The sequence below is a fragment of the Spermophilus citellus genome (assembly GCF_964194105.1).
Source record: "Spermophilus citellus genome assembly, chromosome: 17".
NCBI lineage: Eukaryota > Metazoa > Chordata > Mammalia > Rodentia > Sciuridae > Spermophilus > Spermophilus citellus.
In genome coordinates this window covers 37,782,859-37,853,103 of record NC_138199.1, presented here as the reverse complement: position 1 = coordinate 37,853,103, position 70,245 = coordinate 37,782,859, and the positions used below count along the sequence as shown (strand labels likewise).

Below are 70,245 nucleotides of genomic sequence, written 5' to 3'. Positions count from 1 at the left end.
AGCAAACAAAATCGAACAGGTCATGCGCATTTGTATCTTACTCTTTGATGGCTCTTGGAATCCTGCTACTGATATCTAAAGAGGCTTGGCCTAGGCTTATAGGTGATAAAACACGTGTGGCCCAGTCATCTTTGTATAGCTTTGTATCTTCCTCAAACTCCGGTGTTAATGCAGGAATGTTCAGGGGTGTGATAACTGGATTGCAAGAGCTGTAACCTAATCAGTCTATCCTAGTTTAAATGGACTGACTGGGTGGTAACTGTAGGCAGGTGGAAGGAGGTGAATCACTGGGGCATGCCCTGGAAGCATTCATCTTCCCTGCAGCCCCTTCCCCTTTCTCTCTCTGCTTCCTGCCCACATGAGCTGAGTAGATTTCCCCCACTGTGCCCTCAGCCATGATGCTCCATCTCACTTGAGTCCAGAGTGATGAAACTGTCTGATCATGGAATGAACTCCTGAAACCATGAGCCAAGATAAAACTTTTCCTCCTCTAAGTTGTTCTGGTCCAGTATTTAGGTCATAGTGATTAAAAAAAAAAATGACTAACGGATACCTTAATGATCAACCCATCAACCACCAGACACGTAAGTAAAGCCAACCTAGACCTTTCATCTGCCGTCTGAAAACCCAGGTGACTCAAGATTCAGGAGTGATCCATCAGAGATCCACTTACGTGGATCAAATCAGACTTTCCAGCCAATCCACAGAGTTTTGAGTTAAATCAGTGTTTGGTTTTATTCTTTAAGTCTTAAGATTTGGGGTCATTTGTTATATAGTAGAAACTAACTCAAACCCAAACAGGTACTGGCAGTGGAGTTGCTGCTATACTCAAGTCAGAAATACATGGTGTTAGCTTTGGGAACAGGAAGCAGGTGGAAGCTGGAAAAGTAGCAAGGAAATTGTTGGAAAAGTCTAGAAAAACGATGGGGGCACTAAGAGGATGGAGAAATAGCAACTCCTATTATGTACTTATGAAATGTTTGGCAAAACTGTTGCCTGTCATACCCTGGAAGTTTAAAAATTTACTTAATGACCTTATAGACTTCAGCAAGGTGATTTTTAGAAAGTATATTGAAAATGTCAGTTGGCTTCTTTTAGCTGCTTGTGATTATTTATGGGAAGGGTATGATCTGAATGTTCACATCTCCCTAAAATTCAGGTTAATATCTAATCACCAACATGATCATAATAGTAGATGAGGAATTTTAGGAGGTAACTATGAGGGTAGAGCATATATGAGCAGGACAAGTTTCCTTATAAATTGGCCTAAAGGAGCTAGTTCATTCATTCATTCCACCATGTGAGGACACAGTGAGAAATCAGCAGTCTGCAACCTGAAGGTCAGCCCTCACCAGAACCTGATCAAACTGACATGTTGATCTTGGATTTTCCAACCTTAGAACTGTGAGAAATAAATTTCTGTTGCTCATAAACTACCCAGTTCATGATATTTTGTTATAGAAGCCTGAATGGACTAAGAAAGAAAGAGAGATAAGTAAAAGAAGGAATTGTTTCATTTTTGAGCAGTAACAGGAATACAGAAAGACTAGGAATTTTGAGGTTAGAAGATAAAACTTTCTCATCTGTGATCTCTCAGACCAGTAAAATATTCTCAAAATAATAAATAGCTTCAGAGTAAAGAGCTAATAAAAACATCGCAATAAGATGTTTGTTAAGACACTTTGTTAAGACCTCTGTAAAGGAATGTTTGATAGAAACATTGAAGTAGATAAAATAGCTTCTAAAATTTTTACGGGTCTTCTCCAACAGAAATGTAAAACACTCAAAGTAGAGATGGACATGTTTGCAAAAGTGTTGTGGTAGAGGCTTTTGGAACATAGAAGAGATTTGAATTAGTTTCACCGGAAACCCTTGAGGTTTCTAAGAGAATTGCATTGTTAAAAGCTATGCCATTTGGACATTAAGGCATAAGATGTGCCCATATGAGAAGCAAGAGCAGTGTTAGGGATAGAGACAAACAGCTATGGGAGGCGAAAGCTGCTCAGGCTAAATGGGGGGATCTAGGAGTAAAGATAACAGCAGTGAACAAGAGCTCTGGAGGTCAAGTGTTTTCTGGTTGGATTTTCCCCTGAGAAGTGTTTACTTTTCTAACACTGATTCCTTGCATGCTGGCCTCCATAAAAACCAGCAGTTCTGAGAGCTTCAAGTGACCAACTCTGAGCACCACTGGGACCCAGACAGCTGATAAAACCAGGGAGTGGTGGTAATGCCTTCCAGTCATCAATGCTGAGCTGGAGAATAGGGTTGGAGTCTAAGTTCCTGCAGGAATTGCTACGGAATCCTAACTCCTAATCACTCCTGGAAGGATCTGGTGTTCCCGATTCATGCCACTTTGAAAGCCCCACATCTCAAGGGTCAGGGATGCCCTCCTGGAGCCTGGTATATAGTCTTGCTGTATTTTGTTATGTTGTCCTAGAATTTTATGTTGTCTTAAAATGCAATTCCTCTGGCTTCTCTTGAGTCTTCCCCTTAGTAATCGCTGCCCCAGCGGGCCTGCTCTGTGGGACATGCTCATTTAATTTTGTTTCTGCTTGACCAAACTTATGTTGTCAGAATGCCCAAGAAAATATTGTTATGCCCTTTGTCTTGTCTGGAGATACAGATGTTGCAGGGGAAAGGACCTGGCACTGGGACCTCGTCTCTTACCTACAGATGTTCCAAGGGCTTTGCTTTCATGAGCCAAGCTGCAGAGTGAAGGGAATGCCTAACTGTGAGAATACTCAGCCTGACTCATGCACATATTAAATTTATTTGGGACACAAGAGCTTTAGAAAGCGGTCACCCCACCACTGTAGATCTTCCAGGGATAGGGAATAGCCGAGCTCGGGATTCATGGATTCACAAGAAATCTTCTGGGCTGGTCACCAGGTACACTTGTCAATCTCCATTCACCTTTGGAGATTGGGATTCCTTTAAAATTAAATGGGATTCCTTTAAAATTAAAAGCCCCACATTATTATTTTTCTTCACCATTTCCTCATAACCTGTATGTCCATCCCGACTTCCTCATACAAAGAATGGAAACTGAGGAATTGCTCCCAAATCCTGGACAGGCACCAGCAGAGGTTAAACAACCAGAATAATATTCTCAGGCTAGTAAGGCCTGGTAACTCCCTGGCTTTTGTTCCAATAAGTTGTGTTTCTGTAAGACAAACGGATACAAAGTAGCTGCCTTCCCAGTTTTGGCTGACTGGTGATTACATTCATTTTTTTTTCTTTTTATGTTTCCTCTTATTTCTGATGCAGGTGGGCAACTGAATCCAGTGTACTAGAAACCCAGCAGGGACTCTGGCTGGGGAACCGGTGACAACATGGCTGCCAGAGCCACTCTTCTGAAACACAGGTTTGATCAGGACATTTCCTCTGCTTAGAAACTGCCGGCTGCTTAGCACTGACACTGTGGTAGGCAGCTCACCGCTCTTTGGACAAGGACTAGTTGTAGTGTCCCTCCCCACAACCTCCACCCCCACGGTGACATCTCCCCATTACCATCATTTTTCCATCTTCCAGAAAAGCTCCTTTCTCCCACCAGCTGGACTGCCCTTCCATTATCTAGCAGATTTTGTGCATCTTCAAGCTCTCGCTTCGATGTTCTCCACTCTCTGACGACTGCCCCCACACACCCCCACGCTCTTTGCTCCCACAGAACTTAGTAGAAATCTAAACAAAGCACCAGGTTGTGATACAGGTTTGTTCCCCGACCTGGTTTACGTTGGCCTTTTTATCTCAACTCCAGCCCATGCCTGCCTGACATAGGAGGTACTCAAATACACTGGTGTTCCCATCTCTTCCCTTCTTCCTCCTAGGATCACCTATTTTCCTGGAAGAGATAAGGTACTTCGGTTGGGGTAGAGGAAAGAGAGTGAGAAATCCTGGTTCATGTCCTTGTGAATCTAAGGTCACGGTTACTTGTCTCACTTGAGCCCCTTGGGGCTGTCATTGAATAGGGCTTCTCTTCTAGGACAGGGCTATAGATAACGCAACCAGGTTGTCTTTCTATCATTTGCTTCCAACTTCTCTCTCCTGGAGTCATGCAGACTTTTGAGAGCAATGGACAAGGTGGCATCTGTCTGCCCTAGAAAAGCCCACCAGGAACTGGTCTGCCCGCATGGAGCCCTTGACTGGTTTATACTCACTTTGAAAACAGCGTCCTGGCAGGTATGACCACAGCCATTGCTGCAGCACTTCATTCCCCTGGGACATGAATCATCTCCTGTGCACCTTTCAACACAAGGCCCATTGGTTCCTTCAGGCACTTCAGGGCATTCGCCAGAGTCTTGCAGTCCTGAAATGAACAATGGTGTTTTTGGAACCTGGAGCGGTCACTAGGACAGAGAGGAGAACCGATGCTGGAGGTCTGAAGCCCTCGTCACCACAGGACTCCGGCTTTTTCCTTTCCTTCCTTGGTGCTCCTGGACCCCCTCAGATTCATCAGCACCACTGTCAATTTTAAGTCTTTATGCTCACAGTCTAGCCCTTGAGAGAATGTTCTTGGAGCTCTAAAGCCTGCAGAGACTCCACAGGAAAGGAAGGTGCACTGTCATCCTGGAAAACCTCTGATGTAAGACAGCCACCTGCCTACCCTGCACAAATCTGCGTTCACCCCAGAGCAACTGGCCCTGGGAGTCACATCTAGGGTACGTCTCCTGGTTAGGGAGACCCTGCCCCATTCTCTACACCCAACTTCTGTTGAACTCTACTCACTCTCATAAGGATGGGAAATGCAGGGTAATCTCTCCTACAGGTCAAAGGAAATAAGTCTGATCCATGCAGTGGGCATGTGCCTGCCTCCCAGACTACCCCCAGGCTCCAGACTGGGCTCCCAGCCTTCTCTCCTCTCAACTGGGATCCCCCCAGCATACTCACCTTGGGAAGGAAAATAAGTCTGGGCACAGACCATGTCCATTCCCAGGGTGACAAAACCCACCAGAACCAAGACTGTGGCTGCCTTCATGTTTGCTTCTGCTAAGCCTCGCACATACACAGCAATTTATACTGTGCCACCTGAGAAGAAGGCTGTGAGCAAGGCAGAGCAGCAGAAAGTGCGGAAAAACACAAGCTCTCCAGGGAGTGCCCCCAGGGGATCTAGTTCCTTTGTTCACAAGAACTTTCAAATTAAAGTGTTGTTTCTTGGCAGGTGGAAATGCCAAACTTGAGATACTCAAGAACACATTTTAGCAGGTTGGCACTGGTTTTCCTGGTGACAGGAAATGGTAACAAAGAAAAGAATGGTGTAATTTAGAATCTTCAGAGTGAGAACTTAAACTCTGAAACCAGGTGTGGACTGGAAGGCTAATCTGGGGCCTCCTGGAGGTCCAATTATGTTAGAATGTGACCAGGATCCTCCTATTGACGTCTGAATCTGGAGGGCCCCCCAAAAGCCAGATCTGGCCACTCTCCCCCTCAAAATAAACAGGAAAGGTAACAGTGAAAAGCGGGAAAGGAACATTAATAGATCCAGCAGCTCAGCACTGTCTTCACATTGTCTTTAAGTCTATAGCTTATGTGAGTCTATAGACTCTTAAAGAGAGTCCGATTTGGGCCCGGTGAAAGGGATGCAATATTTAGCAGATGTGGCCAAACTGGGGTCAGGCTCATTGTTATTTCAGTTCTGGTTCTGCGTCTTTATTGCTTGAGGACAGTTTCCACTTATAACTCAGGATGTTTATCTGTCACACCTGTGACCCAGGAAGGTCAATTCTGTTTCTATGAGACGATTGTTCCTGCTTAGCCGGGCAGCCCTATCGTGGGGTGATTTCCTGGCATGTGTAGAAGGACAGCTACTGAAGACTTCCAAGGTGCCACATCAGGGATCTGAAACAGGATGCTGTAAAAGGTGACAGTTGAATGTCCCTGCAAATCATGAATTGGTCTTAAAGGTCGGGGGGTGAGCTAGGTGAGGCAAATTTAGGGTTAACAAACCTTGTAATGCTAGTTTTTAGATGAACAGTCCTTAGATGATTAACATGCCCTCATGAAGAGCTGAGCAAGGATCTGGCCCAACATTAGGGTAATGAAGGGGACGGATATTAAAAATGAAGGCAGAGATGCCAAGTTTTATCCTGTTTTTAGTTACTCATTGGGTAGGTTTTCTCAATGAAGAATTGATGCTTTTAGCAAAAGGCAGCCTCTCCGAGCCTAAGTCCCTGTTATAAGAATTTGACACGTTTCTGGGAAATGGGAAATGTGTGTTTTGAGCCATTGACAAGCCACAAGGCCGAGTTCACAAAGCAAGGCTGAGTAGAATACAAGTCACCTGTGGAAGAAGTGACAGGAGGGAGTGAAGTCAACCCCAGAGGGGATGGATGCTCAAGAATCACAACCTGGCTGTACCCTGCCTGCTGGTTGGTGTTCTCTGATCTACTCTGCCCTGTACTGAGAGGTTCCTACGGAGAGGGCTGCACAGGTAGCTACCAGGGGGCTGAGCTACAGGAGAATATAGAATGTCCCTAAAACCTGAGGAGCAAGCTTGTTCTTTCCTACCCCAATTATAGAATCTCAAAGAGCTGTAGAAATCCCCATGGCTGTGGGAGAAGGGAGTGAATAAAGTTGGCTTTGTCCTTTGTGATTGGAACTTGGATAAGTACTGATGACCACCAGTGGACAGCCACTGTTGGAGCAGAGAAATACTAAGCAAACCAAAGGGAAGAGCTCTAAAGGCCACTTTTGAACCCCCATGCAAAGAAAAGGCCACCAACTCCAATTTTAAACAAAATTAAAGCAAGTTTGTATTTGTATACACAAAGAGAGATGATCAGCAGCTGTCTCTCCTAACACAGGCTAGAGACCAGCACTCCAGGAACAAGGTTTTATAGCATAAAGTTGCAAAGGGGGTGTCATGAGAACTTACAGCTAACAGGATTTTGACAAGCATAATACAAAAGCAGATAGTAGGTTAATGATCTACATGGCATGATATTTCGAGGTAAGGAGTAAATTCAGATCCCAACATTAGAATTTATGAGGCACCACTGAGGTTTCAGAAAGGGTTGTTATCTGGTCAGGGGGAGCCAGGATTTAGGAGGCAACACTAAGGTTTTAGAGAGGGTTGTTATCTGGTCAGGGAAAGCCAAGCATGGGTGAGTTCAAGGACAGGAATTCCAAACAAGTTTAGAAATCTCAGTAATTTATAGTAAAACAGAAATTAACTTTTCATGACTTTGTGACAAGATGCTCCCAATCCTAAAATGGAATTAGGCTGGGTTCATCACCACACCCAGCACCTCAGAAACTTCGCAAGGGCAAAAGTTTCAAATACCTGGGCATTCCTCACCAGGGCACAAGGAGAGAGGCCCAAGCAGCTCAGCCCAGGATGGAGAGCAATGACCTCGGACAGCACAGAGGCCAGCAAAGGGCAGATCCAAACCCCAGCCCAAAGTGGCTGGTTGGATTTCAGTTGAAGAGGAGCATGGCCTTGATGACAGTGACTAGGGCAGGACAGCCCAAAGAACTTGCAGGCTAACCCTCTGGGAATTACTGGCCAGGGAAGCACTCCCAGATCCCTCTCTCAAAGTTGACCTAAGCATGACTGTCATAGCTCAGCTAACGTGATCTTTAAAAGGTCATTTTTTACAACAAGTACTGAATCAACTCTTAGGATCAACAAATGACATGGACATGCAGAGCAACTTTTGGGAAGGTCATCAACATTAGCAGTTTGTTATGTGTTTTTCTAAGGCCCTTTCCTATGCCTTTATATGCACATATGTGCATATATAAGTATGCAGAAATGAAGCTATATTTTATATATATTATTTCACTTTATTCACTTAACAATATATATTGGAGAGATTTCTAGGTTAGTATATGTTTTTAAAAACTAACTGCTATCTAAAATTCCTTTATATGTATAGTTCATAATTTCTTTAAACAATCTCCAATTCTTACCCATTTTGTTAGATTCCAATAGTTTTTTTTTTTGCTATCATAAACAATGCTGCAATGACCATATTTGTATATGATTCTTTTTTAATGTACATCAGTATTTCCCCAGAATAGATGTGTGTACTATTAGAATTAGAAGATATTGCCAAACTGTTCTCCAAAAGGTCTATACACTACTAACATACACCTTCACCCCCAGGGAAGGAGAATGATTTCTCATACTCTGATCCAATACATTTATTACTTTGTTTTGTTCAGGCCTGGTGGGCTCAGAGGAGCTTAGGGTGGGACAAAAGGTATGGAGCCACAGACCTGACCTGGGAGGTAATAGCAGAATAAGTGACACAGCAGTCATCTATGACATGGGCCAGGGACCTAAAAGACTGAGATGCACCTCATCAGACACTAACCAAGGGTTGCGAACATCAGCAGGGAAGACCAGAGAAGAAAGAAGGATGGGAGATGGAAGATTCTCAGAGAAAAACATCAGGAAGCAACTGTGTTCATTTTGTTGGACAGATGAAATTTTCTGCCACCAAAATAAACGGTGACTGGGGAGTTGTGTTCAATTGAGGAAAAAATGAAGTTACAGTTTTGCACATCAAAGTCAGTGTCTATGAAATGCATAAGCCTCTCAAGAAACAGGCAGTTTTATGAAGCTTGATTAGGATGTTTCTAGCAAGCCCTTGTTTTGAGAATTGAATAAAGAAAAAAAAAGATAACATTTTTAAATTTCAAATTAGATTTGTCCCAGAGAAGGACAGGCAAGGATTTTGTAAATCCAAGCTTATGGGAGGAAAGGTTTCATGCTGTGATGGTTTAGATATTAGGTGTCTCTCAAAAGCTCATGTGTGAGACAATGCAAGAAGGTTTACAGGAGAAATAATTAGGTTACGAGAGCCTTAACCCAATGAGTGAGTTAATCCCATGATGGGATTAACAGGGTGGAAAATGAAGGCAGGTAGGATGTGCTGGAGGAGGTGGGTCACTGGGGGCGGGCATCAGAGGTAGATAGTTTATATCTAGAAAGTGGAGTCTCTCTCTGCTTGCTGATCATCATGTGAGGGGCTTCTCTCCACCTCACTCTTCTGCCATGATGTTCAGCCTGTACTCGAGCCCCAAGGAATGGAACCGGCTGTCCATGGATTGAGACCTCTGAAACCGTGAGCCCCCAAATAAACTTTTCCTCCTCTAAAATTGTTCTTGTCAGGTCTTTTAGTCACAGCAACAAAAAAACTAACTGAAACAAATGTACGTCAGCATCAACTCTAAAAACCAATCAAAGGCCCTATTGTTCCAGTTCCTGACTTTTTAAAGGGCAAAAATTGAGTTCATGCCACTCTAAATGAGTTCATGAAAGAGACAAAGCCGTCAGTTGTTGCTTCTGGGAAGTAAACTGGATAAATTGAGTGATGAGACTAGGAGGGAGGCTTAATTTTGAATTTGAATATCTTTTTTATGCCTTTTGCATTTTATATAATATCCACTGTTCAAAAATTCTTAATTTTAAGACCATAGGGTAGACGACATCAAATGATTTGGTGAGTGTTTCGTCTGTTCTGTTGGGAATTCCAACAGTTCCTCAACCAGTGGGGGAACTTGAATCAGCAGACCTCAGAATCATAGATGCAACAGCCTCCTCCACTGCCAGCCTAAAAAATTCAAGGATTTGTTCTTTTCAACAAATAATGGGGAAGAAGAGGACAAGGTCTTCCAGCTTCCCAAATCAAGGAGATACAGAAGGCAGGATGGGAGGGGGAGGGGCTTAACATTTCCAAGGTCAACACTTAGGAAGGTGACTCAGTCTGGCTGGGCACAGAATCACGAGCCACTCAAGCAGGAACAAAACTTTATTTTTGAAAAAGCTGCCAATACTCCGTATGACCGGCAAGCCAAAAACCGGTCCACCCACGCACGCGTCTACCGGAACCGGGGGCCCGGACCTCCCCCGGAATTCCCTCCTACTATCCTTCCCCAACCAATGGGAACTCTCCAGGAGTCCCATAACATGAGTCCCGTAGCAGGCCAAGGTGAACAGCAGGAGTCCAATTTCCATATGAATGTAAATCTTAACATAATCATATCATCTCAATGGCTAGCTGGCGTCACCTTACAACCGAAAGTGCCATGCATCATATTATTTGCTTGTGGCTCCTAGCATCTGCCCCCTTCTGTTTAATTAAGCAACAGGCAATGTGGCTAGGGACCGTGCCTGTTAGGTATGTCCAATTCAACATATGGTTCTTACCCGTCATCGGAAAACTGACCTCTAGGCGTCAGCCTCCTGTCTTAGGTTGATACCACTGCAACTGAATCATACCCGTCACTGACTACCGGTCCAGTATATAGCCATACCTGTGAATAGGCCTATGCACCAGTGGGGGAGGTGAGGTTCTTTGCCTCACCTCTGTTGGCCCCCAAATTTGACCTTGGTGCCGGTGTAGGGGGGTGAAGTTCTTTGCCTCACCTCAGTTGGCCCCCAAAATTAGACCATCACTAGTAGAAGGGAGGAGGATACAGAAATGCCACGACATCAAGTCAATAGACGGCTCTTTAGGAAAAATTGCATCACTGGTGACACATCAGCAAAGATACGCCAGCACTACCATAATTCGCTGCATCAACAGATAGAGCACAATGCATACAAGTGATACATAGTCCAGGCAAGTTTTGTAAGCAGTTCAAAGTGAAGGAATCTATCAATATGTCCATTTCCTCCCAAAATAAATCGACTCAGTGATTGAGCATTACTTGTTGAGTTATTATTCATTGATGCATCAGTTTATACAGTTTGTTGTGATAATTATTGAAGAAGCTGTAGTTTGGTTTCATCTTTGTCTTCACCGGCACTGGGATGAAAATAGGGATTGACAATGATGTTAAGAAAAGAGAAAAAAAAATGTAACATTTCAACAGGTATTAAGAAAACAATTTTTAGAACAATTTACATTATCCTGAACAGAATTATTAAATATAATGAAAAGGAAAGGTGAAAGTAAACAAACAGATCTGTTAACCTGCTTATTTGTACACATATTACAACAGTCTTCAACAGCTGTTTACCCAAATTAAATTAAACCATTAAAATCACGTGAATAATAAAAAAATTTGGGATCCATATTTTTATGAGCGCTCCTCATATATGATATATGGACATACGCACATACAGACATACAACACAAAACAGAAATGTGCACACATAACATACAACATATAAGACAATAGTAAAGGCCTTGTAGATTACCTAGGTGAAATCTCCATTGCAATGTTTAAAAACTCCATAGTCAAAAAATAAAACTGATCAGAAAAACATTAATTTATGTCTGTCTGAGCTCAAAAATAAAATGGAACTTTATGATGTGGGAAAAGCAATAATAAAATAGATATTGAAAAAAGCATCCTGGTTGATCACTGTCGAAGATGTAAGAATAGCCAAGCTGGAGTTCTGGATATCAGCTGTTATGGATTTGAGTCAAATCATCTTCTTTTTCTGTAGAAATTTTTTTGGTTAATCTCTCTGGAATCCAAATCGGCTGCTGTTCCTCCTGTGGAAAAACACAGACAGAGCCCCGACTCCAGACTATCACTGGATCCGGACCTTTCCATTGTCCTGTTAGAATATCTTTCCAAAGTACCTTAGGCTTATGTACATTTTTTGGATACAAATGCCTTTCCGCAGCACTAAGTCCCTATGAATCCAAATTTAAAAAGTTTAGAGTAAAAAGGGTTATTTTAAGTTTATCTTTGGGGGATATATACCCCTTTCCAATTCCCTCCTTTTGTTTTAATAAGTACATTTGAATAGTTTGATGAGCTCTTTCAACTATGCCTTGTCCTTGTGGATTGTATGGAATTCCTGTTATGTGAGTAATGCCAAATGATGAGCAAAATTGTTTAAAAGAGGTGGAAGTATAACCAGGACCATTGTCCGTTTTTAACTGTTTTGGAACGCCCACAGTGGCAAAATTTTGTAAGCAATGAGCTATAACATCTTTAGTTTTCTCTCCAGCATGAAGGGAGCCCATCAAAAATCCGGAAGAAGTATCAACTGTAACATGTAAATATTTTAATTTTCCAAATTCTGGCAAGTGTGTGACGTCCATCTGCCAAATATGGTTAGGTATCAGTCCTCTAGGATTGACTCCAAGATTAACTTGTGGTAAAAATGTCCCACAATTTTGACATTGTTTTATTATATGTCTGGCTTGTTCTTTAGTTATTTTAAAACGCTTTTGTAAAGTATTAGCATTGACATGGAACCTTTTATGAAAATTTATAGCTTCTTCTATTGTGGAGAAAATATGTATGTCATGTGTAGATTTATCTGCTAGTTCATTGCCCATACTAAGGGCTCCAGGCAATCCTGTATGTGCCCTGATATGTCCTATAAAGAATGGATCTTTTCTGTCCCAGATTAGACTTTGTATAGCGGAAAACAAAGAGAAAACAGTAGAAGAAGGTGAAATCCTACCAGCATCTTCAAGGGATACTATAGCATTAACTACATACTGACTATCAGAAAATAAATTAAATACAGAATCTTTAAACATCATAAAAGCTTGTAATACTGCATTAAGCTCTACCTTTTGAGCTGATTGTTTGGGTACTAAAATTGTAAAAGTTTGATCAGGAGTAACTACTACTGCTGTACCATTGTTTGACCCATCAGTGAATATATTTGGAGCATTTATGATAGGGGTTTTTCTTGTCATTTTTGGAAAAACTACAGGATGCTTAGACCAAAAAGACAACAAAGGATTAGATGGTAAGTGATTATCAAATGAAACACTAGTTTTACACATGATTATTGCCCAAGTATTTAACTCATTAGCTAACTCATCAATTTGATCCATAGTATATGGAGTAATAATTTTATTGGGAGAAATCCCAAACACTCCCTTTGCTGCTTTTATTCCTTTGAGTATTAATTGTCCTACAGCTTCAGGATATCTAGTAAGAATAGTGTTAGGAGAATAAGATAAATGTATCCACAATAATGGACCTTCTTGCCAAAATACTCCTGTAGGAATATTTTTTGTTGGTAGTACAATAAATAATAAAGGCAAACTTATATCAATTCTATCCAAATGCATATTTTCCATATATGTTTCAATGATTTTTAATGTTTTTCTTGCTTCAGGCATTATCATGCGGGGTGAATTTGGATCTGATGGACCTTTTAGAATATCAAATAAAGGTCCCAACTCTCCTGTTGGTATGCCTAGATAAGGCCTTATCCAATTTATGTCTCCCAATAACTTTTGAAAGTCATTAAGTGATTTGAGTTGATCTACTCGTATTTGAATTTTTGGTGGACGGACCATGGTTGATGATAATAGAACTCCTAAATAATTAATTGGAAGATTTAATTGTACTTTATCTATTGCTATCTCTAGATTATAATTTTTCAATAAGTTTGTAAGTGTGGCATAACATTCTAGCAATGTGTTTTTATCTTTATGTGCCAATAACACATCATCCATATAGTGAAATATTTGTAGTTCAGGATTTTGATTTCTAAGTGGCTGGATTGCTTTATTAACATAAATCTGACACATAGTTGGGCTGTTAGCCATCCCTTGAGGGAGTACTTTCCATTCATATCTCTGATGAGGACCTTCATGATTCAGTGCAGGGATAGTAAATGCAAAATGTGGACTATCCTCGGGATGAATTGGAATTGAAAAGAAACAATCTTTAATATCTATAGCTAAAACATGCCAGGTTTTTGGTAAAGCAGACAATTGGGGAATCCCTGATTGAGCAGGTCCCATAATAACCATCTCATTATTAATGGCTCTTAAATCTTGTAATAATCTCCATTTACCAGATTTCTTTTTAATGACAAAAATGGGAGTATTATGGGGGGATATGGAAGGTTGCATATGTCCTTCCGCTAATTGTTGTCTGACCAAGTCATGGGCTACTTGTATCTTTTCTTTAGTCAGGGGCCACTGAGGAACCCACACTGGTCTTTCTGATTTCCAAGTAATTTTGATTGTCTCAGTGGCCCTTTCTGAAAACCCAATCCATGTCTATTTATTTCTTGATCTGTTTGAATAGGTGCTGTCATACCTTGTTCTTGTTCTCTTAATCTTTTTTCTTTCCTAAAGCCTTGTTTAGCCCTAGTAGTGGGCGCGTTAGGATTGATGTTATTTGTTAATGTCAATCCTAATTGATCTAGGACATCTCGTCCCCATAAATTTATGGGAAGATGATCCAATACATAGGGCTGTATAGTTCCTTCACATCCTTCAGGATCCCTCCAATCTAATACCATAGCACTTCTATGGGGATTTGTTGCCACTCCTAGGCCTCAAAGCGTTTGAGTGGCTTGTTGTAATGGCCAATGTTTTGGCCATTCTTGACGAGATATGATGCTGAGGTCAGCACCCGTGTCCAGCAGCCCATTAAAGTCATGTCCTTGAATATTTAATTTTAGCATTGGGCGAGAATCTAAATTTAAAGACAGCATAGCCCAATCTACACCTGTGGAGCCTAATCCCTTGGAACCTCTTTCTACATTACAACTAGAAAATTTATCATGCAGGCTGGGTATTATTAATAACTGTGCTATTCTATCTCCTGGTGAAATTACTGATATACCTCTTGGAGAACTAGCTATAATTTTTATTTCACCCTCATAATCGGGATCAATGACCCCAGGACTTATCATAAGTCCTTTTAGTGTAGAAGAACTGCGTCCCAATAATAAGCCTACTGTTCCCTGGGGAAGAGGTCCTTTTACTCCTGTGGGAATGATTTGAACTCCCATCTCTGGAGTTAGTACTGCTCTGGCAGAGGCGCAGATGTCCAACCCTGCGCTCCCTCTAGTTTGTCTGATGAGGGATTTAATGGATAATGCGTCCTGGGCACTACCTTGATGGTGCTGCTGGGTTCCTCCATTGCCCCGTATATTTGTGGTTTTGGGCCCCGGGGCATTGGGCCCTCTAGTCCGTTTTTTGGCAATGGAGCCTGATACCTTTCTCCACGATATCGTGGGTAAACACTTGATCCTTGTCCGTTTTTTGATAACGGAATTCCCTCTATGGTGGTTTGAGAACGGCATTCATTAGCCCAATGTTTCCCTCTATGGCATCGTGGGCAAATACCTGGTATTCTATTCCTTTGATACCTAGTTTTGTTAAACCCTCCTCTTATGGGGCAATTCCTTTTAAAATGTCCTGTTTGATTACAATTATAGCATGTTTTTGGCCTGGCATCTAAAGCCTGTTGTACTGCTGCTAAGACTTGCCCTTGTTCATTAATGTCTCTACATAATTTAATATATGTGTTTAAATCTTCATGTCTCCATGGTCTAATGACCTCTCTGCAGCAACAATTTGCTTGGTCATAAGCCAGTTGTTTTATAAATGGCATTGCCTGTTCTGTATTTCCAAATATTCTAGAGGCTGTCTGAATAAGCCTATCTACAAATTCAGCGTAAGGTTCATTATTTCCTTGTATTACCTTAGATAATTGACCTTATAAATCTCCATGCCCCTGTAAAGTTTTCCATGCCCTAACTGCATCTACAGCAATTTGTGCGTATATGCCAGGGTCATATTCAATTTGCTGTCTTTGACCCTCATAAGGTCCCTTTCCTAATAACATATCTAGATTTCTTTGAGGGTAACCGGCTTCTGCATTTCGCCTAGCTGTCTCCATGCAAAATTCCTCATTGGCAACCTTCCATAACAAATATTGTCCTCCATTTAGCACAGATCGACACATGTTAGCCCAATCTGCTGGTGTCATGTCCAAGTTGGTAACAGATTCGACCATGCTTACCGTGAAGGGAGCTTGCGGCCCATAGGTTGTTACAGCCTCCTTTAATTGCTTTACTGTTTTGAAATCTAAAGCACGGTGAATTCGTTGCCCTCCTGCCTGCTCAAGTACAGGGCATGCTAATCTTTGGGGTCCTGCCTCAGAATTCCGTCCATCAACTACGGGAGTTGAGGGCCGCTCAGCTGTAGATGGAGCTGTTGGTTGAATTACGCCTTCTGGTGATAGACCGGAGTTAGTAGCAGCCTCCTGTTGTAATTCTCCACCTGATGGCTGTTTTTCCTCTAAGCTTTCTTTCTTTAAATTTTCCTCTGTCTGACTAGCTTGAGAGACCTTCTCTTTTGCTTGACCTAGCGTTTTTTCTACCATAGTTTGGACCTCTAACAATTTACTTAACAGTTTTTCGGTTTGTTTTTTACTAGATTCTAATCTACCATAAAGGTAACGTAGCCCAATAAGATAGGATAAAACAAAGCCGAAGCAGAATGAAACAAAAACAGAGCAGAGAATGGTTATATCAATTTTCTCTTTCTCAGGGCCGAATAACTTCAAACCTTGAGCCAACCATTTTTCCCAGTTCGCCTGAGAAAATTCTAGTGCTAGGGAGCTTGAAATAAAAACAAAATAAATCAAAACAAGAACACATTGTTTTTTGAAATGGTCACCCATTCTGTCGCCTTCCCTCAGGGGCAAGCAATTTTACTCACTTCTAAGTTTCAGGCGTTCCCCGTCCGGGCCACCAATTGCCTCAGTCTGGCTGGGCACAGAATCACGAGCCACTCAAGCAGGAACAAAACTTTATTTTTTAAAAAGCCGCCAATACTCTGTACGCGCCAGCAAGCCAAAACCGGTCCACCCACGCACACGTCTACCGGAACCGGGGGCCCGACCTCCTGCGGAATTCCCTCCTACTATCCTTCCCCAACCAATGGGAACTCTCCAGGAGTCCCGTAACATGAGTCCCGTAGCAGGCCAAGGTGAACAGCAGGAGTCCAATTTCCATATGAATGTAAATCTTAACATAATGATATCATCTCAATGGCTAGCTGGCGTCACCTTACAACCGAAAGTGCCATGCATCATATTATTTGCTTGTGGCTCCTAGCAGAAGGTTGTAGAAAAGAAGAGCTAGTATAAGTTTTTGCAAGGGTTAAAGAAGTCTATTCACTAAAACTTATGTAGTATGGTGCCTGTTGAGAGAAAGGTGATCACAACACTCAGAGCAACTAAGAGATCTTTATTGCTGCAGTACAACAGAGGAGAAGAGAGAGAAAGAGAAGGGGGGGAGAGAGAGAGAAAGAGAGAGAGAGAGAGAGAGAGAGAGAGAGAACAAAGAACAAAGGAGACAGAGAGAGCAAGAGAGAAGAGAGAGGGAGGGGCCCAGCAGGAGGGAGTTTTTAATACCCCAAATCTAATGGGGTCTCTGGGTCTGCAAGCTGCCTTGTTGGCACACAAGGGGGTTAAGTGCTCAGCCTTGAGCAGGGCTTGGGTGTTTGGGCTTGAAGCAAACAGGTGATAAAGAACCAGACAGAGGGTTTGAGTGGCCAGGTCATCCTGCAGCTAATTTTGTTTGGCATGCCCTGCAGACAGCTTACTCAGCCTGTCCTGCACCTAACATTCTTCCCTTTTTAGTTGTTCTTGTCCTTCATTACTCCCAGGAATGACTGTGTTTTGGCTTAACTGTTTTTGGTAGGTGTTTAAGATCAAGCTGGTCAAAATTGACTTTGTTTCTATTTTTCAGAGTCAGCGGAGTTCCCAGAGTTCCCATATGGGTCACTCGTGGGGGAACTTGAGAGCAGCTTCTTAGTTCTGCTAGTGCCATTTGTGCTAGGATGGGTCCAGGTCTTGCTTGACCATGTGGCTTCCCTTGGAAGCATCAGGGATGTCACCTGTCTCCAGTGACCCTCCTATTCACAGAAAATGCCGTGATTGGCTTTTCATTCTCCAGTGGTCTCAATAATCTCCCTGATCAGGAGGTTATGTGGCCCAGAGTTGCAAAGTGCTTTAGAGAAGTTCCCTGTTCCCTAGATTCAGACTGACTCAGAGGGCCAGAGCCAAATATTGGGTTTTTGGCCATTTTAATTTAGGTCTTGATCGTAAACATCCAGCAAAGTCAGTTTCACCTTAAATTAAGAGTACTGGGCTTTAGCTGAAATCTGGCCGACTTTGGAGTCATTCTGACATGTAGTAAGATGGGAGGCACAGCCTTATCTCAGGTAAGGCAGGGCTCTTTATAAATCTTAGGTAAAGTGTTCTAGTATTGAAGCTGATCTTTATTTTTAAATATCATTTTATAAAGTTTATATATTGTTGCTTGAGGTCACATGAATACTAGCTAACACAATATGATATTACATTTAAATTGTACCCAGTGTATAGAACTTTATATTAATCTTATGGATAACAGGTCCAGTTATAGAAAATTAAATGATATAAATAAATTTCCAATATGTTATTTTTATAAGCCTAAAATTACCATGCAACCTTTTGAAGAGCACCAGCTTGATATACTTTTTTTTAAAGCTTCTATCTTAAAGACTTATATACCTGGAAAATATTAACACATTTAATATACAAAGAAAAGTAATAGTACCACAATTACATTGATGTTTTTATATTAATCAAGTTTAGCTCTTAAAGAAATAACATATTACCAATATTGCAAAATAACAGTTGTTGTTTAACCATAGTTGTATAATGCTTAATTCCTTCAAGATTACTTGCTCAAAAAACTTACATATATAGCCAACATACACAGACCTTCTTTATCGCTTGCTTACACCTTCTTATTTATAGACTCTCTTATCCAGAAACACCTTTTCCTTCTATTAAATCCATACTTAGAACCTTCTAATTTCTCTTTCCCATCTGTTAACTCCTTCTTTATTCACATTTTGAACCAATCCTTGTAAATTTCTGAATTTAGGCAAGTTATTCCATTTCAATAAGAGATATTTTGTTATTTGCAGTACACAATTAATCACATCTGTTGACAATTTCATGAAAACATGAACAAAAAAATGTTTAAGTATATAGAAGTATACTGTTGTAGGGACAGACAAGGCAGGGCACTTAAGATAGCACTGAAGGTAGGGAACAGTCTTATTTGGTTGCAGCCAGATTCAGAGCACACAGCTTCTGCTGTAATCAATTAATCCCCTGAACCCTAAGTTTAGGTAGTTTCAGAATTTTGCACCCAGCATGTAAGGGGAGGGGCTCAGAAGTTCACAGTCTGTGGAAGTTCACATAAAGTAGTTTTTTTTTTTTTTCTGGGCAAGTTATTAACCCTTCAAGGATACCTGGGAAGGGGGAAGCTTCTTTTTCTTTTTCTTTCCTCTCCCTGCCAGCTGTTACCATGGAGCCCAGTTGGTAACTCCCTTATTTTAGAAATGTAGCCTTCTCTGTGAAGCCCAGTTCAAGGCCAGAGGCCTTGTTTAATATTTTTGTGAAAAACTGGTAAGGGGGGTGTCCAGCACCTAGAGTGCTGATTTTTCCAGCCAGTGGCCAAGTAAAACAGGGCAATATGAAAAGAGGAAGTTTATCTACGTTAAACTCTTTTATAGAGATTCTTTTGCTGAAAGTCCTAAAATCAGCCATGGTGAAGATTTCTGGAGAGGTCAGTTAAGACTTTTCTGTGGGCCTAGGTAGGAAGGGGGAAGATGGGAAGGTGGGGCTGAGAGCAGCTCTGGTGGATCTGAGAATGAGGAAGGAGTGATGTAAAAGAATAGGATTTTCCCTAGCAAGGAAAACTTGAGCAGTAGAACAGGTAGAGCAGAGGGAAGACGGGAATGATATACTTTTTTTTTTTTTTTAAGCTTCTATCTTAAAGACTTATATACCTGGAAATGAATATCCCAAAAATCCTATAAGGGACTTTAATTCTTAATAACCTGTTTTTCAGTGATGACAAAGCAACTTTAAAGGCCATTTTCACCAGATCTTGGATAGGGGTCTGAGGGCTCTCCTCAGCTCGTTTGAGCTTTGGGTTAGATGATAAAAGGACCTGGTGGGACCCAGTGTGGGTGCTGACAGTAGAAGAGAGGATTGAGTAGGTGGAGGGATTCCTTCAGTAACTGCTACCTCAGCAAAGGGGCAACAGTCTGAGGAAGGGTGGTGGTGTAGGTTTTTGATCTAGTAATTGGAGGGGAGAAAGCAGGTTATTGAGGTGGGCGAGACGGTGGAGGGGCTGGGGCAGAAGGCTGAGGGTGAGGACCTATTCCAGCCAGGCAATAGGGTGGAGGTTCATTAGCAGGGTCAAAAGTAGTGGATGAGTCCGGAGGAGGAGAAAGTTGGGGGATCGGTAGTTGGGGGAGTTGGTTTGCAAGCTGGAAGAATTTGTAGAGGTTTGCAAGAGGTGCAGAGAAGCAGGATTGAATCGGAGCAAGAAGAAAGCCTGGACATAGCAGCTCTTTACCCATTTTTTTGAATGCTCAGAGTAATTGTAGAGATCCCCTCCCTTAGAATGGAGGGATCCAGGGACCCAAAAGGGGGCCATCTGCTTTGGGTTGTCTAAGGGATAAGTGGGCCAGGCCTGGGTGCTATATTTGATCAATTGGGGGTTTGATGTCTGGTGTCAAGGAGAGGGTTTTGAGGTTATCCAAGAGGCATTGTAGGGGACAGTCGACCGGCAGAGAGGACACATTACTCATGTGGCAAACATAGTATAAGGGGGAGGGAAGAGGACACAAACATAGTATAGGGGAGAAGGAACACAAACATAGTATAGGAAGAAGGAAGGAGATGCAAAGATAGTACAGGACAGAAGGAGGAAACTGATTTATTGGCAAAAGGGGTGTCCCCGCTAGAGCCAAAAATCAGGAGTGCCTTAGTGGCAGGTTTGAGCTGCAGAGATTGATCGTCACCGGAGCCATGGGAGACCTTGGCCAAGGGCTTTTCGGGACCCCTCCTGGAGAGGCCAGATACTCCCAGGGCCCGAAAGAGGGAAAAGAGAGGGGAAGAGAGAGGAAGGGAAGGGTAAGCGTCTCTCTAGCGGCCGAGTCTTGAAGGTGTGAGGACTAGGATTTTAGGAGAGCCACTGAAACTGTGAAGGTCTGGGTGGGGTGATGTTCAGTTCTCTGTTGTGTGTCCCTGGAGGTTAGTCAGTCCTTTGAGGGAGACCTACAAAGCCTATGCTGGGAAACTACCAGCTGGGAAGGAAGGGAATAATTTTGAACCCAGGAGTCTAATCTGCCCAAAGAAGGAGTCCCTGAGGTCCACCGTGGCCTTGAAGTCTGTGGTGGAGTGCTTTCCTCCCCGCAGGTGGGCAAAGAGGTTTGCTGGACAATCAACAGTCAAATCCTCCTGACACCACCATTGGGTTTAGGGCTTCAGGAAGGGGAAACTCACCAATTGAAGGCTGGTGGTGGATGGAGTTCTGGCGGTCGAGAAAATGGGTTCAGGCCATCCAGTGAGTGGCACTTCCGAAGGAAGAGGGACCCAAAAGTGGGTTTTAACCCTCTCCTGGGTTTTGGCACCAATGAAAGAAAAGTGACCACAACACTCAGAGCAACCAAGAGATCTTTATCGCAGCAGTGCAACAGAGGAGAAGAGAAAGAGAAGGGGGGAGAGAGAGAGAGAGAGAGAGAGAGAGCGAGCGCACAAAGGAGACAGAGAGAGGAAGAGAGAAGAGAGAGGGACCCGGCAGGAAGGAGTTTTTATACCCCAAATCTAATGGGGTCTCTGGGTCTGCAAGCTGCCTTGTTGGCACACAAGGGGGTTAAGTGCTCAGCCTTGAGCAGGGGCTTGGGTGTTTGGGCTTGAAGCAAACAGGTGATAAAGAACCAGACAGAGGGTTTGAGTGGCCAGGTCATCCTGCAGCTAACTTTGTTTGGCATGCCCTGCAGACAGCTTACTCAGCCTGTCCTGCACCTAACACCTGTGACATTCTTCCAGCCCATATAGAAAGAAGAAAGACCCATGAAGGAGATGAACTAGGAATCACTATAAGTAACTAGGCTCTTTTTGAGAAACATGGGGGCACATGCATCCTGAGATTCAGAAGGAGTTAATGCAACCCAAGGGAAGGATTTTCCTGTCCTTTTCCAGTTGGGAGGATTTCCATAGAAGGGGAGGGTCCCCCAGATGATCCCATTACTATTAAACTTATGTTCCCTGAGGGAGAAAATAATGATTTTCTCTTTTCTTCTGAATTTATATGTTTTACACACATATCATATATCTAAAAATGAAAGTATTTAAACAGGACAAAAATGTAGTCACAATATTCTCTCTCCATTTCTACACATTTTGCTGTTTTCTCCAGGAGGAATTTGGAAAGGAGAACAGGTGGGGACAAGTGGAAAAGAGGGTGAAGGTAAGTCCTTCAGATCCGAGGAGGGTTGATGTGAATGCAGCTCAGGACTGTGTCACAAGGTTGCTGGTCTCGATCACCAGGAAGAACTGTGGGTTTGTTTTGTTTTTAAACCATCTTCACTTTTTTTTTTATTTTTTTTTTATTTTTTTTAAAATTTTTTTTAAGAGAGAGTGAGAGAGGGGAGAGAGAGAGAGAGAATTTTTAATATTTATTTTTCAGTTCTCGGCGGACACAACATCTTTGTTGGTATGTGGTGCTGAGGATCGAACCCGGGCCGCACGCATACCAGGCGAGCGCGCTACCGCTTGAGCCACATCCCCAGCCCAACCATCTTCACTTAAACTTCCTTTCTTAGTCCCTGTCAGCTCCTGGCCCCCCAGAGAAAAATGCCCGTGTCAATGGGAGCATTATAGCTGGGGTGGGATAAGGAGAGAAGCATAGAAAGTTTATATGCATAAGGAAACAGGCTTCCTCCCATCTAGAGAGTAAAACATGGAAGGAAGGCACTGCAAGAGAACAGAGACCCAGACCTGGGGTCTAGATCTTGCTCCAAAAACTCCCTTTGTTACTAAAGTCCTAGGGCAAAGGTCCCTGCTCCAGGGATTCCATCAGGCCAGGCTTGGCCACCCATCTCAATATGCCAATCAAAGAGATGAGCAGTGGTGAAGGGTAAGAAGGGAGCTGTAGTCAATGTGTCCCTTCTGGGAAGAACAAAGATCTGTCTTTAAGAGGCTGACAGAAGCTGTAAGATTTTATAGAAAAGGAGAACAAAGATAAGGGTTGGGGACTTGAATGGTTGTGGGGTTTGCATAGCTAGCAGAGCAGGTCATTTTGGCTTTGCCTGGCCTGGTTGATTGTTATCTCAGAACTGGTCTCAAACTCTGGGAAGTCATCATTATTTGAGGGCATGATCCTGTTCCCCTCACAATATGATTGCCTCCTGCCTAGGGTGCAGCCTTGATTCTGTCAGGGGGTGATTGATTGTTCCTGCTTGGGAGGGGCAGTCTCATCAGGGGTTGGTCTGTTCTGTCAGGCTGGTCATCGCTTGGAGGTAGATTTGATCCCTTATAAAGATGCTTATCAATGAGGTCTGTTGTTCCTAGAACCCAAGGGAACTGCAGAAGAAAGTGGCTCAGAAAAGAAGAGGCGAATGGAGTCAGAGAGGAACAAAATGGAGTTGGTTTGGTCGGTGACTGGACCCTCCTTCACCTTCACTTGTCCTGCCTCATTTCTTCTGGCTCTGTCCCCCATCCAGAAACCAGGAGAAACTGCAGCTGAAAAATCAAGTAAGCAGATACCAACTCTCTGACCGTAGGGTAAGAAAAGGAAGTAGTGTGGCAAGAGGAGAAAGGGAAAAACATGGTTTCACATTGTGCAACCCACAAAGTCCCACATTGCCCCACGGCCCAGAGTTCCACGCTGTCGTTTGCAACTCCTGGGTGAAGCCTTTCCTCACGAGACCGTCCTGGCTTCCTGCAGCATTTCTCATGATCTTGCTCCTATGGAATTGACTTCCTCCCGACTTGTCCAGGGGCAGGCAGATGTGGGGAAAAGGACTTCACCTCGATTCTGGTCCTACACCAGCTCTCACTGATAATGAAACCACAGCAGGTCAAGGCTCCACTCTGGGCTTCATCTAACAAACGAGAAGATGGACCAGTCTCCAGAGGAAGCACACTTCCTGGGGGTCTTGTACCCTTGGTGAAGCCTCATCCCTCACGCTCAGCTGCTGAAGCAGAGCCTCTGCTTGAGATGCCCGACTTTTTTATGGTCCATCACTCACTCGAGGTGTCTCCTTGGGGAAGTCTGACGTCCTTTCTAGAATCTTCCATTCCTTTCTGCACTGACTCTTCAGTCAGTGATTGTTTTCGTTTTCTATGACTGCTGTAACGAATGGCCGGCCACAAACCACCCATCTTAAAACAACGCACGTTTGGTCTCTTAAGTTTCTGGGGTTAGAAATCCAAAATCATTTTCACTGGGCTGTACTTCTCCTGGAGGCTCTCTGGGAGAAAACTTGTTTTGCTCTCTTCCTTTTCCAGCTTCTAGAGCTGCTGCCTCACATCCCTTGGTTCATAGACTCTTTCTCCATCTTCAAAGCCAGCCAATAACATTTTTGCTTCAGTTGTCACATTCCCAACCCCTCTTCTATTGTCATATGTCCTCCTGCATACCTGATAAGGACACATGGCAAGATTTAGGGTTTGGCCAGATAATCCAGGATAATTTCTTCATCTCAGGATCCTTAAGGAAAGAGCCTATCTACAAAGTCCCTTTTGCCATGTAAGGTAGTGCCCACAGGTTCTGGGGATTAGGATGCGGACACCTTGAGGGACATTGCTCAGCCTATTAGAGTAACATGTACCTTGTTTCAGGCCTGGGGATCATCCATTCTCTCCCATTCAATCCCCTCAGAATAGAGTTGTGTATCTTTCTCCAAATCTTCTAGGCCACCCCAACTTTCCCTCTATTCACTTCCCTTGAAACTATTCTAGGATGGTGTCACATCCAATGGAACTTTCTGTGATGACAGACAATTCTATATTTGCACTGTCTAACCTGATAGCTACCATTGCATGTGGCTATTGAGCACTTGAATGTGATTTTGTGTGACAGAGAAACTGAATTTTAAATTTTATTTCATTTAATTAAATTTAATTGAAATTTAAATAGCCACTCTGGCCAGTAGCTAACATATCAGAGAGCTCAGATCTAGACAAATAAAAACAGAAGGTAAAGCCAAGAGGGTCCTTTGCTGCTAGCCTCTCCTCACACCTGTTTAATATCCGCTGTGCTCTGACCCTCCTTCTCCTGGTTCCTGCAGAATCTGAAGAGGTTTCCCCAGGGGCTCTTGAGTGATAGGGTGACAGAGGGCAGAATGGGACTGTGTCTACTAACCCAGAGAAGTAAACAGCCCTGATTCTGCTTTTTCACAGAGCTAAGAACACTCAAATTATTTTCAAGGTAGTCTCTTCCTTATCTACCTTACTCAATGGTCACCCTTTTGGGGACCACAGAAATGTATCACTAGTAAAGGTGCACAAGAAAGGGTACCTAACCTGAGAACTGACACTGGCTGGAGTTCTGCTCTGCTGACTGGCCTTTGGCAAGTTACTTCCTAGCCCTTGGCCCTTAGTTTTCATAAGCTGAGAGAGTTGGAACACATGGTCTAAGGGTTCCTCTCAGTTTTAACAGACTGTGTCCCACAGATCAGGGTTTATTGTGTACATAATTCTACTTCATATCCAGATTCTCTTTGACCCATATGGTATTAAGTTCTAAATAAGCATTACTAAATACCCATGACTTTAAGTCACTCCCACAGCACTTCAGAACCGAACCAGACACATATTCTTTTGTCCTCATGATGCCACTTCACATTGGCTTTGGATTCCAGAGTGTTGTTCCTTGAACTGATCTGATAATCCTCATGACAAGGACAGACACTGAGGCTCAGAGAGGGAGGGAGAGAATCTTCCACAGGCCAGGTCCCATTTTCCCATGGGCTGCTTTACAACAGCCCAGGGAAATATTATTCCCCAATTCCCAGGCAGGAAAATGGAGATCCAGTAAGGCAAAACGATTTTCCCAATGTTTTGCTGAGAATAAGATGATGAAGTTGCTTTTCTGATTCTGAATGACTTCCTGTTCCCCTACAGTGTGCTGCTGCCCCTGTCCACAATTTCCCCGTGGGTTGTTAAACTCACAACCCTGAGCATCACAGCTGTCCTTTGGGGTCATCCTTCCTTGGTGCTCCCAGAGCTGACCTCAGCAAGTCACTCTCCCCTCTCTGTGCCTCTCTTTATTCACTTGTAAAACAGAGGACAACAGAGCCTTAAACTTAGTAATTGTTAAAGACTTCATAATGTCTCAGACTGAATTATTTTTTGAAACTATAGTTTGTCCCAGCTAACAGTACCAGGCAATCCCCTTCACCACAAATCAAATCAAAACCCACAAAGCAACTGCTTATATTTTTTTTAAAAAAAGTTTTATTATGAAAATTCATGGAATCAACTGTATCATCCATGTATCCACAATAGCAGAGAAGTGACGGTGGACTGTCCCCATGGGGGATATGTGTCTTTAAATAATAGAAATAACTCCACATACAATAACAAAGCATCCAATACAGATTAAATTAAGAGAAGGGACAGGAGTTCCTGAGAGGAGTCAGGAGCATGGAGAATAAGGTGCATCTTGCTGAGAGGTGCTGGGGCTCAGGGGATCTTCCCTGAAGACATCCTGCCCCTGAGACTGGAGCAGCTCAGTTCAGTTCCAGGTCATCCATGTACTCCTGGACCCAGGGCTCACTGGGGTTGGCACAGACTTGCCTGCCCTTCTTGGTTTGGAAGCTGTAGAACAAAGAGTGGGCACATTAGAGTCCTGTGGGACCATCAAGGACATCTGATAATACGCCCCCCCTGTCTGTGGTAGGAATCTTTCTCTGCTTGACCATGGCTCACATTAGGCATCTCTAGTGGAATGGATCTCTCTAGAATGACGGTGGAACCATATTTCTATAACTTCCACCCACTGGACTTATCTGTGGCCTCAAGGATTTCCCAGATTAGGAACCAGTCGATTTTGCAATCAATGCGGTTATATCTTTGCTTTTCCTAGCAATGACTTTTCCATGTTTTTCTGGTCTTCTTCAAGAAATCTACTTCTATCTCATGGTATTGATTTTTCCTGACTTTCTGGCCTCTGGATAGGTTTTTCCCCAGGAAGCACTTTCTTGTCCTTTGTCTGCCACCCAGCCACTTCCAGGACTTAAAAAAGTGACCTCATGACCTGCTTACTCACTGCCCTTGACAGAGCATCAGCCCTGAGAACCACTTCCTCCTGCTTGATCACCTCCTGCCCCAAATGGCTCCCTTTTTGCCTCCCCTCACCCTTGCCTCCCAGAGCAGCCCAGGGATTGATACTCACACCACGGCAGGCTGGGAGCAGAGGCTGCTGGTCTCAAAGTAATCCATCACAAAGTTGCGTGGAAGCTTCCGCAGGGTGTAAGAGAAGCAGCAGGCAGTGGGAGGGTCTGAGCCCACTGGAAGGAAAGGTCCATGTGAGATCAAAGCTTGAAACTACCCAGGAGCTATCCATTTTTCGATCCTACTTCTGGATCTGCATTGAACTTCCCTGGGGAGCTATCATAACCCCAATTATGGTCCAATAAATTCATGCCCACCCACACAGAGTGGGACTGTTATTCTAAACAGAGAATCCTGAGAAAAGCTAAGAAAGAATTCTAGCGGATTGGGACTGGATTGAGTCTCAGAATGTGTCTTACTCCCTTTGTCTTACAGATGGGGAAACCAAGGCATAGTGAGGGACAGGCTTAAACCAGTAGTCAGAGACAGAGCCTGTTCAGCTGTCTGACTTCTACCCCATCCTTTTCTGTGTTGGCTGTTAATTCTTAAGAAAATAGGAGCTTAAATATTATTGGCTGTCTACTAGACTCTACCTTTAATAGCAGGCTACTTGGAAATTTTCCTAGTTTCCTTTTGACCCCCTCCGCAGCTCCTATCTTGACCCTAGAAGTAACAGTGGACTTACTTGGTGCAGAGAGTGCTGGAGAGCAGAAGGCAGCCACAAGCACAAGGAGAGGGAGGGCAATCCCGCAGAGCTTCATGGTGTTGGTGGAAGAGAGGTTTGCCTAGGGCTGAGACTGCAGAGGTCAGAAGCGTCAGAACCTGGCAGTGTCCTGTGCTGATCTGAGTTGCAAACCCCTTTTTATAGGGACTCTGGGGCCTGGAACGGAGGTGGAGGTACAGAAAAGCAAATGGAATTTCCAGGGTAGAGATGATGTCATGGCACCAGTAAGGAAACCGAACCTAGCCAAGAGTGAAAAGTTCCTCACAGCTTCTCTTCCCCAGGGCTATGCCATCACGGAATAAAAGAGCTGAAGGGGAGAAGAAGTGGGCTGTGCCCTAGAGGGAAATGGTACACCAGAGATAGAGACCGAGACTGGAGAGAGCTGAAACCAAAGAGGAAGGATGACACATTGACACTTGCTAGAAAGGGTTCAAGGACCAAAAAAAAAAAAAAAAAAAAAAAAAACAACCAACACTGCTCTGGGTGGTTTGCCCCTGCAGAAGCTGTTCACATCAGTCTTTCCAGGTTGGCAGTGGTCTGCAGAACAGACATAGGGTGTGAGCACAGAGAGAAACCATTGTCTCCCCCACCCCACCATGGGTTCTTCCACACATATCTGATCAGAACTTCATTCAGGAAAGGGGTCAGTTAGCCAGTCGTAGAACAAGGAGGGAATGAAAAAGAAACCAAGATTTCAGGGTATTTTCTTGGACCAATAAGAGAAAGAAAGCAGTAAGAATTAAGTTTGAAAGACCCAGGCAAAGACTGTGCCAGTGTATGAATAGGATTGGCGACCTAACAATGTTTACCTGTGTGACAGACAGACTATGTAACCTAGGCATTCCCGGTCCATAGGGAATGCCTCGTGTTCCTGTCAACCCTGGTTGGCTTCACAATGCTGGGACCTGTACATAAGAAGCTTACCAAGGGAAGCGATGCAGAGATGCACAGAACATGGCAAATGATGGGAATTTGGATGAGTGGACAGAGATCTCACCCACCCTTAGCTCAACTACTCTGACCCGCCTGCTTGCCCCTAGCACGCCATTGCCCTCTGCTCTGCTCTGAGAGAGTCAAAAGACAGAGCCCAGCCCCCTGGATGCTTTTGATTATGGGACAGGAGCAGCATCCTGGGGCACTTCAGGGTCATTTGATAAAGTACAAGGTCATTTACTTTATCATTCTCTCCACCCTCTCCCCACCAAAATTGCACTTAACTCTTTCCCTCTGTGCTTTCTGTGCTTGCCCTTTTATTTTTGGGATGGAGCTTGCCTCAAGTGTCAGAACACTTGGTTTTCAAAATGAAGTCTGCAAGACAGTGAGCTGGTTGGAGCAGCTTGTCTGTGACTGCCACACTCCAACCACTGAACCCAACGGCCTCATTCTTTCTAAAGTGAAAGTGGACCTTCCTACCTGCCACAGTCTTCCCTTTGGCTGTTAAGGGCACAGGTAGTGACTTCTGGGGACATTACATTCTGGACATGTTACATTCCTGAGGGAAGCATCAAGCCTCACTGGGCTTTGGTGGGTCTGAGAATATTTTCAATCTTCCTTATGAAACATCTTTCTTTAATAGATGCTTTTATGCTTGTTTATAGCCTCTTTCCAAACAGGTCACAGGGAATACTTGAGCAAAAGAAGAAAATAATTCTGTAAAGTGTTTACAGAATTATATTTCTTACTATGTGACAGTCTGTGTCAGATGTTGGGGTTCATGATGGTGGGTTCAAGAAAGTCTCCAAAAAAGGTAAGGCTTTAATTTCTTTTTAAAAAATATTTTTATTTTAGTTTATTTTTATTTTATAGGAAATATACATGGCCACTGTATAAAAATTAGAAAATATAGGAAAGTATAAATAAAAATTTAAATTATGCTATCATTCTTTACCCAATTTTATATTTTACTATTAGTATGTAACATTCCTTCTTGAATTAACATATTATTGTTACTTAATATTCTTCCATGTTATTAAAAACCCAAACATGAATCAAAGATAGCATTAATGAATGTGTGAAATTCCATTGTATGGATGTGCCAACATTTACATTTAACTATTCTACTGTTTAGGTTGGTCCATTCAAATTGTTCAAGACTTTTCTCTAAGTTGAGCTGAGACTTAAATAAATGTGTACAATTTTCATATGTTGATTTAAAAATTCTCTTTAAAATTTTTGAAAATTAAAAAATATTTCAATGATAATGATAAAAGCAGCTAGCATTTATCACAGCAACTTACTATGAGCTGGTTATTTTTTTAAAATATATATATTTATTTTTTAGTTGTAGTTGGACACAATGCCTTTATTTATTTATTTTTATGTGGCGCTGAGAATTGAACCCAAGGCCTCGAACGTACTAGGTGAGTGCTCTACCACTGAGCCATGACCCCAGCCCCTGAGCTGGTAAAATTCTAAGCACCAACATTAATGTATTTAACCCTCACCGTGAACCTCTACGGTAAGTATTTTATCCCCTTTTACACATGGGATGCTGAAGCATAGAGAAGTAAGTAACCAAATAAAGAGCACACAGCTGACAGACAGATTTGGAAATAAAACCAAGCAAATGTGGCTCTAGAGACTAAATAAATCAGAAAGGGAAATGTGCTTTATTATAAATTTAAAAGCCAACCAGCCAAAGTCCTGTGATTATGATGTAGAATGTCTTTCAGTTTTGCATTTCATAAACAAATGTTTTATTTTTGAGCAATAGAATCCAGGGACTTCCCTTTTTTTTTCCTTTAGAAAATTTGGGGAATTAAATAGTAATTTTTCATATTTTGTTCTAAATTTTAACCCCTGTGGCTGCCACAGGATGTGCCCATGCATAGCTAGCTGACTCTGCCTGTGGTTTGCACCAAGGGGAAACTGCTTTGTCAAGTTGACACCTCATTCATTAACAGTGGGGTAAGAGACACTTTTAAGGAAACACAGGTATCTCAGAGGGACTGGAGTCTTGGTCATCAGGAAGTCTGAAGGAGGCAAGCTGTGGGCCAAAGAAGGCAGTGGGCATCAGGAGTCAGGTCACAGAGAAGCTTCCAGTTCATGCTGGACACAATGCAAAGTATTTGAAAAATGTTAACAGAAGGAGACAGAGACTGATTTGCACTTTGGCAAAAATCACATTGGATGCTGTGTGGTGGGATCGAGTAAACAAAGAGGAGAAAGTGAAAAGAAAAACCAGTTGCTAGGACAGGAACATGGTCATAGTGAGAAACGGAGGGCCTAACCTCAGACTGCAGCAGTGTGGGGATGGTGACAGGTGGATGCACCTAATTTCAAATACAGACTAGAGCTGGAGGTGGAGCAGATGTAGGAAATGCAGGGAGTATGGGTGGGGAGTACGGGTGGGGAGGTCAAGGGCAACTCCCAGTTTTCTGGCTTGGAAACTCAATAGGAAAGGATGCTTTCTACTGGGTAGAAAACACAGGAGACAAGGGAAATAACAAAATCCAACACCAAGATATGCGCCCTGAGGTACTGCTCACACACACAAAGTGGAGAAAATGACAAGGACTCAAGACAGGAAATAAAGGACTGACTCCACAAAGAAGGGCTTCATGATACGATGTTGACTGTTGGCCACTTTCTGTCACCTTCACCTAAGCAATCTTGGGTGTTCTCCCAAAGAGTCAGACCTGACACCATGGCCTTTCTCAGCCTTCCCTTCCCATTAGTATTTCAACTCTGTAATGACAGGACTGGACATATATTGTTCGTTGATAGTCAAATCTGTGATTTATTCTTTTGCCATGTATTTATCAAGCTGTACTGTGTTCTGGGCATTATGGTTATGCTTGGAGATACATTGGTAATAATTCAGTCAGTGAAATATCAAACTGGTCATTCCATCTGTGTAACTGCGGGCAAATCATTTTAAACCTGGGAACATCCATTTGTCACCAAGGAATTTTCTAAGACTCTTCCAATTCAGCCATAACTCAGAGCTTCCTTTCTTTACTCATTCAACATGTGTATTAAGCACATACTCTGGGCACAAGAGTGTTATGTTCCAATCCAAGTCCAAATACATGGCAAAGGGCTTATCTTATTGGAAAATCTTAACAATATATAAACACATGGAATCATATATACAACCATCACTTTTATCGAAAAAAGACTGTGAGGAATGGAAACTGGATAGAGATTCTTCCTGTAATCATTATGTGCTAGGCTAGGAACAATCAATGACATGGTCTGAATTCGGTTGAAAATCAACAGGAGGATGTCATCTAAATTTTTGAAATAGAGCTTACATAGATGACTAATCATACACTGGTGAGTGCTGTAATCCTGGAAGTAGATAATGCCCATTATCAGAAACATGGTTGATTCAGCAGTTTCCACTTCCTCTTCTCACCCTCCCCAGCTCATAGATGCCAAACTCTCAGAAACTTAATCATGAGTATGAATGTGATTCCCCGCTGGACCGATGGCCGGCAGGGAGGATGGGCTGAGTCGAGCGCATCCTCTATGATGTTGTTTCTAGTGAAAAATGGGACAGTGACTCCCTTTTTGGAATTCATAGCAATTTGGGGAAATACTGGGTTTGGCGCCTTCCCAGTGAAATCTCCATTGCCCTTGATCTTTGCTTCACCTCCCTGGCTACCTGCATTAGCATCACAGGGAAGGAGGGTAGAAACAGAGCCCAGAGCCCATGTGTTTTTAAAAATGTGACTCTAGAGACACTGAGGAAAGACAGAATTCCTGAGGTGTGGTCTTTCTCTGCATAGGCGGGCTGTCTTCTTCTGTTCTCTGGCTCTGACAGAGCAAGTCTGATTCCTTTGGGGAAGAATTCAGGACCCTTCCTGGTTGGGCTCCAGTTTAGATTCGTCATACATTCCCTGCGTGTCTCGCCGCCCCATCAAATTCTGCCCTTAGAGCTGAGGAGTCCTCAATGTCACACCTGTGACTTTGTATCAGTAGAACCTCCACCTCCCATCCCATCTGTGCATGTTCAAATCCTGAAGAGTTTTCAAGATCCAACCAAAACTCCATCCCTTTCATGAAAACTTCACCTGTCTTCCCCTGGAGGTTCATTTCTCCCTCCTCATAACTTTTATTTCCTCTTCTAAGAGTCTTGGCACTTTCTTTTTTCTTCTTCTTCTCCCTGCCACCCTTTGGTACCAGGGATTAAACACAGGGGCGCTTTACCATTGAACCACATCCCTAGCCCTTTTTTATATTTTAATTTTGAGGCGGGGTCTCATTAAGTTGCTTAGGGCTAAGTTGCTGAGGCTGGCCTTGAATTTGTGATCCTTCTGCTTCAGCCTCCCCAGCCGCTGAGATGACAGGTGTGCACCACTGTACCCAGTCTAGCACATTCTGCTAGTGCTGTGAGTACCTCTCATGTATCTACCTGCTCCTACCAGACTGGGAGTATCTAAGGATAAAGGCTATGAAAAAGAACTCAACCCATTTCTCATAAAAGATGATGTGTGTTTTGAATTATAAAAGAATAAAGAATGGAAAAGAAAGAACATAGGTTTGGCTGAGAGGGAAGACTCTTTTTTATATCACACTTTTTTGCATTAAAAGGACTATAAAAACAAAACTGCTTCAAGTTTGATGATGTTTATCACAGTTTGGTGAGTATCACACAGGATGCTACAAACTGTTCAGAGAAATGACAAACCAAGACTGTGTTTTAGCAAAGGTCCTTGGACAGAAATGTCAGTATATTTATCAAAATTTATGTTAAATTCAATAATTTAACATAAATTTTGATAAATATACTGACATTTTTAACCAGAGATTTAAACATTTTTAAAGCAAAATTTGGGGCTGACAAGCAGGTAATCCAGTCTTGCTGAAGAAAATGAGAAAAATCTGAACAAAGAAAAACAAAAGCCAAGAAAATTAAACGCCATAGGCCCATCACACAAATATAAGCATTATTAATTCTTTAGGACTTTTAATTACAAGATTTTTAAAAAATTTTACGATAATTGGGGTAGGCACAAAATTACAGATACATTTCCATATATTCATACAATTCTTCTTGAACAATTGTACAATTTTTTTTATCTTGCTCTTTAACACTGATGTAATATTTATGCCCTTCGCTCAGTTTTAGGGCTTAATAATAAATAATCCAGTAAACATGCCATAACTTACTTAATCATTTCCTCATAGAGGAAAATTACAAATAATGCTGGTGTTTTTTTTGTTGTTGTTGTTTTTTTTACGATACCTCCATATCTGGCTTGTTTCTGTAGAATTCTTTCCTAGAAACACTTTTCTTGGTTAGTGGGCATAAATATTTTTAGGCTTCTGAAATATTGACACCCACACCTAAAGGAACTTCATAATTCACAACTAGAGTTTGTGACAGAGTCCCCTAGTCATTCTATGACTGTTCGATAAATGGACAAATGAAACGTGACATCACACTTTCCATTACTCTAGCCGGGGATTCCTTAATTCAGGTCCAGGATTTGGGGGTGGGGGTGTTGCTGCCATCCACATGCCAACCCCACGTGGTTACAGGGACTGAGAAAGCACTGAGTTTCAGTTCTGTAGAAAGGAATGGCACTGGAGAGGTCATCCATAAAGAAGTTCTTATGAGTAAGGACCAGCTAATAGCAGCTTTGAGCAGAAACAGACCCGTCTCCTCTCTCTCACAGGGAAACCATTTCCCCCCAAAAAAACAGAGCAAGTCATGAGTCTAGAGCTGAGACCTACAGCTCAGAGATGCTATTCTTAGATATCCTGAGTTCCTGTGGTCACCAAGGACCCCAAGTTTGGTAACATCATGACAACATTGCTATGCTTAAAAATTTCCCCATGCACCCCCAGATTCCACTTCCCCATCCTCCAGGGCTGCCTATAAAGAGAAGGGCAGATGGCTTCAGACGCCAGAAGGACACAGGCAGCAGGGAGGACCCAGGCCCTTCTTGGATCTGCTCATACTTGAGACCACACTCCATCATCCACTGAACATCATGCAAGTCTCCACGGCTGCTCTTGCTGTCCTCCTCTGCACCATGGCTCTCTGCGACCAGGTCTTCTCTGCACCATGTGAGTCCACCCTATTGTGGCGAATGTCCCCACTCTCTGGCCCTGGGGAGACCACATCAATCTCTTTTGTGGTCTCCAGAACCCAGGAGAAAAAAGAAACTTCTTAAAGGGCTACAAAGCACCTTGAGCTTTCTCTTAAGGACTTTTCACCTTTACAAGGGATCTTAGCTCTCCTAGTCCCCAGTCCTGAGAGTCAGGGTTGGGGCAGGGAAAAATGGAGCCCTAAACCACTGAGTTTGCAAGAGGCAGAATCCAGACCTGGTGACTTCCTTCCCAGTGATGTGGTCGATTCCCAGCTCACTCCAGGCCTCCCAGGAGCTCTGCCCACTGGATCTTGAGATAGATGTCCAGACCTCTTTTTTTTTGCTGGGGCATAACTTCTTGAACCAATCAAAATTCCCTGAAGGAAGAGAGGAGAATAGTCTGTTTGTCTGAATTTCGCAGACAAAGAGAGCCCTCAGTAAAGAGTCAGGAAGCAAGGAGAACAGAGACAGTAGGAAGACAGAGACATGAGGTTTCTAGGCAGATGCCCAAATGCCTTCCCGAGGCCTGGTCTCCAGTCCCCACCCTGCCAGGGCTCTTCCTCAGCCTCTGAGGATGTGACAGCTGGTGGCCCTTCCTAATGGATGATGACCTGGACTCATTCTGTCCCTTTCTCCACAGTTGGTGCGGACACCCCGACGGCCTGCTGCTTCTCCTACGTGGCCCGGCAGATTCAACGCAAATTCATACAGGACTATTTTGAGACCAGCAGCCAGTGCTCCCAGCCAGGTGTCATGTAAGTGCCACTTCCCCTGCCCACCCTTGAGGACAGCCCCACACGGACAGAGACAGGCCAGGAGAGCAACCCTAGACAGGCCACTAATATAGGATTCAGCTCTTAAATGTGACCTGATTGGTCGTGAAGGTGGGACCCCCCAACTCAGAGAGGAGGGACAAGAAGAAGGAGGTGGCAAGATACCCTGAGACACTCTTTGAGTTGGTGGAGAGACTCTCTGGAGTAATAGAGGCAGAGCCTCTCTGAGCTGCCCAGGGCACCGGGTGAGATGGAGGGACCACCGTGGGCCCAGATCCCCTGTAGGATTCCTCAGTGTTTGATCCTCTGCTTCTCCCCACAGCTTCCTAACCAAGAGAGGCCGGCAGGTGTGTGCTGACCCCAATGAGAACTGGGTCCAGGAATACATCACTGACCTGGAGCTGAATGCCTGAGTGGCCTGGAGGCAGCAAGGAACCCAGTGACCTCCGTGGGCCCTGTGGGGAGCAGGGGCCTGAGTCTTGGAAGCATCCCTGTGACTCCATAGCTACCTCTCCTGTGGCTGGTTGTTGCTGAACAGCCTCACTCTGAACTTAGATTTTATTTATTTATATTATTTAATTTTTATAATTTATTTTTATTTTCATTTCATTTTGTAACTGTTCCAAAATATCCCAGAACAAATTCTTTGCCACTCATGCCCTCCAGCTTTGCTCACACTGGTGACAGTCGAGTGGCTGTCATCAGCTTATTCTAGGCAGACATGGTATCAAAGCCAACAAACTGACAGATATGTAGTGGGTCCTTTTGCACTGACCGACACATAGAAGCTCCTTGGGCTCTGAGCTGTGTCCAGCCTGGTGAAATAATAAAGATGCACTTTAAAAAAGAAAACTGGCATGGAGTTTGCTTTTGTTTGTCCATAAAAATCAGAATCACTGGTTAAGAGGAATAAGGGCAAATAATAGGAAGGTGTGACATGGAGGGACTTGAGGGAGAAGAAGAGAGCTACTGTAATTACTCCACTCTACACCAGAGGTGTAGTTCTGGAATATTCCAAGCTACAAAAATTTTATGATTCTTAATATACCTGCTCTAGGAAAATTCCCTTCTTGAATGGATACCATAAGCAAAAACAACCTAATGGTTTTAGCACCATAATGAAAGTACAAATAACCAGTATGGCAGCAGACTTCATGGACCAGCCATGCCTTTAGTTAGTAGAAGAGTCAGGCATCAGAGGGCTCACTCCCTGGATGGAAAAAGGCCCTGATCATGGGGGAGGTACGGGTTTATATAGGTTACACACTGGGAGATGACTTAACCGTTGAAGACTTTATCAGAACATATCAGTTGGACATTCAGGAAACAGGTGTGAGAATTTGAAATTTGTATTTACTAAGGCAAAAATGGAGGGTCCAGAGTTCAGCATTCAGCACTTACCTCTTTCCTTCCAGGATCTATTGTACTGTCACAGGGAAAAGATCTATTTGGGGAAGGATCAATGTTTTGGATTCTTCCCAGAGAATTTCATTTTAGGCTTGGGGGATATCTCCTTCCCAGGGATTGTCTTGTCACTGGGAAAGGATGTATTGGGAAAGGATCAATGACATCAATGTGATGGCTTCCTCCTCCCTCCCTCCTGTCAGGCCACACTGTTTTGAGAGTTGTCATTTCTATATCCTTCAGATACCATTAGGCAGAGTATTCTGTAGTGATTGCTTATGATAAATAAACTTTGTTTATAAGAAATTGCTAATGTTTTTGAGGCTTACTCAAATCTATGTGCTTTTTATATATATCATCTATTCAATCCTACTAATGCAATAATATAGCTTACGTAGTACTATTAATGTTCCATTTCACAGAAAAGTAAATATCGGCTTGAGAAGGGTAAAGCAACTTTTCCAAGATCACACTGCATGTAGATGGCACAACTGAGTTCCCAAACTAGACCTTCATTTAACTACATACTGTGAGCTATTAAATCCTGGCCAAGTGATTTCCCCAGGTGTGATCTACCTATACTCAAATCCCAAGCAACAGTTCAGAAGCCACTCCCACCAGAATGCTCTGGATGGAATCTGAGAACTGATGTTTTCATCAAGTTTACCAGGAGTGCTGCATGCAGGTTAGTGCCTAAGAACACTGACTTAGGTAACAGGATTCAGCACTCCTTGCCAAATGTGGTGTATACCTGTATGGGGTTATAGGTATACCATACATTATTTCTCTAAAACCCATACTCCACAAAATAAATGGCTAACGTTGGTGGAGGAGAGGTGGAAATCAGGCTCTATGTGGAGCAAAACTATGTTTATACGTTTGCTAAGAAAGGTAAGTTATTTAACAGGTGGTACTTGGGTTGCAGTGATAAGTACAAGAAATATACACTGAGCTAGGGTCCTTTCTTCAGAAGAAGGGGACATTCAAAAGATGTGTAGAAATAAAACCTGTATTAATTTTTATGAGCCACAATTATTTCATCTTCCAAATAATCTGATTTTTGTATCTAAAATTGTTTAGAAGCCTGGCATGGTGGCACACACCTGTAATTGCAGCGTCTTAGGAAGCTGAGGCAGGAGGATCACAAGTTCAAAGCCAGACTCAGCAATGGCAAGGCACTAAGCAACTCAGTGAGACCCTGTCTCTAAATAGGGCTGGCGATGTGGCTCAGTAACACAGTGCCCCTGAGTTCAATCCCTGGTATAAAAAAAAATTGTGTAGAATCATAGTAATCAAACACTTTGAGGTTTATTTAAACACTATACTTAGCAAATACTAAACCATACATACTAGGGTTGGGGATGCAGCTCTGAGGTAGAGCTCTTGCCTAGCATGACTGAGGCCTTGGAGTCAATCCCAAGTACTACAAAGAGACAAACCAACAAACAAAAAAACAAACAAAAACTGCTGTTTGAACTGATTCCATTTTCAGGAATCTATTTTATAGAAAAACTGCCAAAGAATAGGAATATGTAGACATAAGGATTTTTTTTTTTTTTTACCGTATGGCTACTTAAAAAAAAAAAAAAAAAACATCAGTAGGGGATTAAAGAAAAAGGGAATTAAGATCCTATCCCATGGAATATTCTGCTGCGAATTCTTCACACACCTCTGTCTATGGAATCTGTCCATCATATTAAGTGTAAAAGGTGTACTCATTTACATCTACTGTATGCATATACACCCTATGTATATGATACAGAACTATACGTTATTTATGTTTTTAATCCTAAAAATTCTTACATATATAGACATATGTATATATATCTATATATATATATATATATATATATATATATATATATATGTTATATAGATAAATATTCAAAAAGATGGACAGCAAATAGTTAACACTAGTTGCTAGAGGAACATTACAAATGAAGCCGGGTCTTTTTTGTTTGATGATACCTCCATATCTGGCTTGTTTCTGTAGAACTCTTTCCTAGAAACACTTTTTCTTGGTTAGTGGGCATAAATATTTTTAGGCTTCTGAAATATTAACACCCACACCTAAAGGAACTTCATAATTCACAACTAGAGTTTGTGACAGAGTCCCCTAGTCATTCTATGACTGTTCGATAAATGGACAAATGAAACGTGACATCACACTTTCCATTACTCTAGCCGGGGATTCCTTAATTCAGGTCCAGGATTTGGGGGTGGGGGTGTTGCTGCCATCCACATGCCAACCCCACGTGGTTACAGGGACTGAGAAAGCACTGAGTTTCAGTTCTGTAGAAAGGAACGGCACTGGAGAGGTCATCCATAAAGAAGTTCTTATGAGTAAGGACCAGCTAATAGCAGCTTTGAGCAGAAACAGACCCGTCTCCTCTCTCTCACAGGGAAACCATTTCCCCCCAAAAAAACAGAGCAAGTCATGAGTCTAGAGCTGAGACCTACAGCTCAGAGATGCTATTCTTAGATATCCTGAGTTCCTGTGGTCACCAAGGACCCCAAGTTTGGTAACATCATGACAACATTGCTATGCTTAAAAATTTCCCCATGCACCCCCAGATTCCACTTCCCCATCCTCCAGGGCTGCCTATAAAGAGAAGGGCAGATGGCTTCAGACGCCAGAAGGACACAGGCAGCAGGGAGGACCCAGGCCCTTCTTGGATCTGCTCATACTTGAGACCACACTCCATCATCCACTGAACATCATGCAAGTCTCCACGGCTGCTCTTGCTGTCCTCCTCTGCACCATGGCTCTCTGCGACCAGGTCTTCTCTGCACCACGTGAGTCCACCCTATTGTGGCGAATGTCCCCACTCTCTGGCACTGGGGAGACCACATCAATCTCTTTTGTGGTCTCCAGAACCCAGGAGAAAAGAGAAAACTTCTTAAAGGGCTACAAAGCACCTTGAGCTTTCTCTTAAGAACTTTTCACCTTTACAAGGGATCTTAGCTCTCCTAGTCCCCAGTCCTGAGAGTCAGGGTTGGGGCAGGGAAAAATAGAGCCCTAAACCACTGAGTTTGCAAGAGGCAGAATCCAGACCTGGTGACTTCCTTCCCAGTGATGTGGTCGATTCCCAGCTCACTCCAGGCCTCCCAGGAGCTCTGCCCACTGGATCTTGAGATAGATGTCCAGACCTCTCTTTTTGCTGAGGTGTGACATCTTGAACCAAACAGAACTCCCTGAAGGAAGAGAGGAAAACAGTCTGCTTGGTTTTCTGAGTCACACAGACAAAGAAGAGTCAGGAAGCAAGGAGAACAGAGACAGTAGGAAGACAGAGACATGAGGTTTCTAGGCAGAAATGCCCAAATGCCTTCCCGAGGCCTGGTCTCCAGTCCCCACCCTGCCAGGGCTCTTCCTCAGCCTCTGAGGATGTGACAGCTGGTGGCCCTTCCTAATGGATGATGACCTGGACTCATTCTGTCCCTTTCTCCACAGTTGGTGCGGACACCCCGACGGCCTGCTGCTTCTCCTACGTGGCCCGGCAGATTCAACGCAAATTCATACAGGACTATTTTGAGACCAGCAGCCAGTGCTCCCAGCCAGGTGTCATGTAAGTGCCACTTCCCCTGCCCACCCTTGAGGACAGCCCCACACGGACAGAGACAGGCCAGGAGAGCAACCCTAGACAGGCCACTAATATAGGATTCAGCTCTTAAATGTGACCTGATTGGTCGTGAAGGTGGGACCCCCAACTCAGAGAGGAGGGACAAGAAGAAGGAGGTGGCAAGGTACCCTGAGACACTCTTGAGTTGGTGGAGAGTCTCTTTAGAGTAACAGGCAGAGCCTCTCTGAGCTGCCCAGGGCAGGGGGTGGGATGGAGGGACCACCGTGGGCCCAGATCCCCTGTAGGATTCCTCAGTGTTTGATCCTCTGCTTCTCCCCACAGCTTCCTAACCAAGAGAGGCCGGGAGGTGTGTGCCGACCCTAATGAGAACTGGGTCCAGGAATACATCACTGACCTGGAGCTGAATGCCTGAGTGGCCTGGAGGCAGCAAGGAACCCAGTGACCTCCGTGGGCCCTGTGGGGAGCAGGGGCCTGAGTCTTGGAAGCATCCCTGTGACTCCATAGCTACCTCTCCTGTGGCTGGTTGTTGCTGTACAGCCTCACTCTGAACTTAGATTTTTATTTATTTATATTATTTAATTTTTATAATTTATTTTTATTTTCATTTCATTTTGTAACTGTTCCAAAATATCCCAGAACAAATTCTTTGCCACTCATCCCCTCCAGCTTTGCTCACACTGGTGACACTCGAGTGGCTGTCATCAGCTTGTTCTAGGCAGACATGGTATCAAGCCACCAAACTGACAGATATGGAGTGGGTCCTTTTGCACTGACAGACACATAGCGGCTCCTTGGGCTCTGAGCTGTGTCCAGCCTGCTGAAATAATAAAGATGCACTTTTTATAAGAAAACTGGCATGGAGTTTGCTTTTGTTTTTCCAGAAAATCAGAATCAATGGTTAGGAGGAATAAAGGCAAATAATAGGAAGGTATGACATGGAGGGACTTAGGGGAGAAGAATAGAGCTACTGCAATTACTCCACTCTACACCGGAGGTGCAGTTCTGGAATATTCCAAGCTACAAACATTTTATGATTCTTAATGTACCTGGTCTAGGAAAATTCCCTTCTTGAATGGATACCATAAGCAAAATCAGCCAAAATGGTTTTTAGCACCATAGTGAAAGTACAAATAACCTGTATGGCAGCAGACTTCATGGACCAGCTATGCCTTTAGTGAGTAGAAGAGTCAGGCATCAGAGGGCTCACTCCCTGGATGGAAAAAGGCCCTGATCATGGGGGAGGTACGGGTTTATATAGGTTACACACTGGGAGATGACTTAACCGTTGAAGACTTTATCAGAACATATCAGTTGGACATTCAGGAAACAGGTGTGAGAATTTGAAATTTGTATTTACTGGGCAAGGATGGAGGGTCCAGAGTTCCGCATTCAGACTTACCTCTTTCCCTCCAGGATCTATTGTACTGTCACAGGGAAAAGATCTATTTGGGGAAGGATCAATGTTTTGGATTCTTCCCAGAAACTTTCATTTTTGGCTTGGGGGATATCTCCTTCCCAGGGATTGTCTTGTTACTGGGTGACGTTTGCTTCCTTCCCAGGGATTGTCTTGTCACTGGGAAAGGATGTATTGGGAAAGGATCAATGACATCAATGTGATGGCTTCCTCCTCCCTCCCTCCTGTCAGGCCACACTGTTTTGAGGGTTGTCATTTCCATATCCTTCAGATACCATTAGGCAGAGTATTCTTTAGTGATTGCTTATGATAAATAAACTTTGTTAATAAGAAATTGCTAATGTTTTTGAGGCTTACTCAAATCTATGTGCTTTTTATATATATATCATCCATTGAATCCTACTAATGCAATAATATAGCTTATGTAGTTCTATTAACATCCCATTTGACAGAAAAATAAATCTGGGCTTGAGAAGGGTAAGCAACTTGTCCAAGATCACACTGCATGTAGATGGCACAACTGAGTTCCCAAACTAGACCTTCATTTAACTACATACTGTGTGCTATTAAACACTGGCCAAGTGATTTCCCCAGGTGTGATCTACCTATACTCAAATCCCAAGCAACAGTTCAGAAGCCACTCCCACCAGAATGCTCTGGATGGAACCTGAGAACTGATGTTTTCATCAAGTTTACCAGGAGTGCTGCATGCAGGTTAGTGGCTGAGAACACTGACTTAGGTAACAGGATTCAGCACTCCTTGCCAAATGTGGTGTATACCTGTATGGGGTTAAAGGTATACCATACATTATTTCTCTAAAACCCATACTCCACAAAATAAATGGCTAACGTTGGTGGGGGAGAGGTGGAAATCAGGCTCTATGTGGAGCAAAACTATGTTTATACGTTTGCTATGAAAGATAAGTTATTTAACAGGTGGATTACTTGGGTTACAGTGATAAGTACAAGAAATATACACTGAGCTAGGGTCCTTTCTTCAGAAGAAGGGGACATTCAAAATATGTGTAGATATCAAACATGTATTAATTTTTATGAGCCACAATTATTTTATCTTCCAAATAATCTGATTTTTGTATCTAAAATTGTTTAGAAGCCTGGCATGGTGGCACACACCTGTAATTGCAGCGTCTTAGGAAGCTGAGGCAGGAGGATCACAAGTTCAAAGCCAGACTCAGCAATGGCAAGGCACTAAGCAACTCAGTGAGACCCTGTCTCTAAATAGGGCTGGCGATGTGGCTCAGTAACACAGTGCCCCTGAGTTCAATCCCTGGTATAAAAAAAAATTGTGTAGAATCATAGTAATCAAACACTTTGAGGTTTATTTAAACACTATACTTAGCAAATACTAAACCATACATACTAGGGTTGGGGATGCAGCTCTGAGGTAGAGCTCTTGCCTAGCATGACTGAGGCCCTGGAGTCAATCCCAAGTACTACAAAGAGACAAACCAACAAACAAACAAAAAAAAACAAACCAAAATTGCTGTCTGACCTGATTCCATTTTCAGGAATCTACTTTATAGAAAAACTGTCAAAGAATAGGAATATGTAGACACAAGGAATTTTTTTTTTTTTTTTTTTACTGTATGGCTAGTTAAAAAAAAAAAAAGGAAAACATCAGTAGGGGATTAAAGAAAAAGGGAATTAAGATCCTATCCCATGGAATATTCTGCTGCAAATTCTTCACACACCTCTGTGTATGCAATGTGTCCATCATATTAAGTGTAAAAGGTGTACCCATTTACATCTACTGTATGCATATACAGTCTATGTATATGATACAGAACTATACGTTATTTATGTTTTTAATCCTAAAAATTCTTATGTATATATATATATAGATATAGATAGATAGATAGATAGATAGATAGATATTCAAAAAGATGGACATCAAATAGTTAACACTAGTTGCTAGAGGAAAATTACAAATGATGCTGGGTCTTTTTGTTTGATGATACCTCCATATCTGGCTTGTTTGTGTAGAACTCTTTCCTAGAAACACTTTTTCTTGGTTAGTGGGTATAAATATTTTAAGCTTCTGACATATTAACACCCACACCTAAAGGAACTTCATAATTCACAACTAGAGTTTGTGACAGAGTCCTCTAGTCATTCTATGACTGTTCGATAAATGGACAAATGAAACGTGACATCACACTTTCCATTCCTCTAGCCTGGGATTCCTTAATTCAGGTCCAGGATTTGGCGGGTGGGGTGTTGCTGCCATCCACATGTCAACCTCACGTGGTTACAGGGACTGAGAAAGCACTGAGTTTCAGTTCTGTAGAAAGGAACGGCACTGGAGAGGTCGTCCATAAATAAGTACTTATGAGAAGGGACCAGCTAATAGCAGCTTTGATCAGAAACACACCCGTCTCCTGTCTCTCACAGGGAAACCATTTCCCCCCCAAAAAACAGAGCAAGTCATGAGCCTAGAGCTGAGACCTACAGCTCAGAGATGCTATTCTTAGATATCCTGAGTTCCTGTGGTCACCAAGGACCCCAAGTTGTGTAACATCATGACAACATTGCTATGCTTAAAAATTTCCCCATGCACCCCCAGATTCCACTTCCCCATCCTCCAGGGCTGCCTATAAAGAGAAGGGCAGATGGCTTCAGACGCCAGAAGGACACAGGCAGCAGGGAGGACCCAGGCCCTTCTTGGATCTGCTCATACTTGAGACCACACTCCATCATCCACTGAACATCATGCAGGTCTCCACGGCTGCTCTTGCTGTCCTCCTCTGCACCATGGCTCTCTGCGACCAGGTCTTCTCTGCACCACGTGAGTTCACCCTATTGTGGCGGGTGTCCCCACTCTCTGGCACTGGGGAGACCACATCAATCTCTTTTGTGGTCTCCAGAACCCAGGAGAAAAAAGAAACTTCTTAAAGGGCTACAAAGCACCTTGAGCTTTCTCTTAAGGACTTTTCACCTTTACAAGGGATCTTAGCTCTCCTAGTCCCCAGTCCTGAAAGTCAGGGTTGGGACAGGGGTTCCTTCTTTCTATAGATAGGTGGCGGAAATGGAGCCCTAAACCACTGAGTTTCAAAGGCAGAATCCAGACCTGGTGACTTCCTTCCCAGTGATGTGGTCGATTCCCAGCTCACTCCAGGCCTCCCAGGAGCTCTGCCCACTGGATCTTGAGATAGATGTCCAGACCTCTCTTTTTGCTGAGGTGTGACATCTTGAACCAAACAGAACTCCCTGAAGGAAGAGAGGAAAACAGTCTGCTTGGTTTTCTGAGTCACACAGACAAAGAAGAGTCAGGAAGCAAGGAGAACAGAGACAGTAGGAAGACAGAGACATGAGGTTTCTAGGCAGAAATGCCCAAATGCCTTCCCGAGGCCTGGTCTCCAGTCCCCACCCTGCCAGGGCTCTTCCTCAGCCTCTGAGGATGTGACAGCTGGTGGCCCTTCCTAATGGATGATGACCTGGACTCATTCTGTCCCTTTCTCCACAGTTGGTGCGGACACCCCGACGGCCTGCTGCTTCTCCTACGTGGCCCGGCAGATTCAACGCAAATTCATACAGGACTATTTTGAGACCAGCAGCCAGTGCTCCCAGCCAGGTGTCATGTAAGTGCCACTTCCCCTGCCCACCCTTGAGGACAGCCCCACACGGACAGAGACAGGCCAGGAGAGCAACCCTAGACAGGCCACTAATATAGGATTCAGCTCTTAAATGTGACCTGATTGGTCGTGAAGGTGGGACCCCCAACTCAGAGAGGAGGGACAAGAAGAAGGAGGTGGCAAGGTACCCTGAGACACTCTTGAGTTGGTGGAGAGTCTCTTTAGAGTAACAGGCAGAGCCTCTCTGAGCTGCCCAGGGCAGGGGGTGGGATGGAGGGACCACCGTGGGCCCAGATCCCCTGTAGGATTCCTCAGTGTTTGATCCTCTGCTTCTCCCCACAGCTTCCTAACCAAGAGAGGCCGGGAGGTGTGTGCCGACCCCAATGAGAACTGGGTCCAGGAATACATCACTGACCTGGAGCTGAATGCCTGAGTGGCCTGGAGGCAGCAAGGAACCCAGTGACCTCCGTGGGCCCTGTGGGGAGCAGGGGCCTGAGTCTTGGAAGCATCCCTGTGACTCCATAGCTACCTCTCCTGTGGCTGGTTGTTGCTGTACAGCCTCACTCTGAACTTAGATTTTATTTATTTATATTATTTAATTTTTATAATTTATTTTTATTTTCATTTCATTTTGTAACTGTTCAAAAAAATCCCAGAACAAATTCTTTGCCACTCATGCCCTCCAGCTTTGCTCACACTGGTGACAGTCGAGTGGCTGTCATCAGCTTATTCTAGGCAGACATGGTATCAAAGCCAACAAACTGACAGATATGTAGTGGGTCCTTTTGCACTGACCGACACATAGAAGCTCCTTGGGCTCTGAGCTGTGTCCAGCCTGGTGAAATAATAAAGATGCACTTTAAAAAAGAAAACTGGCATGGAGTTTGCTTTTGTTTGTCCATAAAAATCAGAATCACTGGTTAAGAGGAATAAGGGCAAATAATAGGAAGGTGTGACATGGAGGGACTTGAGGGAGAAGAAGAGAGCTACTGTAATTACTCCACTCTACACCAGAGGTGTAGTTCTGGAATATTCCAAGCTACAAAAATTTTATGATTCTTAATATACCTGCTCTAGGAAAATTCCCTTCTTGAATGGATACCATAAGCAAAAACAACCTAATGGTTTTAGCACCATAATGAAAGTACAAATAACCAGTATGGCAGCAGACTTCATGGACCAGCCATGCCTTTAGTTAGTAGAAGAGTCAGGCATCAGAGGGCTCACTCCCTGGATGGAAAAAGGCCCTGATCATGGGGGAGGTACGGGTTTATATAGGTTACACACTGGGAGATGACTTAACCGTTGAAGACTTTATCAGAACATATCAGTTGGACATTCAGGAAACAGGTGTGAGAATTTGAAATTTGTATTTACTAAGGCAAAAATGGAGGGTCCAGAGTTCAGCATTCAGCACTTACCTCTTTCCTTCCAGGATCTATTGTTCTGTCACAGGGAAAAGATCTATTTGGGGAAGGATCAATGTTTTGGATTCTTCCCAGAGACTTTCATTTTAGGCTTGGGGGATATCTCCTTCCCAGGGATTGTCTTGTCACTGGGAAAGGATGTATTGGGAAAGGATCAATGACATCAATGTGATGGCTTCCTCCTCCCTCCCTCCTGTCAGGCCACACTGTTTTGAGAGTTGTCATTTCTATATCCTTCAGATACCATTAGGCAGAGTATTCTGTAGTGATTGCTTATGATAAATAAACTTTGTTTATAAGAAATTGCTAATGTTTTTGAGGCTTACTCAAATCTATGTGCTTTTTATATATATCATCTATTCAATTCTACTAATGCAATAATATAGCTTATGTAGTACTATTAATGTTCCATTTCACAGAAAAGTAAATATCGGCTTGAGAAGGGTAAAGCAACTTTTCCAAGATCACACTGCATGTAGATGGCACAACTGAGTTCCCAAACTAGACCTTCATTTAACTACATACTGTGAGCTATTAAACCCTGGCCAAGTGATTTCCCCAGGTGTGATCTACCTATACTCAAATCCCAAGCAACAGTTCAGAAGCCACTCCCACCAGAATGCTCTGGATGGAATCTGAGAACTGATGTTTTCATCAAGTTTACCAGGAGTGCTGCATGCAGGTTAGTGCCTAAGAACACTGACTTAGGTAACAGGATTCAGCACTCCTTGCCAAATGTGGTGTATACCTGTATGGGGTTATAGGTATACCATACATTATTTCTCTAAAACCCATACTCCACAAAATAAATGGCTAACGTTGGTGGAGGAGAGGTGGAAATCAGGCTCTATGTGGAGCAAAACTATGTTTATACGTTTGCTAAGAAAGGTAAGTTATTTAACAGGTGGTACTTGGGTTGCAGTGATAAGTACAAGAAATATACACTGAGCTAGGGTCCTTTCTTCAGAAGAAGGGGACATTCAAAAGATGTGTAGAAATCAAACCTGTATTAATTTTTATGAGCCACAATTATTTCATCTTCCAAATAATCTGATTTTTGTATCTAAAATTGTTTAGAAGCCTGGCATGGTGGCACACACCTGTAATTGCAACGTCTTAGGAAGCTGAGACAGGAGGATCACAAGTTCAAAGCCAGACTCAGCAATGGCAAGGCACTAAGCAACTCAGTGAGACCCTGTCTCTAAATAGGGCTGGCGATGTGGCTCAGTAACACAGTGCCCCTGAGTTCAAACCCTGGTATAAAAAAAAATTGTGTAGAATCATAGTAATCAAACACTTTGAGGTTTATTTAAACACTATACTTAGCAAATACTAAACCATACATACTAGGGTTGGGGATGCAGCTCTGAGGTAGAGCTCTTGCCTAGCATGACTGAGGCCTTGGAGTCAATCCCAAGTACTACAAAGAGACAAACCAACAAACAAAAAAACAAACAAAAACTGCTGTTTGAACTGATTCCATTTTCAGGAATCTATTTTATAGAAAAACTGCCAAAGAATAGGAATATGTAGACATAAGGATTTTTTTTTTTTTTTACCGTATGGCTACTTAAAAAAAAAAAAAAAAAACTTCAGTAGGGGATTAAAGAAAAAGGGAATTAAGATCCTATCCCATGGAATATTCTGCTGCGAATTCTGCACACACCTCTGTCTATGCAATGTGTCCATCATATTAAGTGTAAAAGGTGTACTCATTTACATCTACTGTATGCATATACACCCTATGTATATGATACAGAACTATACGTTATTTATGTTTTTAATCCTAAAAATTCTTACATATATAGATATATGTATATATATCTATATATATATATATATATATGTTATATAGATAAATATTCAAAAAGATGGACAGCAAATAGTTAACACTAGTTGCTAGAGGAACATTACAAATGAAGCCGGGTCTTTTTTGTTTGATGATACCTCCATATCTGGCTTGTTTCTGTAGAACTCTTTCCTAGAAACACTTTTTCTTGGTTAGTGGGCATAAATATTTTTAGGCTTCTGAAATATTGACACCCACACCTAAAGGAACTTCATAATTCACAACTAGAGTTTGTGACAGAGTCCCCTAGTCATTCTATGACTGTTCGATAAATGGACAAATGAAACGTGACATCACACTTTCCATTACTCTAGCCGGGGATTCCTTAATTCAGGTCCAGGATTTGGGGGTGGGGGTGTTGCTGCCATCCACATGCCAACCCCACGTGGTTACAGGGACTGAGAAAGCACTGAGTTTCAGTTCTGTAGAAAGGAACGGCACTGGAGAGGTCATCCATAAAGAAGTTCTTATGAGTAAGGACCAGCTAATAGCAGCTTTGAGCAGAAACAGACCCGTCTCCTCTCTCTCACAGGGAAACCATTTCCCCCCAAAAAAACAGAGCAAGTCATGAGTCTAGAGCTGAGACCTACAGCTCAGAGATGCTATTCTTAGATATCCTGAGTTCCTGTGGTCACCAAGGACCCCAAGTTTGGTAACATCATAACATTGCTATGCTTAAAAATTTCCCCATGCACCCCCAGATTCCACTTCCCCATCCTCCAGGGCTGCCTATAAAGAGAAGGGCAGATGGCTTCAGACGCCAGAAGGACACAGGCAGCAGGGAGGACCCAGGCCCTTCTTGGATCTACTCATACTTGAGACCACACTCCATCATCCACTGAACATCATGCAGGTCTCCACGGCTGCTCTTGCTGTCCTCCTCTGCACCATGGCTCTCTGCGACCAGGTCTTCTCTGCACCACGTGAGTCCACCCTATTGTGGCGAATGTCCCCACTCTCTGGCCCTGGGGAGACCACATCAATCTCTTCTTGTGGTCTCCAGAACCCAGGAGAAAAGAGAAAACTTCTTAAAGGGCTACAAAGCACCTTGAGCTTTCTCTTAAGAACTTTTCACCTTTACAAGGGATCTTAGCTCTCCTAGTCCCCAGTCCTGAAAGTCAGGGTTGGGACAGGGGTTCCTTCTTTCTATAGATAGGTGGCGGAAATGGAGCCCTAAACCAATGAGTTTGCAAGAGGCAGAATCCAGACCTGGTGACTTCCTTCCCAGTGATGTGGTCGATTCCCAGCTCACTCCAGGCCTCCCAGGAGCTCTGCCCACTGGATCTTGAGATAGATGTCCAGACCTCTCTTTTTGCTGAGGTGTGACATCTTGAACCAAACAGAACTCCCTGAAGGAAGAGAGGAAAACAGTCTGCTTGGTTTTCTGAGTCACACAGACAAAGAAGAGTCAGGAAGCAAGGAGAACAGAGACAGTAGGAAGACAGAGACATGAGGTTTCTAGGCAGAAATGCCCAAATGCCTTCCCGAGGCCTGGTCTCCAGTCCCCACCCTGCCAGGGCTCTTCCTCAGCCTCTGAGGATGTGACAGCTGGTGGCCCTTCCTAATGGATGATGACCTGGACTCATTCTGTCACTTTCTCCACAGTTGATGCGGACTCCCCGACGGCCTGCTGCTTCTCCTACGTGGCCCGGCAGATTCAACGCAAATTCATACAGGACTATTTAGAGACCAGCAGCCAGTGCTCCCAGCCAGGTGTCATGTAAGTGCCACTTCCCCTGCCCACCCTTGAGGACAGCCCCACACGGACAGAGACAGGCCAGGAGAGCAACCCTAGACAGGCCACTAATATAGGATTCAGCTCTTAAATGTGACCTGACTTGGTCGTGAAGGTGGGACCCCCAACTCAGAGAGGAGGGACAAGAAGAAGGAGGTGGCAGGGTACCCTGAGACACGCTTGAGTTGGTGGGAGAGACTCTCTGGAGTAATAGAGGCAGAGCCTCTCTGAGCTGCCCAGGGCACCGGGTGAGATGGAGGGACCACCGTGGGCCCAGATCCCCTGTAGGATTCCTCAGTGTTTGATCCTCTGCTTCTCCCCACAGCTTCCTAACCAAGAGAGGCCGGCAGGTGTGTGCTGACCCCAGTGAGAACTGGGTCCAGGAATACATCACTGACCTGGAGCTGAATGCCTGAGTGGCCTGGAGGCAGCAAGGAACCCAATGACCTCCGTGGGCCCTGTGGGGAGCAGGGGCCTGAGTCTTGGAAGCATCCCTGTGACTCCATAGCTACCTCTCCTGTGGCTGGTTGTTGCTATATTATTTAATTTTTATAATTTATTTTTATTTTCATTTCATTTTGTAACTGTTCCAAAAGATCCCATACAAATTCTTTGCCACTCATGCCTTCCAGCTTTGCTCACACTGTTTGGTGACAATCCAGTGGCTGTCATGGGCTTGTTCTAGGCAGACATGGTATCAAAGCCACCAAACTGACAGATATGGAGTGGGTTCTTTTGCACTGACTGACACATAGCGGCTCCTTGGGCTCTGAGCTGTGTCCAGCCTGGTGAAATAATAAAGATGCACTTTTTAAAAGAAAACTGGCATGGAGTTTGCTTTTGTTTGTCAAGAAAATCAGAATCACTGGTTAAGAGGAATAAGGGCAAATAATAGGAAGGTGTGACATGGAGGGACTTGGGGGAGAAGAACAAGGCTACTGCAGTTACTCTACACGGGAGGTGCAGTTCTGGAATATTCCAAGCTACAAACATTTTATGATTCTTAATGTACCTGCTCTAGGAAAATTCCCTTCTTGAATGGATACCATAAGCAAAATCAGCCAAAATGATTTTTAGCACCATAGTGAAAGTACAAATAACCTGTATGGGAGCCGACTTCATGGACCAGCTATGCCTTTTAGTTAGTAGAAGAGTCAGGCATCAGAGGGCTCACTCTCTGGATGGAAAATGGCCCTGATCATGGGGGAGATATAGGTTTATTTTTTTTATTTAATTTAATTTTTTAAATACACAACAGTGGAATGCATTATAAATCTTATTACACATATAGAGCACAATTTTCATATCATTGTATATAAAGTATGTTCTCACCTATTCATGTCTTTATACATGTACTTTGGGGTTTTTTACATACAATTTTTATTTCACATATATACCAAAATTTTTCATATCTGTATATTAAATTATGTTGACACCCAATTCATGTCTTCATACATGTACTTTGTATAATGATGTCCTTCACATTCCACCATCCTTGCTAATCCCCTGCCCCCTCCTTCCCCTCCCTTACCTCTTCCCTATCTAGAATTCGTCTATTCCTCCCATGTTTCCCCTCCCTACCCAACGATGGGTCAGCCTCCTCTAATCAGAGAAAATATTCGGAATTTTTTTTGGGGGGGGATTGGCTTACTTCACTTAGCATTATCTTCTCGGACCCCATCCATTTACCTGAAAATGCCATGATTTTATTCTCTTTTGGTGCTGAGTAAAATTCCATTGTGTATATATACCACATTTTTTAATCCATTCATCCACTGAAGGGCAATAGGTTGGCTTCACAGTTTAGCTATTGTGAATTGGGCTGCTCTAAACATTGATGTGGCTGTGTTCCTATAGTATGCTGTTTTTAAGTCCTTTGGGTATAGTTCAAGGAGAGGGATAGCAGGATCAGATGGTGGTTCCATTCCCAGATTTCCAAGGAATCTTCATACTGCATATTGGCTGCACCAATTTGCAGTCCCACCAGCAGTGTATGAGTGTGCCTTTTCCCCCACATCCTGGCCAACACTTATTGTTGTTTGTCTTCATAATAGCTGCAATTCTGACTGCAGTGAGATGCTATCTTAGAGGAGTTTTGATTTGCATTTCTCTGATTGCTAGAGATGATGAGTATTCTTTCATATATTTGTTGAGTGATTGTATATCCTCTTCTGAGAAATGTCTGTTCAGGTCCTTGGCCCATTTGTTGATTGGGTTATTTGTTTTTTTTTTGGTGCTTAGCTTTTTGAGTTCTTTATATACCCTAGTGATTAGTGTTCTATCAGATGTGTGAGGGATAAAGATTTACTCCCAGGATGTAGGCTCCCTGTTCACCTCACAGATTGTTTCTTTTGCTGAGCAGAAACTTTTTAGTTTGATTCCATCCCATTTATTGATTCTTGGTTTTAATTCTTGCCCTATAGGAGTCTTATTAAGGAAGTTGGGGCCTAATCCCACATGATGGAGATTAGGGCCTATTTTTTCTTCTATTAGACACAGAGTTTCTGGTTTAATTTCTATGTCCTTGATCCATTTTGAGTTAAGTTTTGTGCATGGTGAGAGATAGGGGTTTAATTTCATTTTGTTGCATATGGATTTCCAGTTTTCCTAGCACCATTTGTTGAAGACGCTATCTTTTCTCCAGTGCATGTTTTTGGCACCTTTGTCTAATATAAGATAATTGTGATTTTGTGGGTTAGTCTCTGTGACCTCTATCCTGTACCATTGGTCTACAGTCTATTTTGGTGCCAATACATGCTTTTTTGTTACTATTGCTCTATACTGTAGTTTAAAGTCCTGTATAGTGGTGCCACCTGCTTCACTCTTCCCGATAAGGATTGCTTTAGCTATTTTGGTTCTCTAATTTTTCTAGATGAATTTAATGATTGCTTTTTCTATTTCTATAAGGAATGCCACTGGGATTTTTATCAGAATTGCATTAAATCTGTATAGTGCTTTTGGTAGTATGGTCATTTTGATAAATATTAATTCTGCCTATCCAAGAACAAGGTAGATCTTTCCATCTTCTAAGGTCTTCTTTGATTTCTCTCTTTAGGGTCCTGTAGTGTTCATTGTATAGATCTTTCACCTCTTTTGTTGATTCCCAAGTATCTTTTTTTTTTTTTGAGGATATTGTGAATGGGGTAGTTTTCTTCATTTCCTTCTCAGAGGCTTTGTCACTGATACACAGAAATGCCTTTGATTTAGTGTGTTGATTTTATATCCTGCTAGTTTGCTGAATCATTTACTAGTTCTAGAAGTTTTCTGGTGAAGGTTTTTGGGTCTTCTAGGTACAGAATCATATCGTCAGCAAATAGAGCTAATTAAGGTTCTTTATTTTCCCTATACATATCCCTTTGATTTCTTTCCTCTGTCTAATTGCTCTGGCCAGTGTTTCAAGAACTAGGTTGAATAGAAGTGGTAAAAGAGGGCATCCCTGTCTTGTTTCAGTTTTTAGAGGGAATGCCTTTGATTTTTCTCCTTTTAGAATGATGTTGGCCTGAGGCTTAGCATAGATAGCCTTTACGATGTTGAGATATGTTCCTGTTATCCCTAGTTTTTCTAATGTTTTGAACATAAAGGGGTGCTGTTTTTTGTCAAATGCTTTTTCTGCATCTATTGAGATGATCATATGATTCTTATCTTTAAGTCAAGTTATAGGTTTATATAGGTTACACACTGGGAGATGACTTAACCATTGAAGATTTATCAGAACATATCAGTCTGGACATTCAGGAAACATGTTGTGAGAATTTGAAATTCGTATTTACTGGGCAAGGATGGAGGGTCCAGAGTTCAGCATTCAGCACTTATCTCTTTCCCTTAAGGATCTATTGTACTGTCCCAGGGAAAAGATCTATCTGGGGAAGGATCAATGTTTTGGATTCTTCCCAGAGACTGTCATTTTAGGCTTGGGGGAAATCTCCTTCCCAGGGATTGTCTTGTCACTTGGAAGGATGTATTCGGAAAGGATCAATGTCATCAATGTGGTGGCTTCCTCCTCCCTCCCTCCTGTCAGGCCACCCTGTTTTGAGGGTTGTCATTTCCATATCCTTCAGATACCATTAGACAGAGTATTCTGTAGTGATTACTTATGATAAATAAAGCTGTGTTTAAAAGATACTGCTAACATTTTTGAGGCTTATTCAAATCTATGTGCTTCTTATATATCATCCATTGAATCCTACTAATGCAATAATATAGCTTACATAGTACTATTAACATCCCATTTGACAGAAAAGTAAATCTCGGCTTGAGAAGGGTAAGCAACTTGTCCAAGATCACACTGCATGTAGATGGCACAACTGAGTTCCCAAACTAGACCTTCATTTAACTACATACTGTGTGCTATTAAACACTGGCCAAGTGATTTCCCCAGGTGTGATCTACCTATACTCAAATCCCAAGCAACAGTTCAGAAGCCACTCCCACCAGAATGCTCTGGATGGAACCTGAGAACTGATGTTTACATCAAGTTTACCAGGAGTGCTGCATGCAGGTTAGTGCCTAAGAACACTGACTTAGGTAGCAGGATTCAGCACTCCTTCCAAATGTGGTGTATATCTGCATGGGGTAATAGGTGTATCATATATTATTTCTCTAAACCCCATACTCCACAACATAAATGGCTGATGTTGGTGGGGAGTGGGTGTGGAAATCAGGCTCTATGTGGAGCAGAACTCTGTTTATAGGTTTGCTATGAAAGGTAAGTTATTTAACAGGTGGTACTTGGGTTGCAGTTATAAGTACAAGAAATATACACTGAGCTAGGGTCCTTTCTTCAGAAGAAGAGGACATTCAAAAGATGTGTAGAAATCAAACCTGTATTACTTTTTATGAGCCACAATTAGTTCATCTTCCAAATAATCTGATTTTTGTATCTAAAATTGTTTAGAAGCCAGGCATGGTGGCGCATGCCAGTAATTTCAGCGTCTTAGGAAGCTGAGGCAGGAGGATCACAAGTTCAAAATCAGACTCAGCAATGGCAAGGCACTAAGGAATTCAGTGAGACACTGTCTCTAAATAAAATACAAAATAGGGATGGGGATATGGCTTAGTGACATAGTGCCCCTGAACTCAATCCCTGGTACAAAAAAAATTGTGTAGAATCATAGTAATCAAACACTTTGAGGTTTATTTAAACACTACTACTTAGCAAATACTAAACCACACATACTAGGGTTGGGGATGCAGCTCTATAGTAGAGCTCTTGCCTAACATGACTGAGGCCTTGGAGTCAATCCCCAGTACTACAAAGAAACAAACCAACAAACAAAAATAAACAAACAAAAAAAAAAACTGCTGTTTGACCTGATTCCATTATCAGGAATCTATTTTACAGAAACACTACCAAAGAATAGGAATATATAGACACAAGTATTTTTTTTTACACTATGGCTCGTTTAAAAAAAACACATCAGTGGGGGATAAAAAAAAAGGGAATTAAGATGTCCATCCATGGAATATTCTGCTGCGAATTCTGCACACACCTCTGTCTATGCAGTGTGCCCATCCTATTAAGTGTAAAAGGTGTACCCACTTACATCTACTGTATGCATATATACTCTATGTATATGATACAGATCTATACATGTTATTTTTGTTTTTAATCCTAAAAATTCTTATATACATATATATTTATATAGGTAAATATTCAAAAAGATGGACATCAAATAGTTAACTGTAGTTGCTAGAGGAAAATTACAAATGATGCTGGGTCTTTTTTGTTTGATGATACCTCCATATCTGGCTTGTTTCTGTAGAACTCTTTCCTAGAAACACTTTTCCTAGGTTAGTGGGTATAAATATTTTTAGGCTTATAACATATTGACACCCACACCTAAAGGAACTTCATAATTCACAATAGAGTTTGTGACAGAGTCCCCTAGTCATTCTTTGTTCAGTAAATGGACAAATGAATACTTTCCATTCCTCTAGCCTGGGATTCCTTAATTCAGTACCAGGATTTGGAGGGTGTGGTGTTGCTGCCATCTACCTGTCAACCCCACGTTGGTTACAGAGACTGAGAAAGCACTGAGTTTCAGTTCTGTAGAAAGGAATGGCACTGGAGAAGTCATCCATAAATAAGTTCTTATGAGAAGGGACCAGCTAATAGCATCTTTGAGCAGAAACAAACTCGACTCCTCTCTCACACAGGGAAACCATTCCCCCACAAAAAAACAGGGCAAGTCATGAGTCTAGAGCTGAGACCTACAGCTCAGAGATGCTATTCTTAGATATCCTGAGTTCCTGTGGTCACCAAGGACCCCAAGTTGTGTAACATCATGACAACATTGCTATGCTTAAAATTTTCCCCATGCACCCCCAGATTCCACTTCCCCATCCTCCAGGGCTGCCTATAAAGAGAAGGGCAGATGGCTTCAGATGCCAGAAGAACACAAGCAGCAGGGAAGACCCGGGCCCTTCTTGGATCTGCTGATACTTGAGACCACACTCCATCATCCACTGAACATCATGCAGGTCTCCACGGCTGCTCTTGCTGTCCTCTGCACCATGGCTCTCTGCGACCAGGTCTTCTCTGCACCATGTGAGTCCACCCTATTGTGGCGAATGTCCCCACTCTCTGGCCCTGGGGAGACCACATCAATCTCTTCTTGTGGTCTCCAGAACCCAGGAGAAAAGAGAAAACTTCTTAAAGGGCTACAAAGCACCTTGAGCTTTCTCTTAAGGACTTTTCACCTTTACAAGGGATCTTAGCTCTCCTAGTCCCCAGTCCTGAGAGTCAGGGTTGGGGCAGGGAAAAATAGAGCCCTAAACCACTGAGTTTGCAAGAGGCAGAATCCAGACCTGGTGACTTCCTTCCCAGTGATGTGGTTGATTCCCCAGCTCACTCCAGGCCTCCCAGGAGCTCTGCCCACTGGATCTTGAGATAGATGTCCAGACCTCTCTTTTTGCTGAGGTGTGACATCTTGAACCAAACAGAACTCCCTGAAGGAAGAGAGGAAAACAGTCTGCTTGGTTTTCTGAGTCACACAGACAAAGAAGAGTCAGGAAGCAAGGAGAACAGAGACAGTAGGAAGACAGAGACATGAGGTTTCTAGGCAGAAATGCCCAAATGCCTTCCCGAGGCCTGGTCTCCAGTCCCCACCCTGCCAGGGCTCTTCCTCAGCCTCTGAGGATGTGACAGCTGGTGGCCTTTCCTAATGGATGATGACCTGGACTCATTCTGTCCCTTTCTCCACAGTTGGTGCGGACACCCCAACAGCCTGCTGCTTCTCCTACGTGGCCCGGCAGATTCAACGCAAATTCATACAGGACTATTTTGAGACCAGCAGCCAGTGCTCCCAGCCAGGTGTCATGTAAGTGCCACTTCCCCTGCCCACCCTTGAGGACAGCCCCACACGGACAGAGACAGGCCAGGAGAGCAACCCTAGACAGGCCATGTATATAGGATTCAGCTCTTAAATGTGACCTGACTTGGTCGGGAAGGTGGGACCCCCAACTCAGAGAGGAGGGACAAGAAGAAGGAGGTGGCAGGGTACCCTGAGACACGCTTGAGTTGGTGGGAGAGACTCTCTGGAGTAATAGAGGCAGAGCCTCTCTGAGCTGCCCAGGGCACCGGGTGAGATGGAGGGACCACCGTGGGCCCAGATCCCCTGTAGGATTCCTCAGTGTTTGATCCTCTGCTTCTCCCCACAGCTTCCTAACCAAGAAAGGCCGGGAGGTGTGTGCCGACCCCAATGAGAACTGGGTCCAGGAATACGTCACTGACCTGGAGCTGAATGCCTGAGTGGCCTGGAGGCAGCAAGGAACCCAATGACCTCCATGGGCCCTGTGGGGAGCAGGGGCCTGAGTCTTGGAAGCATCCCTGTGACTCCATAGCTACCTCTCCTGTGGCTGGTTGTTGCTGTACAGCCTCACTCTGAACTTAGATTTTATTTATTGATATTATTTAATTTTTATAATTTATTTTTATTTTCATTTCATTTTGTAACTGTTCCAAAATATCCCAGAACAAATTCTTTGCCACTCATGCCCTCCAGCTTTGCTCACACTGTTTGGTGACAATTGAGTGGCTATCATCAGCTTGTTCTAGGCAGACATGGTATCAAGCCACCAAACTGACAGATATGGAGTGGGTCCTTTTGCACTGACAGACACATAGCGGCTCCTTGGGCTCTGAGCTGTGTCCAGCCTGGTGAAATAATAAAGATGCACTTTTTATAAGAAAACTGGTATGGAGTTTGCTTTTGTTTGTCCAGAAAATCAGAATCACTGGTTAAGAGGAATAAAGGCAAATAATAGGAAGGTGTGACATGGAGGGACTTGAGGGAGAAGAACAGGGCTACTGCAGTTACTCTACACCAGAGGTACAGTTCTGGAATATTCCAAGCTACAAACATTTTATGATTCTTAATGAATGCTCTAGGAAAATTCCTTTCTTGAATGGATACCATAAGCAAAATCAACTAAAATGACTTTTAGCACCAAAGTGAAAGTAAAAATAACCGGTATGGCAGCAGATTTCATGGACCAGCTATGCCTTTAGTTAGTAGAAGAGTCAGGCATCAGAGGGCTCACGCTCTGGATGGAAAAAGGCCCTGATCATGGGGGAGGTACGGGTTTATATAGGTTACACACTGGGAGATGACTTAACCATTGAAGACTTTATCAGAACATATCAGTTGGACATTCAGGAAACAGGTGTGAGAATTTGAAATTTGTATTTACTGGGCAACTATGGAGGGTCCAGAGTTCAGCATTCAGCACTTATCTCTTTCCCTCCAGGATCTATTGTACTGTCACTGGGAAAAGATCTATCTGGGGAAGGATCAATGTTTTGGATTCTTCCCAGAGACTGTCATTTTAGGTTTGGGGGGATATCTCCTTCCCAGGGATTGTCTTGTCACTTGGAAAGATGTATTGGGAAAGGATCAATGTCATCAATGTTTGTTGGTGGGACTGCAAATTGGTGCAGCCAATTTGGAAAGCAGTATGGAGATTCCTGGGAAAGCTGGGAATGGAACCACCATTTGATCCAGCTATTCCCCTTCTGGGTCTATTCCCTAAAGACCTAAAAAGAGCATGCTACAGGGACACTGCTACATCGATGTTCATAGCAGCACAATTCACAATAGCAAGACTGTGGAACCAACCTAGATGCCCTTCAATAGATGAATGGATAAAAAAAAATGTGGCATTTATACACAATGGAGTATTACTCTGCATTAAAAAATGACAAAATCATAGAATTTGGAGGGAAATGGATGGCATTAGAGCAGATTATGCTAAGTGAAGCTAGCCAATCCCTAAAAAACAAATGCCAAATGTCTTCTTTGATATAAGGAGAGTAACTAAGAACAGAGTAGGGACGAAGAGCATGAGAAGAATATTAACATTAAACAGGGATGAGAGGTGGGAGGGAAAGGGAGAGAGAAGGGAAATTGCATGGAAATGGAAGGAGACCCTCAGGGTTATACAAAATCACATACAAGAGGAAGTGAGGGGAAGGGGAAAATAATACAAGGGGGAGAAATGAATTACAGTAGAGGGGGTAGAGAGAGAAGAGGGGAAGGGAGGGGAGGGGAGGGGGGATAGTAGAGGATAGGAAAGGCAGCAGAATACAACAGACACTAGTATAGCAATATGTAAATCAATGGAAGTGTAACTGATGTGATTCTGCAATCTGTATACAGGGTAAAAATGGGAGTTCATAACCCACTTGAATCAAAGTGTGAAATATGATATATCAAGAACTGTGTAATGTTTTGAACAACCAACAATAAAAAAAAGAAAAAAAATGTCATCAATGTGATGTCTTCTTCCTCCCTCCCTCCTGTCAGGCCACCCTGTTTTGAGGGTTGTCATTTCCATATCCTTCAGATACCATTAGGCAGAGTATTCTGTAGGGTTTACTTATAAATGAAGCTTTGTTAATAAGAAATTGCTAATGTTGTTGAGGCTTACTCAAATCTATGTGCTTGTTACTATTAACATGCCCATTTGACAGAAAAGTAAGTCTCGGCTTGAGAAGAGTAAGCAACTTGTCCAAGATCACACTGCATGTAGATGGCACAACTGAGTTCCCAAACTAGACCTTCATTTAACTACATACTGTGTGCTATTAAACACTGGCCAAGTGATTTCCCCAGGTGTGATCTACCTATACTCAAATCCCAAGCAACTGTTCAAAAGCCACTCCCACCAGAATGCTCTGCATGGAACCTGAGAACTGATGTTTTTATCAAGTTTACCAGGAGTGCTGCATGCAGGTTAGTGGCTGAGAACACTGACTTAGGTAACAGGATTCACCATTCCTTCCCAAATGTGGTGTATATCTGTATAGGGTTATTGGTATACCATACATTATTTCTCTAAAAATCATTCTCCACCAAATAAATGGCTAATTTTGGTGGCGGGTGGGGTTGGAAATCAGGCTCTATGTGGAGCAGAACTCTGTTTATAGGTTTGCTATAAAAGGTAAGTTATTTAACAGGTGGATTACTTGGGTTGCCGTTATAAGTACAAGAAATATACACTGAGCTAGGGTCATTTTTTCAGAAGGGGATATTCAAAAGATGTGTGAAAATCAAACATGTATTAATTTTTATAAGTCATAATTATTTCATTTTCAAAATAATCTGATTTTTGTATCCAAAATTGTTTACAAGCCAGGCATGGTAACACATGCCTGTAATCCAGCATCTTTGGAGTCTTAAGCAGAACAATCATAAGTTCAAAGCCAGACTCAGCAATGGGAAGGCACTAAGGAATTCAGTGAGATCTTGTTCCTAAATAAAATACAAAATAGGGCTAGGCATGTGGCTCAGTGACAGAGTGCCCCTGAGTTCAATCCCTGGTATAAAATAAAATTGTGTAGAATCATAGTAATCAAACACTTTGAGGTTTAATAAAACACTACGACTTAGCAAATATTAAAACACACATAGTAGGGTTGGGGATGCAGCCCTGTGGAAGAGCTCTTGCCTAGCATGACTGAGGCCTTGGGTTCAATCCCCAGTACTACAAAGAAACAAACCAACCAACCAACAAACAAAAAAACTGCTGTTTGACTTGATTCCATTTTCAGGAATCTATTTTATAGAAACACTGCCAAAGAATAGGACTATGTAGACACAAGGATATTTTTTTGCAGCATGGCTAGTTTTTTAAAAAAAAAAAAGGAAACATCAGTAGGGGATTAAAAAAGAAGTGAATTAAGATGCCCATCCATGGAATATTCTGCTATCAATTCTGCACACACCTCTGTCTGTGCAGTGTGTCCATCATATTAAGTATAAAAGGTGTACCCACTTACATCTACTGTATGTATAAACACTCTACATATATGATACAGAACTATACATGTTATTTTTGTTTTTATCTTAAAATTCTTATATACATATATATTTATCTAGGTAAATATTTGGATAAGATGCACATCAAATAGCTAACTGTAGTTGCTTAGAGTACATTTTTTCTAAGTTTTTATTTATTTTTCAGTAAGTTGGATTACTTATCTCTCTGGTCTCACCTTATCCTCCCATCTGATGTGTGCTAGTCCCTCTGCTGGAGCCACTCTCTGGTTGGAATCCTGAGTTGACACCAAGAGGACAGAGCTCACCTGGCTTATGGAGATTTGATGCCATGATGGCTTTTATATAATGAGAATGAAGACAAAAGCAATGTCTTATGATGGAGGCTTTCCTCTCTCTCTCTCTCTCTCTCTCTCTCTCTCTCTCTCTCTCTCTCTCTCTCTCTCTCACACACACACACACACACACACACACACACACACACACACAACTTTTCCCTTGCCACATTTCACAGTCCCCTTCCATTATGAGGGGCCCACTCTCCTACACCATTATCATCTGCACTCCTGGTAAGTGTGGAGTTGCTGTCAGCAGAACAGGAGGTACAGCATTTGTTCTCCTAGACACAGTGAAGATGTCATCTTCTTTCAGGAAAAAAAAAATTGGGGTCATACAAAAATCTCTGAATGCACTGAACTATTTCTCGAGGTCCAGAAATCTATGTCTGCATGAGAAGTTTAGCATGTCCAACATTCCCTAAAGTCAGGTGTTATACAAAGTACACAGAATAAAGACCCCGGTTAGGGCAAAAGGATCAGGGAACTGCACAGGGAGGGAAACAGTTCCTCAGACATTTCAGAGTCAAGACTCGACTGAGATCCCTGGTCAGCTGCACAGGCACCTTGGCAGCTCTCCTCCCTGGGGGAATGTCCCCCATGGAGACATCAGAGATGTGCATTGAGGGGAACCTGCTTCCTGGGGGCTGTTTACTTCCTGTGGGGGGTGGGTGGTTAGGAGTCCAGGGTTTTCCTTAGTTGTTGAGCAATCAATGACTGTTTGGGGCTGGTCTTGTGGTTTGTGTGGCAATGTGATTCCCTTTCAACGATAATAGGCTTCTACTGTATTTGCTTCTGATCCATCCATGAGCTAGGTAACTGCAAGCAGAGGAGTAGTCCAGTCATAGGTTTGGCATTTTAGCCGGGATTGGGAATGTGCATGTTTTAGCATAGAGCCCAGTCCTGTAGTCGCCACTATCTCCCAGCCCCTAGGGAGAGCTTTGGAGCTCCATCCTGAGACCTGTGGAGCCAGATCTCATTCTTCCCCATATGGAGTGTGGGACTGTATATGGAGGTGATGAATATTTGACCTGAAGCCCAAAGTTACATCCTTCTTGTACCTTCATCAAGAGCTAATTGTCTATTTTAAGTAAGGAAGATAAATATTCCATAGAAAAGGGTGAGAAGCAAGTCGGATCTGCAGTTGGACCCCAGGTGTATCCCCTACATCTCTCACCTCCTTGGGTCTGCTCAGAGAAACTTTATCTTAGTCTAGAAAATTCTTTATGTGGAGCCCTGCAAGATGCCAGGTTACTGGGTTCTGAGTCAACAGATTGTAAAGGCTGGTGTCAGAAAAGCTGAATTATTTTCCTTTTCTGATTTCAGATGAGCCCATTTCAAAGTAATCTAAACTCTGTCTTAAAGAACCTTATTTGTGAATGTAAGAAGTAGCTATTAAATTCCAAAATTTAGAACCTTCCTTAAAAAATTCCTTAATGTTGCAGCCTTGGTATTTGGCACAGGGCCTCAGCACCAAAATATTACAGGTCACGATTCAACCAGCAGCTTCAATGCCACAGAATGATGGTAGTTCTCAAAAAGTAGTGTCCGGACAGCAGCATGCCCATCACCTAAGGAATATGCTAGAAAAGCAAGTTCTAAGTTCCCTTTCAGACTTTAGGGAGTGTGCCCCAACAATGTATAGTTTCTAAAAAGCCTCCAGGTGGTTCTGATGCACCCTAAAGTTTCAAAGCCACTCCTGTTTGATGACCTCCTATTTTCCATTCCACCTTTCAGCCGGAGCCTGTGACTTTTAACAGAGCCAGTATCTCTGAACAGGTCCAGGTCTCTGCGTATCTTAGAGCACTGACAGTTTCAAGGAGGAACACAAACAAGTACATCTCATTCAAAGGTTTGAGTAAATGAACCTTGTGGCCCCAAGACTGAAGGGTACAGATATGGCTCTGGCCCCAAGCAAGGGGGCATGCAGTAGCCCTATGGGATCCCACAGTTTCTGTTGTCTTCTCTTTCTGGGTCTCCCTTTGTGCTCTCAGTAGCTCAGTTGTGCTAGTGGGTTGGGGTGCCAAGAGATCAAAGAAAACATCTGGAGGTGGAGTGTGAGACAGAAGGTTTACTGAAAAATGCTTACGGGGCAGGGCCAGTGGTGACAGGCTAGACAGATAACACCTCTGTCCCATGTGGTGTTTTGCTAAATAGCGCCTCCATCCCTCATAATGCTACTCCAGAAAGTCCAGTGACAATAGGCTGGACAGATAGCACCTCTGTCCCTGAGAGTGTTTCACAAGAAAACAGTTCCTTTGCCCCTCACAACACCTTGTCCAGTGGCAGCCAGATGGCAGAGAGGCACTTACCCTCTCCACCATGCCCTCAATTCCATACCAGTTACCACAGGGAAAGAGAGTTTGTAAGTCAGACCACAGAAGCAGTAGACGTCATTAGCTTAGCTTACTTTGTGTCTTATATGACCAGCATCAGAAGGATACGCTGGAATGCATGCAAGAAAACAGCTTCCACAGATACTACTGGTGTGCCTTGTTTGCAATATATGTGAGAAAGTCTTTGTCCTTCAAGATAGAATTTATCCGGACCTTCCAGTCTGGGCCCGGTCTTATTGTTCCCTTAACTTGGTTAGGTTCTTGACAATGGAAAGGGGTATTTCAGGGACATGGTATCTTACCATTTTTTTTATTCAATTATAATAATCCTTCCATGTCAGAGTCCCAGAGTGGCTGCTAGCACTTACCAGTGTTACATGAATCATGAAGAATTGCTCTTTCAACATCTCTAATAATTAGAGAAATGCAAATCAAAACTACTCTGAGATTTTATCCCATGCCAGACAGAATGGCAGTTATCAAGAATACAGAAAACAATAAATGTTGTTGAGGATGTGGGGGAAAAGGCACACTCATATGCTGCTGGTGGGACTGCAAATTGGTGCAACCAATCTGGAAAGCAGTATGGAGATTCCTTAGAAAACTTGGAATGGAACCACCATTTGACCCAACTATCCCAATCCTTGGTCTACACTCAAAGGACTTAAAATCAGCATACTACAGTGATGCAGCCACATCAATGTTCATAGAAGCTCAATTCACAATAGTTAAACTATGGAAGCAACCTAGATGCCCTTAAATAGATGAATGGATAAAGAAACTGTGGTATATAAACACAATGGAATATTACTCAGAATTAAAAGAGAATAAAATCATGGCATTTGCAGGGAAATGGATGGAGTGGAAGAATATCATGCTAAGTAAGCAAATCCCCCAAAATCAAAGGCCAAATGTTCTCTCTGATAAGTGGATGCTGATCCATAATGGGGAGTGGGGGAGGCATGGGAAAAATAGAGGAACTTTGATTGGGCAAAGGGGAGGGAGGTTGAGGAGGGTGCATGGGGGGCAGGGAAGATGGTGGAATGAGATGAACAACATTACCCTAGGTATTTGTTTGACTGCACATAGGGTGTGATGCTACATCATGTACAACCAGAGAAATAATTTTTTGTGTGTGTGCTGGGGATCAAACCCAGGGCTTTGTGCATGCAAGGCAAGCACTCTACCAACTGAGCTATATCCCAAGCCCACAACCAGAGAAATGAAAAGTTGTGCTGCAATTGTGTACAATGAATCAAAGTGCATTCTGCTGTCATATATACCTAATCAGAATGAATAAATAAATAAATAAAAGGGAAAAGTGAATTCATGTTCCTGTTGCAAAAAAGCATTTAGGTTCTTTCAGATTTGACTGAGTTAGCAACCCAGTTCCTAACCAATCACTGTGGTTATGAAGATGAGTTTTATAGCTTTGCTTAAGTTAATCAAGGCACATACTTGGATCTGTGGGTTGAATGAATGTCACAACAACTTAAAGTTTGAGAATTATTAGGGAGGGAAGTGTGGTTTTCTGGCATTAGTAAAAATGGAGAACAGATTCAGGTCAGGAAAAAAACATCTTCACTATAATGTGTTTTGTCTTTTTCTTGATGATCTTTTTCTTGATGATCTTTTTCTTGAGCTATGAAGGGTGGCAACACTTTGTAAGGAACAATTCTTCTCCTTCACTCTCCTGGTTAGTCCTCCAACCGCCCGAATTACTTGGTTTTTAAGAAGGCTAACTCATGTATTTTATTTTGCCCCGTAAATATATATGACCCAAATCTGAGCTAAACAGACACTAAGCTTTTCATGTTATCAAGGCCACCACCACCAGGAAGTAGGGCTTCACACCAGTTCTAGAGCATATCAAGTGGGCCAGAACTGGCCACCCACCTCCTCCATCCACACAGAAGGTGGAAGGGGGAAATGAGGGGATGTTTAAAACAAGGATTCAACCAAGTTGAGGAAGAAAGAGGAGTCCTTCAGTACTGGATAGGCAAAGGGGCAGCTAAGAAGGGACACAGCACACCTGCAGCTTTGATTCCCCCTCATTCCTGGGACTAGCATCTACAGAAGATATTTTGTGGCATTGAACATATCCCCAGATCCTGGGTGGGTCTTGATTAAAATAATTCAATTTACATCTTGGGCTTTTAAAACATATCATTAAAAGCTATGCATTTCTCATGTCATAAAGGCTGCCTAATAGTCAATCAAGTGAAAATATAATTTCCTAGCCATTTTCATCTTACAACTGATTTAAATCACATCTAATTTTAAATTTTAAATCAAATGTTCTTAAGCATAAGACTTCTTTCCCTAGGAAACTGATTCTAGGCATGGACTTTCTTGGTCAAAGGCTAAGAATATTTTGGCGTTCCTTATGCACATTAACACCCAAACTGAATACATATTTATATCCTTTGGTGAGTGCACGTTGGGGTCCTTGATGAATCTCTCTTCAAGAAGCAGATGTCTGGGTGTCCTCTGCGGTGCTCAAGGAGGGCCGAGCTCTGTTCCTCCGAACCCCATTGGTCAGACCTGCTCACATCTCAGCATTTCTCCAGGACCGACCTACCCCAGGTTGGACTGGAACACAGCACATTCACCTGTCACCAAACCTCCATTCTGGTTCCAAGGAACCAGACTAGTGAGAGGGTTGTCAGTGTTTTGCTCCTGGGCCTGCTTCCAGCTGCATATTTGAATCCTTGCTCTGCAATGGATTACTCCTTGGCTGCAGTCCTCACTCTTCATAGTCACTGGGGCCTTGGACAAGTTGTCACTGATTATGTTCATGGGGATGCATCACAGAAAGCTGCCAAGGCAGGCCTTTTGGCACTCTCAGCTTTAACCTTTGCTGGGCTTTGTTATTTCAACTATCATGATGTGGGCATCTGCAAAGCTGTTGCCATGCTGTGGAAGCTTTGACCTTTTTGACTTGAGAATTGATTGTATGCCTCTGCCTCTGCTCCGTCATTCAACTCACAACAAGGAGGAAATAACAGAAAGTTTATTGGTGGGCAAACCTTCTTCTAATCACATGGTTATTTTAGAATTTCATTGTTGAGGAAGAGGTTTGAGAGGAAATGTGTTCAAGAAATTATGAGACCCAGTTCTGCATTCTAGTGAGTTAATGGGGTTGTCTTTAAGTTCATGAGATTCACAGTATGACTAAACTTTACATATGAGCTTTTGCTTTTGTCAGTCTCTTAAAGAGAATTTAGCTTTATTATTATCAGTATATGATCATTTCTGCATTTGTCTTGGAAATAATGGACAAAGGGAAAGACTGTTAATTCATGACTTTGCAAAAAATTAGATGGTGTTTACTTTTGGAAACTTCTCTGTCTGTCCAGTTGATACCAGCTACTGATGGTTTTATGTCCTAGGGAAACTTTATAGGAGATGCTAAAATCTCAAATTACAGATTTCTGTATCCTAGGAAGGAAAGATTGGAAAGCTTCTGAATATAGAGATGCTCAAGTTAGAGAAGAAGTCTTCCTTGTAGACATATCAAAATATTGAAAATTCCAAACAGATGTAATTCTCCAATGTGTTTTACTTGTCCTAAAATAATCTGTCCACAAATATAAAACTAATCAATTACTTTCCCACTGTGGGAATTGGTAATAAGAAAATGTATTCCATGAAAAGAAAATTTAAAAAATAAATTTAAAAAAATGTTGTATACTAAAAATGTATTCCACTCTTTAAAAAAAAAAAAAGAAGAAGAAGATGTCTGAAAAAAAATGTATGATGTACTCCCCTCACTCTCACCATCCGGGCTTCATAATGCAGCTCTGACCACCTGGGTGTGGTTGCATTTGGCTCCTGTTGCCCAGGACTCAGTGGCATTGCAACACGTTCACATCTGTGCAGTTAGAACAACTGTTGACTAGCACAGAAGTTTCTGCTCTTCCAGGGGAAACTATGACTACTGAGCTTTAGTGAGAAGGAATGAGCTAAGTGTGGTCCTGGGATGACACCAATATCTCACCTCTTCTCGATGGGGAAACCACTTCCCCATAAACAGCCCCAAAGCAAGTGAAGCACTTGAACTGTTCTTGCAAACACCGTGGGCCCTGTGGTTACCCAAGACCCTCCTTGCATGTGCAAGTCAACAAGACATCACTGTGCTTAATAACTTCCTCTACTGCCACCCTGTCTCCATTACCCTGTGGCCCAGGGCTATCTATCAAAAGAAGAGGACACGGCTTGGACCACAGGAGGAGGCTGGCGACAGAGTGCCCGGCCCCACCTCATTCTTCCTGCACTCTTGAGCCCTGGATGTCCTCTTTACTTACCATCCCCTCTGTTCCAGGGTCCCCTCCCATGAGTCTACCTTTTGTAGTTCCCCCACTGTCTGGCTTGGGTCAGATGTGACCAAGTGAATGGATGTCCTCAAGGGAAACAGAACTTCCCAAGGAATTTTCAAAATGCCCTGGGTTTTCTGTTCAGGCATGTTTCTTTCTTTCTTTCTTTCTTTCTTTCTTTCTTTCTTTCTTTCTTTCTTTCTTTCTTTCTTTCTTTCTTTCTTCTCTCTCTCTCTCTCTCTCTCTCTCTCTCTTTCTTTCTTTCTTTCTTTCTTTCTTTCTTTCTTTTCTTTCTTTTCCAAAAACTTTCTATATTCTCTATACCTCAGGGTAGGGTTGGGTCTTACCCTATCAGGGAAATGGGAAAATGGAACAAGTTTCAAGAAGAGGCAGAATCCAGCTACACTTTCTTCCCAGTGATCAGCTGAGTCACCAACTCACCCCAGTTCCCATTCACAGAAGATTTACAAAGTGGATCTCTTGCTGGGAAAACAAGTCTCTTTTTAAAGTTCCCCCAGTAGAGCTGGAATGAGAGGCGGACTGCTCAATTAGTGGTGTTTTCTGCAGCGGGAGATAGAGACCAACCCTAGATGAAAGCAGAAAAAGAAGTAGAGGGTGGAAAACTGTGACCCAAGAATTCTCCAGCTTCCTTCCAGTTACCCTCACCCCCAGTTCCTTACTCCTGAAGAGTGCCATCTTCACCTCCTTTCTTCTGACTTTATCACTGGTCAGAAGTAACTGGCTTATTTGCTCCAATGGAAAATGACTCGGGCTCTGCCTGCCACCTTCCCTCAGAGTTGGCTCAGGGCCCCAAGCATCTGCTGCTTTTGCTTTGATCTCCCAGCTGACCTCCAGCAAATGGGTAGGTGACTGTCATAAAACCAACAGCCAGTGCCAACTAAGAGCAGGTCCTCCTGCCCATTTCTGCAAAGAGGCGGGATATGCAGGGATGGTGCCCACAGGAGTGGAGTGGGAGCAGCCCCTAAAGGCATCAGTAGGTGGGTGAAGGTCATCCTAGGGCACCCTGACCGTTGAGGTCCCCAACTTTTGATGTAGAACTCAGGAAAAGACCATCAGATTGTCTTCTGGTCTGGCCTGGGACCATAGGGAGTGAGGGAGAAGGTGCCCCTCTGGCAGAGGGAAGAAAGGAGGATGTCAGAGGAGGAAAAGCTGCCTGAAGGAACCCCCCAAGTCATTCTAGAAAGGTCTAGGGATCCTAGGTTGGGGAAATAATCCTGAGAAAGTGGACCAAACCTGAGTTTAGCTTCCTAAGGCAGAGGGGCTGTAGAGGATGTGAGATCTGGAACTCCCTCTCTCAATTTTTATAACTCTCTCTCTCTCCACTTCTCTCTTCACCAAAGAGGCTGGAGGTCTGTGTCAACTTCAACAAGTCAAGTATGTCACTGATCTCAGACCTGAATTCCTGAGTGATTTAGAAGTGACAAGAAACCAGTTGTATCTATGGGTAGATTAGGGAGCAGGGACCTGAGCGAGCCCTGAGACTCTTCCTTCAGCTCCTGAACCCACCTCTACTATGGGCTGGTTGCCATCTTGGACTCTTAACA

The 70,245-nt window shown here is 43.0% G+C and overlaps 6 protein-coding genes and 1 pseudogene across 7 annotated transcripts; 6 read left to right on the top strand and 1 right to left on the bottom strand.

The window, feature by feature from the left end:
• Positions 1-26,060: 26,060 nt before the first annotated feature.
• LOC308636677 (C-C motif chemokine 4) lies at positions 26,061-27,853 on the bottom strand. Its single transcript, XM_081272299.1, has 3 exons — positions 27,560-27,853; positions 26,936-27,050; positions 26,061-26,358 (listed from the first exon to the last, which is right to left on the bottom strand). The coding sequence occupies exons 1-3, from the start codon at positions 27,633-27,635 to the stop codon at positions 26,271-26,273; spliced, it is 279 nt and encodes a 92-aa protein (XP_081128425.1). The 5' UTR covers positions 27,636-27,853; the 3' UTR covers positions 26,061-26,270.
• Positions 27,854-34,479: 6,626 nt separating this feature from the next.
• On the top strand, positions 34,480-36,036 carry LOC308636674 (C-C motif chemokine 3). The gene is made up of 3 exons (XM_081272296.1): positions 34,480-34,618; positions 35,282-35,396; positions 35,737-36,036. Exons 1-3 carry the CDS (start codon positions 34,543-34,545, stop codon positions 35,825-35,827), a joined length of 282 nt encoding a protein of 93 aa, XP_081128422.1. The 5' UTR covers positions 34,480-34,542; the 3' UTR covers positions 35,828-36,036.
• A 3,449-nt stretch (positions 36,037-39,485) lies between these two features.
• LOC308636676 (C-C motif chemokine 3-like) lies at positions 39,486-40,811 on the top strand (the record flags this gene model as incomplete). Its single annotated transcript, XM_081272298.1, has 3 exons — positions 39,486-39,614; positions 40,270-40,384; positions 40,721-40,811. Exons 1-3 carry the CDS (start codon positions 39,539-39,541, stop codon positions 40,809-40,811), a joined length of 282 nt encoding a protein of 93 aa, XP_081128424.1. The 5' UTR covers positions 39,486-39,538.
• A 3,678-nt stretch (positions 40,812-44,489) lies between these two features.
• On the top strand, positions 44,490-46,117 carry LOC308636673 (C-C motif chemokine 3-like). The gene is made up of 3 exons (XM_081272295.1): positions 44,490-44,619; positions 45,298-45,412; positions 45,749-46,117. The coding sequence occupies exons 1-3, from the start codon at positions 44,544-44,546 to the stop codon at positions 45,837-45,839; spliced, it is 282 nt and encodes a 93-aa protein (XP_081128421.1). The 5' UTR covers positions 44,490-44,543; the 3' UTR covers positions 45,840-46,117.
• A 3,362-nt stretch (positions 46,118-49,479) lies between these two features.
• Positions 49,480-51,200, top strand: LOC308636675 (C-C motif chemokine 3-like 1). Its single transcript, XM_081272297.1, has 3 exons — positions 49,480-49,605; positions 50,288-50,402; positions 50,743-51,200. The coding sequence occupies exons 1-3, from the start codon at positions 49,530-49,532 to the stop codon at positions 50,831-50,833; spliced, it is 282 nt and encodes a 93-aa protein (XP_081128423.1). The 5' UTR covers positions 49,480-49,529; the 3' UTR covers positions 50,834-51,200.
• A 5,691-nt stretch (positions 51,201-56,891) lies between these two features.
• On the top strand, positions 56,892-58,555 carry LOC308636678 (C-C motif chemokine 3-like; the record flags this gene model as incomplete). The annotated part of the gene is made up of 3 exons (XM_081272300.1): positions 56,892-56,964; positions 57,622-57,736; positions 58,077-58,555. 3 exons carry the CDS (start codon positions 56,892-56,894, stop codon positions 58,165-58,167), a joined length of 279 nt encoding a protein of 92 aa, XP_081128426.1. The 3' UTR covers positions 58,168-58,555.
• An 8,261-nt stretch (positions 58,556-66,816) lies between these two features.
• On the top strand, positions 66,817-67,831 carry LOC308636328 (succinate dehydrogenase [ubiquinone] cytochrome b small subunit, mitochondrial-like; annotated as a pseudogene). The gene has a single exon. The product of its transcript is annotated as a succinate dehydrogenase [ubiquinone] cytochrome b small subunit, mitochondrial-like (transcript).
• The last annotated feature ends 2,414 nt before the right edge of the window (positions 67,832-70,245 follow it).

Excerpts from the sequence above, each read along its gene's own strand:
- LOC308636677 (XM_081272299.1), bottom strand. The coding sequence starts at position 27,635 with ATGAAGCTCTGCGGGATTGCCCTCCCTCTCCTTGTGCTTGTGGCTGCC. Across the intron at positions 27,051-27,559 it reads TCCAGCACTCTCTGCACCAA|TGGGCTCAGACCCTCCCACT; the intron begins GTAAGTCCACTG and ends CTTTCCTTCCAG. Across the intron at positions 26,359-26,935 it reads TGCTCCCAGCCTGCCGTGGT|CTTCCAAACCAAGAAGGGCA; the intron begins GTGAGTATCAAT and ends TTTGTTCTACAG.
- LOC308636674 (XM_081272296.1), top strand. The coding sequence starts at position 34,543 with ATGCAAGTCTCCACGGCTGCTCTTGCTGTCCTCCTCTGCACCATGGCT. Across the intron at positions 34,619-35,281 it reads CCAGGTCTTCTCTGCACCAT|TTGGTGCGGACACCCCGACG; the intron begins GTGAGTCCACCC and ends CTTTCTCCACAG. Across the intron at positions 35,397-35,736 it reads TGCTCCCAGCCAGGTGTCAT|CTTCCTAACCAAGAGAGGCC; the intron begins GTAAGTGCCACT and ends TTCTCCCCACAG.
- LOC308636673 (XM_081272295.1), top strand. The coding sequence starts at position 44,544 with ATGCAGGTCTCCACGGCTGCTCTTGCTGTCCTCCTCTGCACCATGGCT. Across the intron at positions 44,620-45,297 it reads CCAGGTCTTCTCTGCACCAC|TTGGTGCGGACACCCCGACG; the intron begins GTGAGTTCACCC and ends CTTTCTCCACAG. Across the intron at positions 45,413-45,748 it reads TGCTCCCAGCCAGGTGTCAT|CTTCCTAACCAAGAGAGGCC; the intron begins GTAAGTGCCACT and ends TTCTCCCCACAG.
- LOC308636675 (XM_081272297.1), top strand. The coding sequence starts at position 49,530 with ATGCAGGTCTCCACGGCTGCTCTTGCTGTCCTCCTCTGCACCATGGCT. Across the intron at positions 49,606-50,287 it reads CCAGGTCTTCTCTGCACCAC|TTGATGCGGACTCCCCGACG; the intron begins GTGAGTCCACCC and ends CTTTCTCCACAG. Across the intron at positions 50,403-50,742 it reads TGCTCCCAGCCAGGTGTCAT|CTTCCTAACCAAGAGAGGCC; the intron begins GTAAGTGCCACT and ends TTCTCCCCACAG.